Below are 71,228 nucleotides of genomic sequence, written 5' to 3'. Positions count from 1 at the left end.
TTTGTCCTCTGACTCCTGTATGCCATACAATCATCATTTTCTGTGTGAGCCATAGAATAAAATGGCTGGGAAGCTGTGTTCCAGTGCTCATACTTAGGACTAAAATTGTCATCTCATAGGGAAAGAAGATTTCCAACATTACTAGATCATGCCAGAGTTTTTACAATGCGGTCATGCTAATTTCTACTCCTATCAACAGTGTTTAACTGTTCCACATCCTCATCAACATTTGATATTAACAAAGTACAAAATTGTTGTCAATCTTGTGATAGTGAAATGGTGTCTCATTGTAGATTTAATTTGCAATTTCTTGATTAGTAATAATATTAGTAATCATATTGAGCAGCTTTTCATATGCTTGGCCGTGGGGATTGTCTTGTCTATGAGGTGTTCATTTAGTGTCTTTTGCCCATTTTCCACTTGGGTTGTTTGCATATTTATTTGTGGAAGTTCTTTATGTATTCTATACTTTAATCCTCTGATGATTTCATGTTACGTAAATATCTTCTAGTTTTTAGCTTGCCTTCACTCTTTTTATCATACCTTTTAATGAACAAAAGCACTTCTTTTTAATTTTTCACAGCACTTTATTATGAAAAATTCCATACAAGAAGATCACGGGACTTCCCTGGTGGCACAGTGGTTAAGAATCTGCCTGCCAATGTAGAGGACACGGGTTCGATCCCCGGTCCCAGAAGATCCCATATGCCACGGAGCCACTAAGCCTGTGCGGCACAGCTACTGGAGCCTGTGCTCTAGAGCCTGCGTGCCACAACTGCTGACGCCTGCGTGCCTAGAGCCCATGCTCCACAACAAGAGAAGCCACTGCAATGAGAAGCCCGCGCACCACAACGAAGAGTAGCCCCTGCTAACCGCAAGTAGAGAAAGCCCGCGCGCAGCAACAGAGTCCCAGCGCAGCCAAAAAAATAAATAAATAAATAAATAAAAATTTAAAAGAAAGAAGAAGATCACAAGATGATCCGGGGAAGTTGAGGGGGTACTTGCTGATCATGGACCACCTTCGCTCTCACCTGATGACCTTGCTTCCCATTTCACTGAGAGTATACAGGCAATCAGAAACAAACTTCCCTCATTCATAAATATTTTTCTCTAGTTTGGATCATTCCTATCAGCATACAAGTATGTTGTCGTTTCTCCCAATTAAAGAAAACCTTCATTTGATTCCAATTTCCCTTCAAGCTACACCATTTTTCTCTGCTCCCCTTCACATAAAAACTCCTTAAGAGTCGATGTATACTTGCTGTCTCAAATTCCTCTCTTCTCATTCACTCTTTCTCTCCTTTCCACTTAACAATTCTCTATTGAGGGCTTACAAGGTACTGTTCTAACACATGGTGCTGTTCTAACACATGGTGCTACATCACTGAGAAAAACTGATGACGTTCCTTCCCTCAAGAGCTTACATTTCTGTCATAGGCCTATTGGCAATATTTTCTCAGTCTTCCACTATGTCCATTCCTTTGTTGTTGGAAATCACTTTCCTGGACCCAGGTTCAATCTTTATTGGTTGCCTAGAGTGTTGCTCCTAGAACACTGCTTTACCAAACCCCTAAGTGGGATCTTCTGCTTCCTAGAACTAATGTCTTCATTGTTCTTGGTTTACCACAGTGTTTTGATGGGACTCATTCTCCGGGTACCATGGGTGATAATTTCTTTTAAGACTTTGCATGAACAAATATTACCTTTAATATTACTTTTAATTTCATGCTTATTTGATAGCTGATATATAATTTCAGGCTGAAAAGCTTTCTGACTTTCAATGTCACTTTTGAGAATGCTGGTACTATTTTGCATGCCATTATGATTCCCAAGCCTTTATGTATGACACATTTAATTTTTTTACTTACATATATTTTGATTTATTACATCGTAAAATTAACTTTTTTGTTTTCAGTACCATGAGTTTTAACACATGGACAGGTTTGTGTAACTATCACCACACTGAGGATACAAAACAGTTCCATCAGCCCCCAAATCTCCCTCATTCTGCTGCTTTGTAGTCAAACCATCTCCCCCATCCCAAACCTCGGATAACTGGTGATCTGTTTCCCATCCCTATAGTTTTACCTTTTCCAAATATTATACAAACACAATCACACAGTATGTAACATTTTGAGACTGGCTTCTTTCATTTAGCATAATGCATTCGCGATTCATCCAAGTTGTTGCATGTATCAAGAGTTCCTTCCTTTGTACTGTTAAAAATGTTTCATTTATAGATGTATGGTTTTATTCGATCATCTCTTGAATAACATCTTGATTGCTTTCAGTTTGGGGTGACTATGAATAGGGTTTCTATTAACATTCTATTAACATTCTATTGACATCCATAGTGTGCACTGGGAAGCGAGTTCCTGTGATGGCTGTCTCCAGCCTGTAGTTAGCTTCACTCTCTCCAGAGTGTCTGCAGGGACACATGACCTGGAATGACTGTCTCTACTGGTCAGAGGCAGGTCCAAGGTCTAAGCTAGCTCCGTTTCCTCGAAGTGCACACACACTCATTGGTAATGGCCTCAGCTCAGTGGGGAGCAGTGCCGGAGCAAGAGGGGCTAGAACATAAGCCTGGTACAGGCTGGGTGGGGCACTGGGTACATTCTAGGAATCCAGCCAGAGGCCTGGGAAGCAATCAAGCCCACCTTCACCAGGGAGGGGTTTGAGGGGAAGGATTAAGTCCCACGAACATTCTTTTCTGAACCTGAGGTCTGTGACTGTCCCATCCCACCTGTGGTCTGTCCACCTGAGCTCATGCCATGGACTCTGGAAGGGGGTCAGGGTGAGAATATGGGGGAAGGGTGGACCCAAGTGCTCCCCATTGTCCAGGTGCAGTCACTCCTTACTTCCCATCCTCACTGCGCCCATCCTGCCCCTATCCCGGGTAGCTCATGTTGGGTGGCCACATATATGGGTCCCCTGATTCTAAGATGAGCTACTCTGAGGAGCCACCCTTCCCAATCTCATTCCATCCACACCCACAGTAGTTGTCAGACATCATAGGATCACAGAGTAGGATCGAGAGCCACCTCCAGTGAATCCAATATTTCGAGCATCCCGACACCCTGTCGTGGGGTTTGGTGACTTCTGCATCATCCCCCTCCTATGTTTTGGGAATTTAACGACAACCCTTGAACAAAACAGATCCGACCCTTGCTTTTGCTCATTCAGTGCCTTACAGAACCTGGACCAGCCTCTACTCCCTTTTCTCGCTGAATCACATCTTTCTGCCTCAAGGGAGATTATCCCTGATTACTTTTATTCACACACAGGGACACACAGTCACCAACCTTGAATGGCCAATCGACCATCATACCCCCTTTTGTGTAGTAAAACACCGGTCTTTCGGGAAGGGTGTCAGGCAGAACCACCCTTGCCTCACTCAAACACAAATCTGTCCCTCTGAGTCTCAGGCTGGTACAGCCCTGGGTCCTGGCTGAGGGAAGGAAGTGCTCCCCAACCTCGAGTGAGGGGGAACTCGAACATGGAGTTCAGAATCAATCTCGTGTGTCCTAAAGAGGCAGTCTGGGAGATTGAGCTGGGACATGGAAATATCATTTTCAGGAAAATCTGTGTCATGGGGCTGGTGGAAGAGTATTTGACGGGGACCATGCAACAACACAGAGCGACTAACCACACTTGCCATAGAACCTGACGGGCCAATTTCCACTCAAGGGTGCACAGACGACCCGGCTGGAGGAGGGTGGTCAGCTGGCTACGGCAGGCAGGATGTGAATGCTTCCAGATTGGAGCTCTGGAAGGGGCTCATGAGTTCCTGCTGATGGGAAGGGTGAATGGCAGAGATGAATGGGAACCGCCAGACCCCAGAGGAGGAGGGGGCTTTGGAGAGAACTAGAAGAGGGCCTTCGGGGGAAACGGAGGACGTGCCAATGTGGCCAGGCAGAGCACACACAGGACCCAGACCTGTGGCACTCCGCTGGCTTGACTGCAGGGATGGTAGCAGAGGCTGGCCCAGAGTCCCCCCCACAGGATGCCAGAGATACCGTTCTGGAAAAGGCTCTGACGTGGAGCAGCGCCCCGCCCCGGCCCCCTTCCCCGACCCCAACCCCTACCCCTCCAGAGAGAAGGGAGAACACAGAATATGAGAGGTACTTTAATTGGAAACTGCTGTGAAACTGGGGCCGGGGCGGGGGCAAAACAAGGGGGAGAGGAAGCCCTAGCTGAGGCAGAACAGGAGGGAACGAGCTTGGCCACAGCTCCAGGGCCCCAAAGGTACCAGCTGCTCCTCTTGCAGGAAGACGCTGGGCTCAACCTGTGAAACAGCAGAGTCAGGGAAGAGCCTCAAGTCAGGGCCAGCCCCCAGTCCTGCTCAACAGCCAGGACTGTGGGAAGGGGTACGGTGTGTGTAACACTCACTTCAAAGGGTCTGCATCTTGTCAGCCAGGTACTGCATGGCGGCTGCAACAGGGACAGGCATTAGCAGGTGCTCCAGACACAGGGATATAGAAGCCTGTCCCCCATCCCCGTGAGGAACCGCCCAGCCCTGAAACCTGAAACCCCTCCAGACCCCATGCAAAGAGCTCTGGGCCTCATCACTCCCCACCACCCAAATTGAATGTGGAACCGGTTCCTAAAGGGAAACAAAATGTGCCAGCAGCTCTCATGCTGTGGGCCGTGCCACAACCACTCAGAACTTGTCACACACACAAACAAACAATCCAACAAGAACCTTAGAAGCCACACCAAGCAGCAGTTCAAGGGAAAAATCAACGAGGCATCTCTAAAAGTCCTATCAGAAGGACATTCCCTAGGACTGGTCTGGTTGTCAAAGTGTGCATGCAGTCCAGACAGTACTTTGCTATTTGTACACACGCCCAGCTGTACATGCACAGCCAGCTCCAGGGCCAGGCCTGAGAGTTTCTCCTCCCCACAGGGATGATCATCCCTGCCAGGCCCACCGCACCTGCAGCCCACCCCCACCCCAGGTGCCCACCCGGGTTCTGCACTAAGACACCGCTCTCCGGCCCTGGTTCCTCATACCAAGTTGCTCCTTAAGTTCGTCTACTTCTCTCTTTAGCTCGAGACACTAGGCCAGCAGACAGAGGAGGAAGAGAAATGATTAGTATACTCTGGTCTCCTCTCTCCTCCAACTTCTCCTCTCCCCCGGGCCCTCCACCCCAAAGCCGGGTGGTTAGACTGGCAAGGGCTCCTCAGTGGAAAGGAGGTGGGCTCCCTCCGTGGGGTATGTGATGGGGGCAGGGGAGGGGTCGCCCACACATGTCAGCTGAACTTGGACCCAGATCCCACCCTCGAGTTTGGGCCTGCATTTCCAGAATGCAGAGGAAGCATTACCCAAAGACAGCAGGGCGTTCCCAGTGGCTGCTGCTGCGTTTCCGGTCTTGGGGGATGGTCAAGTGGCTCCCGGTCACCTGAGAGGGAAAGGACACACAATCCAGCTTCCCAGGCTCCCAGTGAGGTGGAAAGGGCCAAGCGGGCTCTAAAGTGAGGTGAGGCAGCACCATCCTCTGCTGGCAACCAGCCGCCCCTGCTCTCCCCAGCGGCCGGAACCTTGTCTCTGGGCCTGCCTCCCCTGTTCCCCGGGGGCAGCCATTTCACCATTGTGGTCCGCAAACAATGTGGCTCTGGATTCGACCCTCCCAGAGCTGCAGCCACAGCCAGCACGTGGGAGAGCAATGTGGCCGAACAGGACTTAACAGAAAAGGCTGTTCCCCTGCAAGTCTACACCCGGAGCAGCTGTTTGGGGCACTGCCACCGATCACCCCGGCCGCACAAACCCCACACAGAGGATGATGTGGCTCAAGGCCAGCCCTGCCAGCACCCCGTCTCCTGTGGGAGAAGCTGCCTGGGAGCAAGGCTGTGGCCCCAGCCGAGACAGAGGCAGAGGTTTCTGTCCTCAACCCCTCTTCCCTCCCCTCATATCAAACCCACGACACTCACCTGAGGGGGCAGGCCCCCTGGGCATGACTTCTCCCTGGTTCAGGGCCAAGGGTTCTGAGTTTCCTGGATCTTGAGGGCCTCGGGTGTTGACGTCGCCACTGCTGGCTTTTCTACGATGCATGCGCAGACAAGATGTCCCTGGCCTGTGAGTTAGCAGCTGAAACAAAATTTCTCACCGATTTGGACTAAGGAAGTGTGTGTGTGTGTGTGTGTGTGTGTGTGTGTGTGTGTGAGAGAGAGAGAGAGAGAGAGAGAGAGAGAGAGAGAGTGTGTGATTCGGGCCAGGGTGAGGCAGGGAATTGGGAAGGGAATTGAAAGGCTGATAACATTAGCACTTTCTCCCTCAGTCAGCCCCAGGGCAGCCGGCAGAGCTGATCTAGGGACAACAGTGGGACACTGAGAAAGCCCAGGCCCCCTGCAAGGAAGGTCTGGGGAACAGCTAGGAAGGAGGATTCAGGAAGCTGGTGAGTCTAAATACTGAGGCTTTCCGGGGAAGCTTTTAAGGGATCCTCCGAACCAATTCAGCTACCAGCCCTCCCTTCCATCCCAGCCCAAGTCTCTCAGAGGAGGCTGGAAAGAGGCCAAGGGTGGAGAACCGGGCCCAGGACACCCGACGTGCTACCTTAATGTTTGTCCCTAGGAAAAGGAGCCCGATCTGGCATCGTAATGACCCAGTGACCGAGGGGCACCCAATGCTGACCACTGAGGGGTGGACAGAGGCAGCATGGATGAAGACGTGTGCCCTGGGTGCTGTGGGGGGGGGGAAGAGTGGGGAGAGAGGAGGAGCATGGCCTACTCACTTGGCCCTTTGGGGCTGGGTCTCTATTTGGGTCCTTATCTTCTCCCGCCACCGCCTCAGACTCCCTTGCCCACCTGACCACGGATTTCTTCCCAGCGTCGCTGTGCTTGGACTGTTTGGTTCCCGAAAGGACCAAGGTATAACTCTTGGGTCTCCCAGGCTGCGGAATACCAGAGATTGGGGGGAAGGTGGCCGGTTCCACAGGAGTTGCCGAGATTCGCTGCCCCCGGGAACGGAAGGTTCCCCCCAGGGCAAGTTTGGATGCTCCCACGACGGATTTCTTCTCCTGGGCTTCGTTCTTCCTAGGAGTGACCCGTGGCAGGCCAACTGCAGCAGCAGCAGAAACAGAAGCAGCAGCAGCAGCAGCAGCTCCCGGGTAGCTGGGCTTGCTGCCCCCCTTCCCCCACAGCGCGCTCTGCATTTTCTTAAGGGAAGAGATGCCCTGCTCTCCCACGCCCTGCCTTTCCACAACCGAAGAGAGTCCTCGCGGAGCCGAGGACAGGGAAGAGCCTGTCACGTGAAGGAAATTCTCCCTGACTTGGAACTTCGAGTGTCTGGGAGTGTCCCCGGGATCCTCGGGTCTGCTGGGCTTGGCCTGGCCTCCTCCTCTGGGGTAAGTGCTCACCGTCATCAGCTGTGTCTCACTGAATTCATCTGAGGACTCGGAGTCGGACAGCAGCCAGGCTAGGCCTTCCGCGGAGCGCCGCTGGCGGTCCGCATCCACGTTCAATCTACGCTTAGCGCCTCTCTTAGGGTTCCCCAAGGCCCGGCCTGCTTCAGGCCCACCGAGGTGGAGAGGGCCGGCTGGAGCCGTCGGCGCCTCCCCACAGCTCTGGCCGGGCGCTCCTCGACCGCCGGGACTCGCCTCGAGGCGCAGTGTCAACACGGTGGACTCTTTGAAGGCGGTGGAGCTCTCCGGGGACGGGTACCTGAGGACGCCCAGCACGTCCTGGTCGGTCAGCTGCTGCAGGTTGGCCTCCTCGGCCTCCTCAGACTCCTCGATCAGGTCCAGGAGGTCCCTCGCGTGGTCATCTGGGGAGGCAGGTCGGTCTTCGCGGCCCCACAGCACCGGCCCTCGCGCTTCCAGCATCTCCCGCTCAGACCGGAAGCCCTCGGGGTCTGGGTATCTGCGGACGCCCAGCATGTCCTGGTCGGTCAGCTGCTGCAGGTTGGCCTCCTCGGCCTCCTCAGACTCCTCGATCAGGTCCAGGAGGTCCCTCGCGTGGTCATCTGGGGAGCCAGGTCCGCCTTCGCGGCCCCACAGCACCGGCCCTCGCGCTTCCAGCATCTCCCGCTTCGACTGGAAGCCCTCGGGGTCCAGGAAGCCGCCTCCGCCCTCGCCGCTCCGCGGCTCCCCAGGCTCAGGACCTGGGTCGGGTTCCCGCGGGACTGCGGGGCCGGCCGCGCGGACGCCGGCCCGCTCCCTGCCCTTTGGGCGGACACGCCTTCTCCACACATACACCTCATCCGGGGAGCTCATGTCGCGACCCGGGCGGCCCCGGAACCGGGGCGACGGTCGATGGCCCGAGTCGCGGTCGCGGTCACGGCGGGCTAGGCGGGCGGCGCTCAGAAGGCAGCGTCAGCCACCTCACGCGCCGCACGAGCTCGCCTCAAAAGAATGGACGCGCCACTTTCAGCGCGCCTCCCACGCCCGCGCAGCAGCCTCCTCATTGGTCCGGCCCCCGCCAACCAGCGGGCGCCTTGTTCGCCCGCCCCCTCGAAGCCTAACCAATGGGGTCGAGGGCCCCTGGTTTGCTCCCAAGCCCGTGGGCGGTGCGGGCAGTTGGCTGGTGAAGGGGATGGTGGGAGTGCCTCCCTCTGTCAAGCCTCTGGGCCCGCCTCCTCCTGTCCCGCCTCCCGTTACCGGTTAGAGTCACAGCTCTGAGCCTCCGTTTCCCATGTACACAGGGGGTCGAGGGCGTCGGGGAGTGAGGGCGCCGGGCTCCAGGGGTGGTGAGGATGAAACGTCAAGATGGAGGCGCTGGATGCCTAGCACGCGCCGAAAGCATTTGCCAGCCTCCCTTCCACGGCAAGCCTTACGACCCAACAGTAGAATGGGCACAGGAGTCCCGCAGTCAGTGATCAGGGGTCGGCCAGAGAGCAAAGGGATCGTATTTTCGTTCTGTAAGGTCTCTGTCTCAACTGCTCCATCAAATGTGGCTCAGCAGACGTTATTGGCAGGCGGGTTTGCCGGATAGACTTGGGGTTGGCCTCGCTCCATCAGCCCTTCGCCCTCTCTGAGGCAAATTCAAAGAAGAGGAAATCGCCAGTAACACCCCAAAACATGCTCCCCACCGCTGATCCTGGAGATGTAAACTAAAACCACGAATCGGGTTTCACACAGTAGGTTGACAACCTTCAAAGAGCTTAACCATTCCGAGGGTGGGAGAGATTAGGAGCAAACCCCTGTGGCGGTGGTGCAAGAGACGCATTTGGGAGGTAATTTGGCAGAATCCATTGAAAGCCTCGTAGTGCTGGCACGGACTCTGTGCCTGGCACTCTTCTAAGCGCTGGGCGTAAATAATAATGCATCCGCGTGACACGCCTTTAACTATAGTACCAACTATTACTGGCCTCTTACCGGTGAAGAAACAGGCACTGAGAGGTTCGGCCACTGGCCCAAGGTCATTCGGCTCGTGGGGATCAGCGGCAGGATTGAAACCAATCAATCTGACTCCAGAGTCCTTGCTTTTAGCCCAAGATCTTTAAAAGGAAGGAAAAAAGAATCTATTTCCTCTATGCTCCTGCAAGTGCTCTGCTTGGTACTTCTTCCGGAGACACGCTGGTACCTGTAGTGTACAAGAACACATGCACAAGGGTGTTGGTGATGGGAAAAACTGGGAACACTCCAAATTCCCGTCAGTAAGGAAATGGATGAATGCAACGTGGCTTAGCATCCAGTAGCATAAAGCGTGGCAGTCCAACGGAATGCATCAGGCCATTCTCACAGCTTTCGAAAGCATCCGCCTGACTTCAAACTGCAAGTTGCAGAACGATGGCTTTGGATTCACATTTGTAAGTTAAATCACTTGCGTGCGTGGGCACACGCACACACACCAGTCAATCCTATGTAATATATGAGAATTCATTTAAGTATATGTACAAGTATGTTTCAAAGTTTTGAAGGACGCACAACCAAGGCCTACCAGTTGTGATGGCGGTGGGTGTGGATAGCCAGGTGTCTCTCAATTTTTCTTGGAACTGTCAGTTCTCAGTTCCCCTGAGCTGAGCAGTACTGATGTCTGGGGAGTGGTGCCTCCCTTGGTTTCTATACGGCCCATGGGTGTTAGAATTTCCCTTGTCTGCCACCCCACTCCTACTCTGACACCGCTCCATTCCTCCCATACCTTCCTTCTGCTCCTTCCCGTTCATACTCCTCTGTCTTCAGTCACCTCTCTCTCCTGCATCCTGCTCTGGCTGACGTCCTGGAGAGTCCTGGGGTGTCTGAAACCCTCTTGCCTGTGGAACTCAAAGGCCCAGTTTTCTGGGTCTGCACCTGAGAAGCTGGCCATGCTGGAGAAGTTTCAGAGCAGGGGAGATTGGGTGCACTGTAAATCTGCAATCCTCCTCCTCGAGCCTGCCCCCGATGGTGCCTGCCCGTTTGTGGATACCGCCCGCTTCCACTTCTCCCAGTGACTTTTTAAGTCACGGTGTGCTATTTCAAATATGTTAAAATGGATAAGGAAGGATATAGCAAAATCTCCTGCATCCACCAGCACCCTAGGAAACATTACCAGTGGATTCAGTGGAAGCCTCCGTCTTCCCTCTCACCATTTCCATTCCCTTCCTCCCTCCCCCAGAGAGAGACTCCCAGAACTTCTTCTCACCTTCTCCACTCTCTTCGTCCCTGTGGCTCTCCTACCTCCTCTTCCCCTGCATCCCATACGTCTCCAATGATGTCACTAATCTCTGCTTTAGCCCCCTATGCTCACCAGGATCCAATACTGGTTTTGACTTACTCTCTTGGCCTGGGGTGGGAGCCAGTGTCAGAGGTTCCTCTTGGCTTTCCCCACCGGGATAGCTCTTACCCCACAGAGCAGTGACCCAATGTGGAAGTCATTGCTCCAACTGCCAAGTGTATCACTTATCATTATCAGCTTGGGGACTGGAGAAATGACCGCTATTTTGGTCCAGGGACCCCTTCAGCTCACTGTGAACCGGTCTCCATTCCCAGCTCCTTTTAATGTCAGGGCCTCAGAAGCCCCATTGTAATGAGGCCCCATCACGACACTTTGGGCCTCCTGGATCAATGTCAGCTCAGATGCTGTGTCCAGTAGTAGTAGAAGTGTCTGGGTCTTTTTCTAGCCTCAGGGTACAGTCACCTGAGAAATGGCAGTCATTCTCTTTAGGGACGGTCATAACCCACTGCCTTGTTTCTGGATCCTTCCTCCTCAGGACTCATCCACCTCTTCAGTGGGGCCAGTCTCTGAATTGGCTCAGGACCAGGAACTGAGCAGGAGACTGTGGCTTTGTAGCGGAATGATGGCCCTCCTTCTCTTGCATTCTTGCCTTTTGCTGGCTGTAGTTGCCCCTAGGGAGCCATGCTGTCTGCGCCATCTTCTCAGCTTTCTGCCGGTCAAGCAGGCACTCTTGACTGCCCCTCTGACCTTGCTGGTCGTTACTGGAAATGTGGTCTGCTGGCATCTCTTGGTTAAGAGCTGCCCTCTGCCCTCTATTATGTCAGAATTCGTTGGCTCCCATGGGTGGTAATGAGCCCAGGTCGGGACCACTTTCCTTCCATCATTGGCATTGGCCTGCAGAGGGGAGCAACCAGCAAACTTCTAGTGATGCTGGGGCCCCTCTCACCAGAACACTCCTGATGGCTTTGGTGAGTGATGTGTCCTCTCAGCCCTACAGTGGGACATAACCATGAGGCCATGTGACTGGCCTCACCTTTTCTGTCCGTTCTAGCATCACTCAACCTTTTTGTTCCTTCCTCTGCCATCTGCCAATCCAAGGCAGGCATTTCCACTTCTCTCCTTATGGGCCATCACTTTCTCAAAGTTTCAAAGGGCCAGTCTGGCAGTGAATTTCCTCCATCTCCTGGAGTCCTTGCCCGTGTGTTAAATCCCATGGCATGAGAAAGCGCCTCCGCTCAGTAAAACTTGCTTATCCACTCTTATATTCCTGTCCACTTGATCCAGCACCCTCAAAATCCAATCCCAGGGATACTGCCCTGCTCCTGCCAGTCCAGGCTTGTTATTTCTTGGTGTATAATTTCTTTTTCCCCTTATCAGGCTCGGCCTATCCAAGTGAGTTTATGGAGAAGAGATGAGGGTTTCCCTGGGAGAGGCGTCTGTCACTTTGTGGGGGAGCAGACTCTGTAGCATCTACCAGCACAGGGCATGTGTTAGCTCTTGCTAGGGGAGGAAGGGCCACCCTGCAAGCTTTGAGGCCTCAGGACGTTTGGATCCGATAAGCCAACGTTTGGAGACATCCATGCCAATATACCCGGCCTACATTTCAGAGTCTGAAGTTTTTCCAAAAAGGGCCCTGACCTTCCCATAACAGGCCTGTGTTTGTCAAGGATGTGTACGTGTCTGGAGTTCTGCACTTATTGTTATCACATAATCTGTGAGCTACTCAGCTGTCTCTGCAGGAGGCGAGGGCATTTTGTAAGCCACCAAGAAAACCCCATCAATCTTACACTTGGCCCTTAACTGTTTGGTAATGTCCCTTAGTTTCTCATTATGTCTTTGCAGGGCGCCAGTATAACAGTGATGAACAGCCGCCTCTGCCCTCCCTATAGACATAGTGCCCTCCCTACCATTCAAAGGCCTGAATCATCTCACAGGCCACAAGTAAGACCCTCCACTGGGTTATTTTTCAACGTACGTATGGATAAAACCTTAAGGAATCAGGAGGTAACCTTGTGCTAGAGATTATCCATGCCCCACATAACACTCAAAATGGTACGCTCTTTGTCATTTGGGCAGTGAGTGAGCTGGTCCATAAACCCCATCTTATAGCTAACTTCTCAGACCACTCCTGGTACCAGTTTTGTTAGTTTGGGCTCTCCAAAAATACGGACACCAAGGTATGATTGGACATGAACGAACATGATGGGAGAATGGCATGTGAAGGATAAAGGAGAAGGAGCAGGAATGAGTCTTCTTCTTCAGGGTGCGATGCGGGTCTGACGTCTGTAAGAGAGACGTGGGGGAAAGGAGGGTCAGATAAGAAGAATCTCTGATGCAGTTTCGTTCTAACAGTAAACTTTCGTTCAGTTTAGTTTGGTTTGTTCAGGCTCATGTGGAGTCCCCAACCTACAGCTGCCATTTAGAGGAGTCCCTGTCCTGAAGCAGTATGCCCCTGCCATGCTCAGTCACTGGCTGGGAGCTACCCAGAGGATGTGGGATCTTGGCACAAACAATGGTGGTGCCAGAGAAGTGGCAGCTGGCACTTGCCAATCTACTATGTTCCCTGCAGTGGATCGGAGGGGCATGTTTCTATGGCCACCACAAGGAAGCAGAAGTCAAAGATGACTAACATTTCCGTTTTGAGTGACTTTGTGGTGGGGAGCATAAGGACACAGGAAGTAAAAGAAAGATTGGGAGGGAAATGATGGGATTTTGGATACATTAAGGTTGTGTTTCTTATAGGACATGCAGGTGGAATTAGCCAGAATGCACTTAGAAATTTGGTTCTGGAACACCAGTGAGGGGTCAAAGCTGGAGAGAGATACAGATATGGGAGTCATTCATTCCCTCAGTAAACTTTCATAGCAGTGTTTTTTCAAACGTCACCATAACCTTAGGAGTTCCTTGCATGGAAGCTCCAATTCCTTTCCCTTCACCCCTCAGAAGTAACCTCTATCCTTTGTCTTCATCATTCCCTTCCTTTTCTTTAGTTATTTTCTACATAGGTTCATATTCCTAACAACGTTGGTTTTGCTGCATCCTTTGGTCTTTATGTAAATGGAATCATCTGTGTTGTTTCTGATTTCTCCCGTGTGATACTGTGTAACTGAGATTCATCCCTGTTGTCGCATGTGGCAGGCAATTGTTCATTTTCATTGCTGTACACTGTTCCACCAAATGAATATACAGTAGACTCTCATTATCATGATAGTTATTTGCAGTCCATAAAGTTGCCATGAACACTGAATTAGGCAATCCTGAAACATTGCTCCTAAGGGAAATATAATTTCAAGTTCCTACCATCCGCTGGTCACAACATTTTCATCGACTGATCACTGCGTAATCATGTTTCATGTCTGTTTCTGTCTAAAGACTCTATTTAATAGAAATATTATTGCTTCATTAACATTGACCTCACAGCCAACAGCATTATAAATCATGCCTGAACAAGGTTTATGTAACACACATATTTTCTTGAGTGCACGTCATAGTCATTTTGCACTCAAGAACACTAGACAATACTTCAGCACTAAGCTTGGAGGCCATCTTTAAGTATGAAATCAGCAACAAAGAAGCACAAAAATGCAAACTATGTGGCACCAAATAAATCATGAAAAGGACACTTGCTTGCAGTCTGAGACTGAAAGCAGAAGGCAGAGAGTCACCTTGTTGGACCTCTGTTGGGAACATATTCCACCAACTCAAATTTTTCACAGCTCTCTCGAATGAGGAGGAAAGCACTCTGGTACTGATTTGTGGTTAAAAATGAATTTTAGCAAATAGGGGAATTTGCAAGTATGGAATCTACAAATAACAAGAATCCACTGTATCTCAACCTATGTATCCATTCTACTGTCAATGGGTAATTTGGGTTGTTTCCATTTGGGCAGATATTATTCATAGTGCTACTATAAACATTCTGGCGCATGTTTCCTGGTGCCCACGTACAAGAGCCTTCCAGGGCAGAGCTTTCCAACTTTGGACCTGGGACTTTGAGGCCTTCATCTCCAGAGACAGCCAGACAGCAGCCCCTGGACCGCTTGGTTCTGGCCCTGAACAACTTTGTCCTCTGACTCCTGTATGCCATACAATCATCATTTTCTGTGTGAGCCATAGAATAAAATGGCTGGGAAGCTGTGTTCCAGTGCTCATACTTAGGACTAAAATTGTCATCTCATAGGGAAAGAAGATTTCCAACATTACTAGATCATGCCAGAGTTTTTACAATGCGGTCATGCTAATTTCTACTCCTATCAACAGTGTTTAACTGTTCCACATCCTCATCAACATTTGATATTAACAAAGTACAAAATTGTTGTCAATCTTGTGATAGTGAAATGGTGTCTCATTGTAGATTTAATTTGCAATTTCTTGATTAGTAATAATATTAGTAATCATATTGAGCAGCTTTTCATATGCTTGGCCGTGGGGATTGTCTTGTCTATGAGGTGTTCATTTAGTGTCTTTTGCCCATTTTCCACTTGGGTTGTTTGCATATTTATTTGTGGAAGTTCTTTATGTATTCTATACTTTAATCCTCTGATGATTTCATGTTACGTAAATATCTTCTAGTTTTTAGCTTGCCTTCACTCTTTTTATCATACCTTTTAATGAACAAAAGCACTTCTTTTTAATTTTTCACAGCACTTTATTATGAAAAATTCCATACAAGAAGATCACGGGACTTCCCTGGTGGCACAGTGGTTAAGAATCTGCCTGCCAATGTAGAGGACACGGGTTCGATCCCCGGTCCCAGAAGATCCCATATGCCACGGAGCAACTAAGCCTGTGCGGCACAGCTACTGGAGCCTGTGCTCTAGAGCCTGCGTGCCACAACTGCTGACGCCTGCGTGCCTAGAGCCCATGCTCCACAACAAGAGAAGCCACTGCAATGAGAAGCCCGCGCACCACAACGAAGAGTAGCCCCTGCTAACCGCAAGTAGAGAAAGCCCGCGCGCAGCAACAGAGTCCCAGCGCAGCCAAAAAAATAAATAAATAAATAAATAAAAATTTAAAAGAAAGAAGAAGATCACAAGATGATCCGGGGAAGTTGAGGGGGTACTTGCTGATCATGGACCACCTTCGCTCTCACCTGATGACCTTGCTTCCCATTTCACTGAGAGTATACAGGCAATCAGAAACAAACTTCCCTCATTCATAAATATTTTTCTCTAGTTTGGATCATTCCTATCAGCATACAAGTATGTTGTCGTTTCTCCCAATTAAAGAAAACCTTCATTTGATTCCAATTTCCCTTCAAGCTACACCATTTTTCTCTGCTCCCCTTCACATAAAAACTCCTTAAGAGTCGATGTATACTTGCTGTCTCAAATTCCTCTCTTCTCATTCACTCTTTCTCTCCTTTCCACTTAACAATTCTCTATTGAGGGCTTACAAGGTACTGTTCTAACACATGGTGCTGTTCTAACACATGGTGCTACATCACTGAGAAAAACTGATGACGTTCCTTCCCTCAAGAGCTTACATTTCTGTCATAGGCCTATTGGCAATATTTTCTCAGTCTTCCACTATGTCCATTCCTTTGTTGTTGGAAATCACTTTCCTGGACCCAGGTTCAATCTTTATTGGTTGCCTAGAGTGTTGCTCCTAGAACACTGCTTTACCAAACCCCTAAGTGGGATCTTCTGCTTCCTAGAACTAATGTCTTCATTGTTCTTGGTTTACCACAGTGTTTTGATGGGACTCATTCTCCGGGTACCATGGGTGATAATTTCTTTTAAGACTTTGCATGAACAAATATTACCTTTAATATTACTTTTAATTTCATGCTTATTTGATAGCTGATATATAATTTCAGGCTGAAAAGCTTTCTGACTTTCAATGTCACTTTTGAGAATGCTGGTACTATTTTGCATGCCATTATGATTCCCAAGCCTTTATGTATGACACATTTAATTTTTTTACTTACATATATTTTGATTTATTACATCGTAAAATTAACTTTTTTGTTTTCAGTACCATGAGTTTTAACACATGGACAGGTTTGTGTAACTATCACCACAATGAGGATACAAAACAGTTCCATCAGCCCCCAAATCTCCCTCATTCTGCTGCTTTGTAGTCAAACCATCTCCCCCATCCCAAACCTCGGATAACTGGTGATCTGTTTCCCATCCCTATAGTTTTACCTTTTCCAAATATTATACAAACACAATCACACAGTATGTAACATTTTGAGACTGGCTTCTTTCATTTAGCATAATGCATTCGCGATTCATCCAAGTTGTTGCATGTATCAAGAGTTCCTTCCTTTGTACTGTTAAAAATGTTTCATTTATAGATGTATGGTTTTATTCGATCATCTCTTGAATAACATCTTGATTGCTTTCAGTTTGGGGTGACTATGAATAGGGTTTCTATTAACATTCTATTAACATTCTATTGACATCCATAGTGTGCACTGGGAAGCGAGTTCCTGTGATGGCTGTCTCCAGCCTGTAGTTAGCTTCACTCTCTCCAGAGTGTCTGCAGGGACACATGACCTGGAATGACTGTCTCTACTGGTCAGAGGCAGGTCCAAGGTCTAAGCTAGCTCCGTTTCCTCGAAGTGCACACACACTCATTGGTAATGGCCTCAGCTCAGTGGGGAGCAGTGCCGGAGCAAGAGGGGCTAGAACATAAGCCTGGTACAGGCTGGGTGGGGCACTGGGTACATTCTAGGAATCCAGCCAGAGGCCTGGGAAGCAATCAAGCCCACCTTCACCAGGGAGGGGTTTGAGGGGAAGGATTAAGTCCCACGAACATTCTTTTCTGAACCTGAGGTCTGTGACTGTCCCATCCCACCTGTGGTCTGTCCACCTGAGCTCATGCCATGGACTCTGGAAGGGGGTCAGGGTGAGAATATGGGGAAAGGGTGGACCCAAGTGCTCCCCATTGTCCAGGTGCAGTCACTCCTTACTTCCCATCCTCACTGCGCCCATCCTGCCCCTATCCCGGGTAGCTCATGTTGGGTGGCCACATATATGGGTCCCCTGATTCTAAGATGAGCTACTCTGAGGAGCCACCCTTCCCAATCTCATTCCATCCACACCCACAGTAGTTGTCAGACATCATAGGATCACAGAGTAGGATCGAGAGCCACCTCCAGTGAATCCAATATTTCGAGCATCCCGACACCCTGTCGTGGGGTTTGGTGACTTCTGCATCATCCCCCTCCTATGTTTTGGGAATTTAACGACAACCCTTGAACAAAACAGATCCGACCCTTGCTTTTGCTCATTCAGTGCCTTACAGAACCTGGACCAGCCTCTACTCCCTTTTCTCGCTGAATCACATCTTTCTGCCTCAAGGGAGATTATCCCTGATTACTTTTATTCACACACAGGGACACACAGTCACCAACCTTGAATGGCCAATCGACCATCATACCCCCTTTTGTGTAGTAAAACACCGGTCTTTCGGGAAGGGTGTCAGGCAGAACCACCCTTGCCTCACTCAAACACAAATCTGTCCCTCTGAGTCTCAGGCTGGTACAGCCCTGGGTCCTGGCTGAGGGAAGGAAGTGCTCCCCAACCTCGAGTGAGGGGGAACTCGAACATGGAGTTCAGAATCAATCTCGTGTGTCCTAAAGAGGCAGTCTGGGAGATTGAGCTGGGACATGGAAATATCATTTTCAGGAAAATCTGTGTCATGGGGCTGGTGGAAGAGTATTTGACGGGGACCATGCAACAACACAGAGCGACTAACCACACTTGCCATAGAACCTGACGGGCCAATTTCCACTCAAGGGTGCACAGACGACCCGGCTGGAGGAGGGTGGTCAGCTGGCTACGGCAGGCAGGATGTGAATGCTTCCAGATTGGAGCTCTGGAAGGGGCTCATGAGTTCCTGCTGATGGGAAGGGTGAATGGCAGAGATGAATGGGAACCGCCAGACCCCAGAGGAGGAGGGGGCTTTGGAGAGAACTAGAAGAGGGCCTTCGGGGGAAACGGAGGACGTGCCAATGTGGCCAGGCAGAGCACACACAGGACCCAGACCTGTGGCACTCCGCTGGCTTGACTGCAGGGATGGTAGCAGAGGCTGGCCCAGAGTCCCCCCCACAGGATGCCAGAGATACCGTTCTGGAAAAGGCTCTGACGTGGAGCAGCGCCCCGCCCCGGCCCCCTTCCCCGACCCCAACCCCTACCCCTCCAGAGAGAAGGGAGAACACAGAATATGAGAGGTACTTTAATTGGAAACTGCTGTGAAACTGGGGCCGGGGCGGGGGCAAAACAAGGGGGAGAGGAAGCCCTAGCTGAGGCAGAGCAGGAGGGAACGAGCTTGGCCACAGCTCCAGGGCCCCAAAGGTACCAGCTGCTCCTCTTGCAGGAAGACGCTGGGCTCAACCTGTGAAACAGCAGAGTCAGGGAAGAGCCTCAAGTCAGGGCCAGCCCCCAGCCCTGCTCAACAGCCAGGACTGTGGGAAGGGGTACGGTGTGTGTAACACTCACTTCAAAGGGTCTGCATCTTGTCAGCCAGGTACTGCATGGCGGCTGCAACAGGGACAGGCATTAGCAGGTGCTCCAGACACAGGGATATAGAAGCCTGTCCCCCATCCCCGTGAGGAACCGCCCAGCCCTGAAACCTGAAACCCCTCCAGACCCCATGCAAAGAGCTCTGGGCCTCATCACTCCCCACCACCCAAATTGAATGTGGAACCGGTTCCTAAAGGGAAACAAAATGTGCCAGCAGCTCTCATGCTGTGGGCCGTGCCACAACCACTCAGAACTTGTCACACACACAAACAAACAATCCAACAAGAACCTTAGAAGCCACACCAAGCAGCAGTTCAAGGGAAAAATCAACGAGGCATCTCTAAAAGTCCTACCAGAAGGACATTCCCTAGGACTGGTCTGGTTGTCAAAGTGTGCATGCAGTCCAGACAGTACTTTGCTATTTGTACACACGCCCAGCTGTACATGCACAGCCAGCTCCAGGGCCAGGCCTGAGAGTTTCTCCTCCCCACAGGGATGATCATCCCTGCCAGGCCCACCGCACCTGCAGCCCACCCCCACCCCAGGTGCCCACCCGGGTTCTGCACTAAGACACCGCTCTCCGGCCCTGGTTCCTCATACCAAGTTGCTCCTTAAGTTCGTCTACTTCTCTCTTTAGCTCGAGACACTAGGCCAGCAGACAGAGGAGGAAGAGAAATGATTAGTATACTCTGGTCTCCTCTCTCCTCCAACTTCTCCTCTCCCCCGGGCCCTCCACCCCAAAGCCGGGTGGTTAGACTGGCAAGGGCTCCTCAGTGGAAAGGAGGTGGGCTCCCTCCGTGGGGTATGTGATGGGGGCAGGGGAGGGGTCGCCCACACATGTCAGCTGAACTTGGACCCAGATCCCACCCTCGAGTTTGGGCCTGCATTTCCAGAATGCAGAGGAAGCATTACCCAAAGACAGCAGGGCGTTCCCAGTGGCTGCTGCTGCGTTTCCGGTCTTGGGGGATGGTCAAGTGGCTCCCGGTCACCTGAGAGGGAAAGGACACACAATCCAGCTTCCCAGGCTCCCAGTGAGGTGGAAAGGGCCAAGCGGGCTCTAAAGTGAGGTGAGGCAGCACCATCCTCTGCTGGCAACCAGCCGCCCCTGCTCTCCCCAGCGGCCGGAACCTTGTCTCTGGGCCTGCCTCCCCTGTTCCCCGGGGGCAGCCATTTCACCATTGTGGTCCGCAAACAATGTGGCTCTGGATTCGACCCTCCCAGAGCTGCAGCCACAGCCAGCACGTGGGAGAGCAATGTGGCCGAACAGGACTTAACAGAAAAGGCTGTTCCCCTGCAAGTCTACACCCGGAGCAGCTGTTTGGGGCACTGCCACCGATCACCCCGGCCGCACAAACCCCACACAGAGGATGATGTGGCTCAAGGCCAGCCCTGCCAGCACCCCGTCTCCTGTGGGAGAAGCTGCCTGGGAGCAAGGCTGTGGCCCCAGCCGAGACAGAGGCAGAGGTTTCTGTCCTCAACCCCTCTTCCCTCCCCTCATATCAAACCCACGACACTCACCTGAGGGGGCAGGCCCCCTGGGCATGACTTCTCCCTGGTTCAGGGCCAAGGGTTCTGAGTTTCCTGGATCTTGAGGGCCTCGGGTGTTGACGTCGCCACTGCTGGCTTTTCTACGATGCATGCGCAGACAAGATGTCCCTGGCCTGTGAGTTAGCAGCTGAAACAAAATTTCTCACCGATTTGGACTAAGGAAGTGTGTGTGTGTGTGTGTGTGTGTGTGTGTGTGTGTGAGAGAGAGAGAGAGAGAGAGAGAGAGAGAGAGAGAGAGAGTGATTCGGGCCAGGGTGAGGCAGGGAATTGGGAAGGGAATTGAAAGGCTGATAACATTAGCACTTTCTCCCTCAGTCAGCCCCAGGGCAGCCGGCAGAGCTGATCTAGGGACAACAGTGGGACACTGAGAAAGCCCAGGCCCCCTGCAAGGAAGGTCTGGGGAACAGCTAGGAAGGAGGATTCAGGAAGCTGGTGAGTCTAAATACTGAGGCTTTCCGGGGAAGCTTTTAAGGGATCCTCCGAACCAATTCAGCTACCAGCCCTCCCTTCCATCCCAGCCCAAGTCTCTCAGAGGAGGCTGGAAAGAGGCCAAGGGTGGAGAACCGGGCCCAGGACACCCGACGTGCTACCTTAATGTTTGTCCCTAGGAAAAGGAGCCCGATCTGGCATCGTAATGACCCAGTGACCGAGGGGCACCCAATGCTGACCACTGAGGGGTGGACAGAGGCAGCATGGATGAAGACGTGTGCCCTGGGTGCTGTGGGGGGGGGGAAGAGTGGGGAGAGAGGAGGAGCATGGCCTACTCACTTGGCCCTTTGGGGCTGGGTCTCTATTTGGGTCCTTATCTTCTCCCGCCACCGCCTCAGACTCCCTTGCCCACCTGACCACGGATTTCTTCCCAGCGTCGCTGTGCTTGGACTGTTTGGTTCCCGAAAGGACCAAGGTATAACTCTTGGGTCTCCCAGGCTGCGGAATACCAGAGATTGGGGGGAAGGTGGCCGGTTCCACAGGAGTTGCCGAGATTCGCTGCCCCCGGGAACGGAAGGTTCCCCCCAGGGCAAGTTTGGATGCTCCCACGACGGATTTCTTCTCCTGGGCTTCGTTCTTCCTAGGAGTGACCCGCGGCAGGCCAACTGCAGCAGCAGCAGAAACAGAAGCAGCAGCAGCAGCAGCAGCTCCCGGGTAGCTGGGCTTGCTGCCCCCCTTCCCCCACAGCGCGCTCTGCATTTTCTTAAGGGAAGAGATGCCCTGCTCTCCCACGCCCTGCCTTTCCACAACCGAAGAGAGTCCTCGCGGAGCCGAGGACAGGGAAGAGCCTGTCACGTGAAGGAAATTCTCCCTGACTTGGAACTTCGAGTGTCTGGGAGTGTCCCCGGGATCCTCGGGTCTGCTGGGCTTGGCCTGGCCTCCTCCTCTGGGGTAAGTGCTCACCGTCATCAGCTGTGTCTCACTGAATTCATCTGAGGACTCGGAGTCGGACAGCAGCCAGGCTAGGCCTTCCGCGGAGCGCCGCTGGCGGTCCGCATCCACGTTCAATCTACGCTTAGCGCCTCTCTTAGGGTTCCCCAAGGCCCGGCCTGCTTCAGGCCCACCGAGGTGGAGAGGGCCGGCTGGAGCCGTCGGCGCCTCCCCACAGCTCTGGCCGGGCGCTCCTCGACCGCCGGGACTCGCCTCGAGGCGCAGTGTCAACACGGTGGACTCTTTGAAGGCGGTGGAGCTCTCCGGGGACGGGTACCTGAGGACGCCCAGCACGTCCTGGTCGGTCAGCTGCTGCAGGTTGGCCTCCTCGGCCTCCTCAGACTCCTCGATCAGGTCCAGGAGGTCCCTCGCGTGGTCATCTGGGGAGGCAGGTCGGTCTTCGCGGCCCCACAGCACCGGCCCTCGCGCTTCCAGCATCTCCCGCTCAGACCGGAAGCCCTCGGGGTCTGGGTATCTGCGGACGCCCAGCATGTCCTGGTCGGTCAGCTGCTGCAGGTTGGCCTCCTCGGCCTCCTCAGACTCCTCGATCAGGTCCAGGAGGTCCCTCGCGTGGTCATCTGGGGAGCCAGGTCCGCCTTCGCGGCCCCACAGCACCGGCCCTCGCGCTTCCAGCATCTCCCGCTTCGACTGGAAGCCCTCGGGGTCCAGGAAGCCGCCTCCGCCCTCGCCGCTCCGCGGCTCCCCAGGCTCAGGACCTGGGTCGGGTTCCCGCGGGACTGCGGGGCCGGCCGCGCGGACGCCGGCCCGCTCCCTGCCCTTTGGGCGGACACGCCTTCTCCACACATACACCTCATCCGGGGAGCTCATGTCGCGACCCGGGCGGCCCCGGAACCGGGGCGACGGTCGATGGCCCGAGTCGCGGTCGCGGTCACGGCGGGCTAGGCGGGCGGCGCTCAGAAGGCAGCGTCAGCCACCTCACGCGCCGCACGAGCTCGCCTCAAAAGAAAGGACGCGCCACTTTCAGCGCGCCTCCCACGCCCGCGCAGCAGCCTCCTCATTGGTCCGGCCCCCGCCAACCAGCGGGCGCCTTGTTCGCCCGCCCCCTCGAAGCCTAACCAATGGGGTCGAGGGCCCCTGGTTTGCTCCCAAGCCCGTGGGCGGTGCGGGCAGTTGGCTGGTGAAGGGGATGGTGGGAGTGCCTCCCTCTGTCAAGCCTCTGGGCCCGCCTCCTCCTGTCCCGCCTCCCGTTACCGGTTAGAGTCACAGCTCTGAGCCTCCGTTTCCCATGTACACAGGGGGTCAAGGGCGTCGGGGAGTGAGGGCGCCGGGCTCCAGGGGTGGTGAGGATGAAACGTCAAGATGGAGGCGCTGGATGCCTAGCACGCGCCGAAAGCATTTGCCAGCCTCCCTTCCACGGCAAGCCTTACGACCCAACAGTAGAATGGGCACAGGAGTCCCGCAGTCAGTGATCAGGGGTCGGCCAGAGAGCAAAGGGATCGTATTTTCGTTCTGTAAGGTCTCTGTCTCAACTGCTCCATCAAATGTGGCTCAGCAGACGTTATTGGCAGGCGGGTTTGCCGGATAGACTTGGGGTTGGCCTCGCTCCATCAGCCCTTCGCCCTCTCTGAGGCAAATTCAAAGAAGAGGAAATCGCCAGTAACACCCCAAAACATGCTCCCCACCGCTGATCCTGGAGATGTAAACTAAAACCACGAATCGGGTTTCACACAGTAGGTTGACAACCTTCAAAGAGCTTAACCATTCCGAGGGTGGGAGAGATTAGGAGCAAACCCCTGTGGCGGTGGTGCAAGAGACGCATTTGGGAGGTAATTTGGCAGAATCCATTGAAAGCCTCGTAGTGCTGGCACGGACTCTGTGCCTGGCACTCTTCTAAGCGCTGGGCGTAAATAATAATGCATCCTCGTGACACGCCTTTAACTATAGTACCAACTATTACTGGCCTCTTACCGGTGAAGAAACAGGCACTGAGAGGTTCGGCCACTGGCCCAAGGTCATTCGGCTCGTGGGGATCAGCGGCAGGATTGAAACCAATCAATCTGACTCCAGAGTCCTTGCTTTTAGCCCAAGATCTTTAAAAGGAAGGAAAAAAGAATCTATTTCCTCTATGCTCCTGCAAGTGCTCTGCTTGGTACTTCTTCCGGAGACACGCTGGTACCTGTAGTGTACAAGAACACATGCACAAGGGTGTTGGTGATGGGAAAAACTGGGAACACTCCAAATTCCCGTCAGTAAGGAAATGGATGAATGCAACGTGGCTTAGCATCCAGTAGCATAAAGCGTGGCAGTCCAACGGAATGCATCAGGCCATTCTCACAGCTTTCGAAAGCATCCGCCTGACTTCAAACTGCAAGTTGCAGAACGATGGCTTTGGATTCACATTTGTAAGTTAAATCACTTGCGTGCGTGGGCACACGCACACACACCAGTCAATCCTATGTAATATATGAGAATTCATTTAAGTATATGTACAAGTATGTTTCAAAGTTTTGAAGGACGCACAACCAAGGCCTACCAGTTGTGATGGCGGTGGGTGTGGATAGCCAGGTGTCTCTCAATTTTTCTTGGAACTGTCAGTTCTCAGTTCCCCTGAGCTGAGCAGTACTGATGTCTGGGGAGTGGTGCCTCCCTTGGTTTCTATACGGCCCATGGGTGTTAGAATTTCCCTTGTCTGCCACCCCACTCCTACTCTGACACCGCTCCATTCCTCCCATACCTTCCTTCTGCTCCTTCCCGTTCATACTCCTCTGTCTTCAGTCACCTCTCTCTCCTGCATCCTGCTCTGGCTGACGTCCTGGAGAGTCCTGGGGTGTCTGAAACCCTCTTGCCTGTGGAACTCAAAGGCCCAGTTTTCTGGGTCTGCACCTGAGAAGCTGGCCATGCTGGAGAAGTTTCAGAGCAGGGGAGATTGGGTGCACTGTAAATCTGCAATCCTCCTCCTCGAGCCTGCCCCCGATGGTGCCTGCCCGTTTGTGGATACCGCCCGCTTCCACTTCTCCCAGTGACTTTTTAAGTCACGGTGTGCTATTTCAAATATGTTAAAATGGATAAGGAAGGATATAGCAAAATCTCCTGCATCCACCAGCACCCTAGGAAACATTACCAGTGGATTCAGTGGAAGCCTCCGTCTTCCCTCTCACCATTTCCATTCCCTTCCTCCCTCCCCCAGAGAGAGACTCCCAGAACTTCTTCTCACCTTCTCCACTCTCTTCGTCCCTGTGGCTCTCCTACCTCCTCTTCCCCTGCATCCCATACGTCTCCAATGATGTCACTAATCTCTGCTTTAGCCCCCTATGCTCACCAGGATCCAATACTGGTTTTGACTTACTCTCTTGGCCTGGGGTGGGAGCCAGTGTCAGAGGTTCCTCTTGGCTTTCCCCACCGGGATAGCTCTTACCCCACAGAGCAGTGACCCAATGTGGAAGTCATTGCTCCAACTGCCAAGTGTATCACTTATCATTATCAGCTTGGGGACTGGAGAAATGACCGCTATTTTGGTCCAGGGACCCCTTCAGCTCACTGTGAACCGGTCTCCATTCCCAGCTCCTTTTAATGTCAGGGCCTCAGAAGCCCCATTGTAATGAGGCCCCATCACGACACTTTGGGCCTCCTGGATCAATGTCAGCTCAGATGCTGTGTCCAGTAGTAGTAGAAGTGTCTGGGTCTTTTTCTAGCCTCAGGGTACAGTCACCTGAGAAATGGCAGTCATTCTCTTTAGGGACGGTCATAACCCACTGCCTTGTTTCTGGATCCTTCCTCCTCAGGACTCATCCACCTCTTCAGTGGGGCCAGTCTCTGAATTGGCTCAGGACCAGGAACTGAGCAGGAGACTGTGGCTTTGTAGCGGAATGATGGCCCTCCTTCTCTTGCATTCTTGCCTTTTGCTGGCTGTAGTTGCCCCTAGGGAGCCATGCTGTCTGCGCCATCTTCTCAGCTTTCTGCCGGTCAAGCAGGCACTCTTGACTGCCCCTCTGACCTTGCTGGTCGTTACTGGAAATGTGGTCTGCTGGCATCTCTTGGTTAAGAGCTGCCCTCTGCCCTCTATTATGTCAGAATTCGTTGGCTCCCATGGGTGGTAATGAGCCCAGGTCGGGACCACTTTCCTTCCATCATTGGCATTGGCCTGCAGAGGGGAGCAACCAGCAAACTTCTAGTGATGCTGGGGCCCCTCTCACCAGAACACTCCTGATGGCTTTGGTGAGTGATGTGTCCTCTCAGCCCTACAGTGGGACATAACCATGAGGCCATGTGACTGGCCTCACCTTTTCTGTCCGTTCTAGCATCACTCAACCTTTTTGTTCCTTCCTCTGCCATCTGCCAATCCAAGGCAGGCATTTCCACTTCTCTCCTTATGGGCCATCACTTTCTCAAAGTTTCAAAGGGCCAGTCTGGCAGTGAATTTCCTCCATCTCCTGGAGTCCTTGCCCGTGTGTTAAATCCCATGGCATGAGAAAGCGCCTCCGCTCAGTAAAACTTGCTTATCCACTCTTATATTCCTGTCCACTTGATCCAGCACCCTCAAAATCCAATCCCAGGGATACTGCCCTGCTCCTGCCAGTCCAGGCTTGTTATTTCTTGGTGTATAATTTCTTTTTCCCCTTATCAGGCTCGGCCTATCCAAGTGAGTTTATGGAGAAGAGATGAGGGTTTCCCTGGGAGAGGCGTCTGTCACTTTGTGGGGGAGCAGACTCTGTAGCATCTACCAGCACAGGGCATGTGTTAGCTCTTGCTAGGGGAGGAAGGGCCACCCTGCAAGCTTTGAGGCCTCAGGACGTTTGGATCCGATAAGCCAACGTTTGGAGACATCCATGCCAATATACCCGGCCTACATTTCAGAGTCTGAAGTTTTTCCAAAAAGGGCCCTGACCTTCCCATAACAGGCCTGTGTTTGTCAAGGATGTGTACGTGTCTGGAGTTCTGCACTTATTGTTATCACATAATCTGTGAGCTACTCAGCTGTCTCTGCAGGAGGCGAGGGCATTTTGTAAGCCACCAAGAAAACCCCATCAATCTTACACTTGGCCCTTAACTGTTTGGTAATGTCCCTTAGTTTCTCATTATGTCTTTGCAGGGCGCCAGTATAACAGTGATGAACAGCCGCCTCTGCCCTCCCTATAGACATAGTGCCCTCCCTACCATTCAAAGGCCTGAATCATCTCACAGGCCACAAGTAAGACCCTCCACTGGGTTATTTTTCAACGTACGTATGGATAAAACCTTAAGGAATCAGGAGGTAACCTTGTGCTAGAGATTATCCATGCCCCACATAACACTCAAAATGGTACGCTCTTTGTCATTTGGGCAGTGAGTGAGCTGGTCCATAAACCCCATCTTATAGCTAACTTCTCAGACCACTCCTGGTACCAGTTTTGTTAGTTTGGGCTCTCCAAAAATACGGACACCAAGGTATGATTGGACATGAACGAACATGATGGGAGAATGGCATGTGAAGGATAAAGGAGAAGGAGCAGGAATGAGTCTTCTTCTTCAGGGTGCGATGCGGGTCTGACGTCTGTAAGAGAGACGTGGGGGAAAGGAGGGTCAGATAAGAAGAATCTCTGATGCAGTTTCGTTCTAACAGTAAACTTTCGTTCAGTTTAGTTTGGTTTGTTCAGGCTCATGTGGAGTCCCCAACCTACAGCTGCCATTTAGAGGAGTCCCTGTCCTGAAGCAGTATGCCCCTGCCATGCTCAGTCACTGGCTGGGAGCTACCCAGAGGATGTGGGATCTTGGCACAAACCATGGTGGTGCCAGAGAAGTGGCAGCTGGCACTTGCCAATCTACTATGTTCCCTGCAGTGGATCGGAGGGGCATTTTTCTATGGCCACCACAAGGAAGCAGAAGTCAAAGATGACTAACATTTCCGTTTTGAGTGACTTTGTGGTGGGGAGCATAAGGACACAGGAAGTAAAAGAAAGATTGGGAGGGAAATGATGGGATTTTGGATACATTAAGGTTGTGTTTCTTATAGGACATGCAGGTGGAATTAGCCAGAATGCACTTAGAAATTTGGTTCTGGAACACCAGTGAGGGGTCAAAGCTGGAGAGAGATACAGATATGGGAGTCATTCATTCCCTCAGTAAACTTTCATAGCAGTGTTTTTTCAAACGTCACCATAACCTTAGGAGTTCCTTGCATGGAAGCTCCAATTCCTTTCCCTTCACCCCTCAGAAGTAACCTCTATCCTTTGTCTTCATCATTCCCTTCCTTTTCTTTAGTTATTTTCTACATAGGTTCATATTCCTAACAACGTTGGTTTTGCTGCATCCTTTGGTCTTTATGTAAATGGAATCATCTGTGTTGTTTCTGATTTCTCCCGTGCGATACTGTGTAACTGAGATTCATCCCTGTTGTCGCATGTGGCAGGCAATTGTTCATTTTCATTGCTGTACACTGTTCCACCAAATGAATATACAGTAGACTCTCATTATCATGATAGTTATTTGCAGTCCATAAAGTTGCCATGAACACTGAATTAGGCAATCCTGAAACATTGCTCCTAAGGGAAATATAATTTCAAGTTCCTACCATCCGCTGGTCACAACATTTTCATCGACTGATCACTGCGTAATCATGTTTCATGTCTGTTTCTGTCTAAAGACTCTATTTAATAGAAATATTATTGCTTCATTAACATTGACCTCACAGCCAACAGCATTATAAATCATGCCTGAACAAGGTTTATGTAACACACATATTTTCTTGAGTGCACGTCATAGTCATTTTGCACTCAAGAACACTAGACAATACTTCAGCACTAAGCTTGGAGGCCATCTTTAAGTATGAAATCAGCAACAAAGAAGCACAAAAATGCAAACTATGTGGCACCAAATAAATCATGAAAAGGACACTTGCTTGCAGTCTGAGACTGAAAGCAGAAGGCAGAGAGTCACCTTGTTGGACCTCTGTTGGGAACATATTCCACCAACTCAAATTTTTCACAGCTCTCTCGAATGAGGAGGAAAGCACTCTGGTACTGATTTGTGGTTAAAAATGAATTTTAGCAAATAGGGGAATTTGCAAGTATGGAATCTACAAATAACAAGAATCCACTGTATCTCAACCTATGTATCCATTCTACTGTCAATGGGTAATTTGGGTTGTTTCCATTTGGGCAGATATTATTCATAGTGCTACTATAAACATTCTGGCGCATGTTTCCTGGTGCCCACGTACAAGAGCCTTCCAGGGCAGAGCTTTCCAACTTTGGACCTGGGACTTTGAGGCCTTCATCTCCAGAGACAGCCAGACAGCAGCCCCTGGACCGCTTGGTTCTGGCCCTGAACAACTTTGTCCTCTGACTCCTGTATGCCATACAATCATCATTTTCTGTGTGAGCCATAGAATAAAATGGCTGGGAAGCTGTGTTCCAGTGCTCATACTTAGCACTAAAATTGTCATCTCATAGGGAAAGAAGATTTCCAACATTACTAGATCATGCCAGAGTTTTTACAATGCGGTCATGCTAATTTCTACTCCTATCAACAGTGTTTAACTGTTCCACATCCTCATCAACATTTGATATTAACAAAGTACAAAATTGTTGTCAATCTTGTGATAGTGAAATGGTGTCTCATTGTAGATTTAATTTGCAATTTCTTGATTAGTAATAATATTAGTAATCATATTGAGCAGCTTTTCATATGCTTGGCCGTGGGGATTGTCTTGTCTATGAGGTGTTCATTTAGTGTCTTTTGCCCATTTTCCACTTGGGTTGTTTGCATATTTATTTGTGGAAGTTCTTTATGTATTCTATACTTTAATCCTCTGATGATTTCATGTTACGTAAATATCTTCTAGTTTTTAGCTTGCCTTCACTCTTTTTATCATACCTTTTAATGAACAAAAGCACTTCTTTTTAATTTTTCACAGCACTTTATTATGAAAAATTCCATACAAGAAGATCACGGGACTTCCCTGGTGGCACAGTGGTTAAGAATCTGCCTGCCAATGTAGAGGACACGGGTTCGATCCCCGGTCCCAGAAGATCCCATATGCCACGGAGCCACTAAGCCTGTGCGGCACAGCTACTGGAGCCTGTGCTCTAGAGCCTGCGTGCCACAACTGCTGACGCCTGCGTGCCTAGAGCCCATGCTCCACAACAAGAGAAGCCACTGCAATGAGAAGCCCGCGCACCACAACGAAGAGTAGCCCCTGCTAACCGCAAGTAGAGAAAGCCCGCGCGCAGCAACAGAGTCCCAGCGCAGCCAAAAAAATAAATAAATAAATAAAAATTTAAAAGAAAGAAGAAGATCACAAGATGATCCGGGGAAGTTGAGGGGGTACTTGCTGATCATGGACCACCTTCGCTCTCACCTGATGACCTTGCTTCCCATTTCACTGAGAGTATACAGGCAATCAGAAACAAACTTCCCTCATTCATAAATATTTTTCTCTAGTTTGGATCATTCCTATCAGCATACAAGTATGTTGTCGTTTCTCCCAATTAAAGAAAACCTTCATTTGATTCCAATTTCCCTTCAAGCTACACCATTTTTCTCTGCTCCCCTTCACATAAAAACTCCTTAAGAGTCGATGTATACTTGCTGTCTCAAATTCCTCTCTTCTCATTCACTCTTTCTCTCCTTTCCACTTAACAATTCTCTATTGAGGGCTTACAAGGTACTGTTCTAACACATGGTGCTGTTCTAACACATGGTGCTACATCACTGAGAAAAACTGATGACGTTCCTTCCCTCAAGAGCTTACATTTCTGTCATAGGCCTATTGGCAATATTTTCTCAGTCTTCCACTATGTCCATTCCTTTGTTGTTGGAAATCACTTTCCTGGACCCAGGTTCAATCTTTATTGGTTGCCTAGAGTGTTGCTCCTAGAACACTGCTTTACCAAACCCCTAAGTGGGATCTTCTGCTTCCTAGAACTAATGTCTTCATTGTTCTTGGTTTACCACAGTGTTTTGATGGGACTCATTCTCCGGGTACCATGGGTGATAATTTCTTTTAAGACTTTGCATGAACAAATATTACCTTTAATATTACTTTTAATTTCATGCTTATTTGATAGCTGATATATAATTTCAGGCTGAAAAGCTTTCTGACTTTCAATGTCACTTTTGAGAATGCTGGTACTATTTTGCATGCCATTATGATTCCCAAGCCTTTATGTATGACACATTTAATTTTTTTACTTACATATATTTTGATTTATTACATCGTAAAATTAACTTTTTTGTTTTCAGTACCATGAGTTTTAACACATGGACAGGTTTGTGTAACTATCACCACAATGAGGATACAAAACAGTTCCATCAGCCCCCAAATCTCCCTCATTCTGCTGCTTTGTAGTCAAACCATCTCCCCCATCCCAAACCTCGGATAACTGGTGATCTGTTTCCCATCCCTATAGTTTTACCTTTTCCAAATATTATACAAACACAATCACACAGTATGTAACATTTTGAGACTGGCTTCTTTCATTTAGCATAATGCATTCGCGATTCATCCAAGTTGTTGCATGTATCAAGAGTTCCTTCCTTTGTACTGTTAAAAATGTTTCATTTATAGATGTATGGTTTTATTCGATCATCTCTTGAATAACATCTTGATTGCTTTCAGTTTGGGGTGACTATGAATAGGGTTTCTATTAACATTCTATTAACATTCTATTGACATCCATAGTGTGCACTGGGAAGCGAGTTCCTGTGATGGCTGTCTCCAGCCTGTAGTTAGCTTCACTCTCTCCAGAGTGTCTGCAGGGACACATGACCTGGAATGACTGTCTCTACTGGTCAGAGGCAGGTCCAAGGTCTAAGCTAGCTCCGTTTCCTCGAAGTGCACACACACTCATTGGTAATGGCCTCAGCTCAGTGGGGAGCAGTGCCGGAGCAAGAGGGGCTAGAACATAAGCCTGGTACAGGCTGGGTGGGGCACTGGGTACATTCTAGGAATCCAGCCAGAGGCCTGGGAAGCAATCAAGCCCACCTTCACCAGGGAGGGGTTTGAGGGGAAGGATTAAGTCCCACGAACATTCTTTTCTGAACCTGAGGTCTGTGACTGTCCCATCCCACCTGTGGTCTGTCCACCTGAGCTCATGCCATGGACTCTGGAAGGGGGTCAGGGTGAGAATATGGGGAAAGGGTGGACCCAAGTGCTCCCCATTGTCCAGGTGCAGTCACTCCTTACTTCCCATCCTCACTGCGCCCATCCTGCCCCTATCCCGGGTAGCTCATGTTGGGTGGCCACATATATGGGTCCCCTGATTCTAAGATGAGCTACTCTGAGGAGCCACCCTTCCCAATCTCATTCCATCCACACCCACAGTAGTTGTCAGACATCATAGGATCACAGAGTAGGATCGAGAGCCACCTCCAGTGAATCCAATATTTCGAGCATCCCGACACCCTGTCGTGGGGTTTGGTGACTTCTGCATCATCCCCCTCCTATGTTTTGGGAATTTAACGACAACCCTTGAACAAAACAGATCCGACCCTTGCTTTTGCTCATTCAGTGCCTTACAGAACCTGGACCAGCCTCTACTCCCTTTTCTCGCTGAATCACATCTTTCTGCCTCAAGGGAGATTATCCCTGATTACTTTTATTCACACACAGGGACACACAGTCACCAACCTTGAATGGCCAATCGACCATCATACCCCCTTTTGTGTAGTAAAACACCGGTCTTTCGGGAAGGGTGTCAGGCAGAACCACCCTTGCCTCACTCAAACACAAATCTGTCCCTCTGAGTCTCAGGCTGGTACAGCCCTGGGTCCTGGCTGAGGGAAGGAAGTGCTCCCCAACCTCGAGTGAGGGGGAACTCGAACATGGAGTTCAGAATCAATCTCGTGTGTCCTAAAGAGGCAGTCTGGGAGATTGAGCTGGGACATGGAAATATCATTTTCAGGAAAATCTGTGTCATGGGGCTGGTGGAAGAGTATTTGACGGGGACCATGCAACAACACAGAGCGACTAACCACACTTGCCATAGAACCTGACGGGCCAATTTCCACTCAAGGGTGCACAGACGACCCGGCTGGAGGAGGGTGGTCAGCTGGCTACGGCAGGCAGGATGTGAATGCTTCCAGATTGGAGCTCTGGAAGGGGCTCATGAGTTCCTGCTGATGGGAAGGGTGAATGGCAGAGATGAATGGGAACCGCCAGACCCCAGAGGAGGAGGGGGCTTTGGAGAGAACTAGAAGAGGGCCTTCGGGGGAAACGGAGGACGTGCCAATGTGGCCAGGCAGAGCACACACAGGACCCAGACCTGTGGCACTCCGCTGGCTTGACTGCAGGGATGGTAGCAGAGGCTGGCCCAGAGTCCCCCCCACAGGATGCCAGAGATACCGTTCTGGAAAAGGCTCTGACGTGGAGCAGCGCCCCGCCCCGGCCCCCTTCCCCGACCCCAACCCCTACCCCTCCAGAGAGAAGGGAGAACACAGAATATGAGAGGTACTTTAATTGGAAACTGCTGTGAAACTGGGGCCGGGGCGGGGGCAAAACAAGGGGGAGAGGAAGCCCTAGCTGAGGCAGAGCAGGAGGGAACGAGCTTGGCCACAGCTCCAGGGCCCCAAAGGTACCAGCTGCTCCTCTTGCAGGAAGACGCTGGGCTCAACCTGTGAAACAGCAGAGTCAGGGAAGAGCCTCAAGTCAGGGCCAGCCCCCAGCCCTGCTCAACAGCCAGGACTGTGGGAAGGGGTACGGTGTGTGTAACACTCACTTCAAAGGGTCTGCATCTTGTCAGCCAGGTACTGCATGGCGGCTGCAACAGGGACAGGCATTAGCAGGTGCTCCAGACACAGGGATATAGAAGCCTGTCCCCCATCCCCGTGAGGAACCGCCCAGCCCTGAAACCTGAAACCCCTCCAGACCCCATGCAAAGAGCTCTGGGCCTCATCACTCCCCACCACCCAAATTGAATGTGGAACCGGTTCCTAAAGGGAAACAAAATGTGCCAGCAGCTCTCATGCTGTGGGCCGTGCCACAACCACTCAGAACTTGTCACACACACAAACAAACAATCCAACAAGAACCTTAGAAGCCACACCAAGCAGCAGTTCAAGGGAAAAATCAACGAGGCATCTCTAAAAGTCCTATCAGAAGGACATTCCCTAGGACTGGTCTGGTTGTCAAAGTGTGCATGCAGTCCAGACAGTACTTTGCTATTTGTACACACGCCCAGCTGTACATGCACAGCCAGCTCCAGGGCCAGGCCTGAGAGTTTCTCCTCCCCACAGGGATGATCATCCCTGCCAGGCCCACCGCACCTGCAGCCCACCCCCACCCCAGGTGCCCACCCGGGTTCTGCACTAAGACACCGCTCTCCGGCCCTGGTTCCTCATACCAAGTTGCTCCTTAAGTTCGTCTACTTCTCTCTTTAGCTCGAGACACTAGGCCAGCAGACAGAGGAGGAAGAGAAATGATTAGTATACTCTGGTCTCCTCTCTCCTCCAACTTCTCCTCTCCCCCGGGCCCTCCACCCCAAAGCCGGGTGGTTAGACTGGCAAGGGCTCCTCAGTGGAAAGGAGGTGGGCTCCCTCCGTGGGGTATGTGATGGGGGCAGGGGAGGGGTCGCCCACACATGTCAGCTGAACTTGGACCCAGATCCCACCCTCGAGTTTGGGCCTGCATTTCCAGAATGCAGAGGAAGCATTACCCAAAGACAGCAGGGCGTTCCCAGTGGCTGCTGCTGCGTTTCCGGTCTTGGGGGATGGTCAAGTGGCTCCCGGTCACCTGAGAGGGAAAGGACACACAATCCAGCTTCCCAGGCTCCCAGTGAGGTGGAAAGGGCCAAGCGGGCTCTAAAGTGAGGTGAGGCAGCACCATCCTCTGCTGGCAACCAGCCGCCCCTGCTCTCCCCAGCGGCCGGAACCTTGTCTCTGGGCCTGCCTCCCCTGTTCCCCGGGGGCAGCCATTTCACCATTGTGGTCCGCAAACAATGTGGCTCTGGATTCGACCCTCCCAGAGCTGCAGCCACAGCCAGCACGTGGGAGAGCAATGTGGCCGAACAGGACTTAACAGAAAAGGCTGTTCCCCTGCAAGTCTACACCCGGAGCAGCTGTTTGGGGCACTGCCACCGATCACCCCGGCCGCACAAACCCCACACAGAGGATGATGTGGCTCAAGGCCAGCCCTGCCAGCACCCCGTCTCCTGTGGGAGAAGCTGCCTGGGAGCAAGGCTGTGGCCCCAGCCGAGACAGAGGCAGAGGTTTCTGTCCTCAACCCCTCTTCCCTCCCCTCATATCAAACCCACGACACTCACCTGAGGGGGCAGGCCCCCTGGGCATGACTTCTCCCTGGTTCAGGGCCAAGGGTTCTGAGTTTCCTGGATCTTGAGGGCCTCGGGTGTTGACGTCGCCACTGCTGGCTTTTCTACGATGCATGCGCAGACAAGATGTCCCTGGCCTGTGAGTTAGCAGCTGAAACAAAATTTCTCACCGATTTGGACTAAGGAAGTGTGTGTGTGTGTGTGTGTGTGTGTGTGTGTGTGTGAGAGAGAGAGAGAGAGAGAGAGAGAGAGAGAGAGAGAGAGAGAGAGTGTGATTCGGGCCAGGGTGAGGCAGGGAATTGGGAAGGGAATTGAAAGGCTGATAACATTAGCACTTTCTCCCTCAGTCAGCCCCAGGGCAGCCGGCAGAGCTGATCTAGGGACAACAGTGGGACACTGAGAAAGCCCAGGCCCCCTGCAAGGAAGGTCTGGGGAACAGCTAGGAAGGAGGATTCAGGAAGCTGGTGAGTCTAAATACTGAGGCTTTCCGGGGAAGCTTTTAAGGGATCCTCCGAACCAATTCAGCTACCAGCCCTCCCTTCCATCCCAGCCCAAGTCTCTCAGAGGAGGCTGGAAAGAGGCCAAGGGTGGAGAACCGGGCCCAGGACACCCGACGTGCTACCTTAATGTTTGTCCCTAGGAAAAGGAGCCCGATCTGGCATCGTAATGACCCAGTGACCAAGGGGCACCCAATGCTGACCACTGAGGGGTGGACAGAGGCAGCATGGATGAAGACGTGTGCCCTGGGTGCTGTGGGGGGGGGGAAGAGTGGGGAGAGAGGAGGAGCATGGCCTACTCACTTGGCCCTTTGGGGCTGGGTCTCTATTTGGGTCCTTATCTTCTCCCGCCACCGCCTCAGACTCCCTTGCCCACCTGACCACGGATTTCTTCCCAGCGTCGCTGTGCTTGGACTGTTTGGTTCCCGGAAGGACCAAGGTATAACTCTTGGGTCTCCCAGGCTGCGGAATACCAGAGATTGGGGGGAAGGTGGCCGGTTCCACAGGAGTTGCCGAGATTCGCTGCCCCCGGGAACGGAAGGTTCCCCCCAGGGCAAGTTTGGATGCTCCCACGACGGATTTCTTCTCCTGGGCTTCGTTCTTCCTAGGAGTGACCCGCGGCAGGCCAACTGCAGCAGCAGCAGAAACAGAAGCAGCAGCAGCAGCAGCAGCTCCCGGGTAGCTGGGCTTGCTGCCCCCCTTCCCCCACAGCGCGCTCTGCATTTTCTTAAGGGAAGAGATGCCCTGCTCTCCCACGCCCTGCCTTTCCACAACCGAAGAGAGTCCTCGCGGAGCCGAGGACAGGGAAGAGCCTGTCACGTGAAGGAAATTCTCCCTGACTTGGAACTTCGAGTGTCTGGGAGTGTCCCCGGGATCCTCGGGTCTGCTGGGCTTGGCCTGGCCTCCTCTGGGGTAAGTGCTCACCGTCATCAGCTGTGTCTCACTGAATTCATCTGAGGACTCGGAGTCGGACAGCAGCCAGGCTAGGCCTTCCGCGGAGCGCCGCTGGCGGTCCGCATCCACGTTCAATCTACGCTTAGTGCCTCTCTTAGGGTTCCCCAAGGCCCGGCCTGCTTCAGGCCCACCGAGGTGGAGAGGGCCGGCTGGAGCCGTCGGCGCCTCCCCACAGCTCTGGCCGGGCGCTCCTCGACCGCCGGGACTCGCCTCGAGGCGCAGTGTCAACACGGTGGACTCTTTGAAGGCGGTGGAGCTCTCCGGGGACGGGTACCTGAGGACGCCCAGCACGTCCTGGTCGGTCAGCTGCTGCAGGTTGGCCTCCTCGGCCTCCTCAGACTCCTCGATCAGGTCCAGGAGGTCCCTCGCGTGGTCATCTGGGGAGGCAGGTCGGTCTTCGCGGCCCCACAGCACCGGCCCTCGCGCTTCCAGCATCTCCCGCTCAGACCGGAAGCCCTCGGGGTCTGGGTATCTGCGGACGCCCAGCATGTCCTGGTCGGTCAGCTGCTGCAGGTTGGCCTCCTCGGCCTCCTCAGACTCCTCGATCAGGTCCAGGAGGTCCCTCGCGTGGTCATCTGGGGAGCCAGGTCCGCCTTCGCGGCCCCACAGCACCGGCCCTCGCGCTTCCAGCATCTCCCGCTTCGACTGGAGGCCCTCGGGGTCCAGGAAGCCGCCTCCGCCCTCGCCGCTCCGCGGCTCCCCAGGCTCAGGACCTGGGTCGGGTTCCCGCGGGACTGCGGGGCCGGCCGCGCGGACGCCGGCCCGCTCCCTGCCCTTTGGGCGGACACGCCTTCTCCACACATACACCTCATCCGGGGAGCTCATGTCGCGACCCGGGCGGCCCCGGAACCGGGGCGACGGTCGATGGCCCGAGTCGCGGTCGCGGTCACGGCGGGCTAGGCGGGCGGCGCTCAGAAGGCAGCGTCAGCCACCTCACGCGCCGCACGAGCTCGCCTCAAAAGAAAGGACGCGCCACTTTCAGCGCGCCTCCCACGCCCGCGCAGCAGCCTCCTCATTGGTCCGGCCCCCGCCAACCAGCGGGCGCCTTGTTCGCCCGCCCCCTCGAAGCCTAACCAATGGGGTCGAGGGCCCCTGGTTTGCTCCCAAGCCCGTGGGCGGTGCGGGCAGTTGGCTGGTGAAGGGGATGGTGGGAGTGCCTCCCTCTGTCAAGCCTCTGGGCCCGCCTCCTCCTGTCCCGCCTCCCCTTACCGGTTAGAGTCACAGCTCTGAGCCTCCGTTTCCCATGTACACAGGGGGTCGAGGGCGTCGGGGAGTGAGGGCGCCGGGCTCCAGGGGTGGTGAGGATGAAACGTCAAGATGGAGGCGCTGGATGCCTAGCACGCGCCGAAAGCATTTGCCAGCCTCCCTTCCACGGCAAGCCTTACGACCCAACAGTAGAATGGGCACAGGAGTCCCGCAGTCAGTGATCAGGGGTCGGCCAGAGAGCAAAGGGATCGTATTTTCGTTCTGTAAGGTCTCTGTCTCAACTGCTCCATCAAATGTGGCTCAGCAGACGTTATTGGCAGGCGGGTTTGCCGGATAGACTTGGGGTTGGCCTCGCTCCATCAGCCCTTCGCCCTCTCTGAGGCAAATTCAAAGAAGAGGAAATCGCCAGTAACACCCCAAAACATGCTCCCCACCGCTGATCCTGGAGATGTAAACTAAAACCACGAATCGGGTTTCACACAGTAGGTTGACAACCTTCAAAGAGCTTAACCATTCTGAGGGTGGGAGAGATTAGGAGCAAACCCCTGTGGCGGTGGTGCAAGAGACGCATTTGGGAGGTAATTTGGCAGAATCCATTGAAAGCATCGTAGTGCTGGCACGGACTCTGTGCCTGGCACTCTTCTAAGCGCTGGGCGTAAATAATAATGCATCCGCGTGACACGCCTTTAACTATAGTACCAACTATTACTGGCCTCTTACCGGTGAAGAAACAGGCACTGAGAGGTTCGGCCACTGGCCCAAGGTCATTCGGCTCGTGGGGATCAGCGGCAGGATTGAAACCAATCAATCTGACTCCAGAGTCCTTGCTTTTAGCCCAAGATCTTTAAAAGGAAGGAAAAAAGAATCTATTTCCTCTATGCTCCTGCAAGTGCTCTGCTTGGTACTTCTTCCGGAGACACGCTGGTACCTGTAGTGTACAAGAACACATGCACAAGGGTGTTGGTGATGGGAAAAACTGGGAACACTCCAAATTCCCGTCAGTAAGGAAATGGATGAATGCAACGTGGCTTAGCATCCAGTAGCATAAAGCGTGGCAGTCCAACGGAATGCATCAGGCCATTCTCACAGCTTTCGAAAGCATCCGCCTGACTTCAAACTGCAAGTTGCAGAACGATGGCTTTGGATTCACATTTGTAAGTTAAATCACTTGCGTGCGTGGGCACACGCACACACACCAGTCAATCCTATGTAATATATGAGAATTCATTTAAGTATATGTACAAGTATGTTTCAAAGTTTTGAAGGACGCACAACCAAGGCCTACCAGTTGTGATGGCGGTGGGTGTGGATAGCCAGGTGTCTCTCAATTTTTCTTGGAACTGTCAGTTCTCAGTTCCCCTGAGCTGAGCAGTACTGATGTCTGGGGAGTGGTGCCTCCCTTGGTTTCTATACGGCCCATGGGTGTTAGAATTTCCCTTGTCTGCCACCCCACTCCTACTCTGACACCGCTCCATTCCTCCCATACCTTCCTTCTGCTCCTTCCCGTTCATACTCCTCTGTCTTCAGTCACCTCTCTCTCCTGCATCCTGCTCTGGCTGACGTCCTGGAGAGTCCTGGGGTGTCTGAAACCCTCTTGCCTGTGGAACTCAAAGGCCCAGTTTTCTGGGTCTGCACCTGAGAAGCTGGCCATGCTGGAGAAGTTTCAGAGCAGGGGAGATTGGGTGCACTGTAAATCTGCAATCCTCCTCCTCGAGCCTGCCCCCGATGGTGCCTGCCCGTTTGTGGATACCGCCCGCTTCCACTTCTCCCAGTGACTTTTTAAGTCATGGTGTGCTATTTCAAATATGTTAAAATGGATAAGGAAGGATATAGCAAAATCTCCTGCATCCACCAGCACCCTAGGAAACATTACCAGTGGATTCAGTGGAAACCTCCGTCTTCCCTCTCACCATTTCCATTCCCTTCCTCCCTCCCCCAGAGAGAGACTCCCAGAACTTCTTCTCACCTTCTCCACTCTCTTCGTCCCTGTGGCTCTCCTACCTCCTCTTCCCCTGCATCCCATACGTCTCCAATGATGTCACTAATCTCTGCTTTAGCCCCCTATGCTCACCAGGATCCAATACTGGTTTTGACTTACTCTCTTGGCCTGGGGTGGGAGCCAGTGTCAGAGGTTCCTCTTGGCTTTCCCCACCGGGATAGCTCTTACCCCACAGAGCAGTGACCCAATGTGGAAGTCATTGCTCCAACTGCCAAGTGTATCACTTATCATTATCAGCTTGGGGACTGGAGAAATGACCGCTATTTTGGTCCAGGGACCCCTTCAGCTCACTGTGAACCGGTCTCCATTCCCAGCTCCTTTTAATGTCAGGGCCTCAGAAGCCCCATTGTAATGAGGCCCCATCACGACACTTTGGGCCTCCTGGATCAATGTCAGCTCAGATGCTGTGTCCAGTAGTAGTAGAAGTGTCTGGGTCTTTTTGTAGCCTCAGGGTACAGTCACCTGAGAAATGGCAGTCATTCTCTTTAGGGACGGTCATAACCCACTGCCTTGTTTCTGGATCCTTCCTCCTCAGGACTCATCCACCTCTTCAGTGGGGCCAGTCTCTGAATTGGCTCAGGACCAGGAACTGAGCAGGAGACTGTGGCTTTGTAGCGGAATGATGGCCCTCCTTCTCTTGCATTCTTGCCTTTTGCTGGCTGTAGTTGCCCCTAGGGAGCCATGCTGTCTGCGCCATCTTCTCAGCTTTCTGCCGGTCAAGCAGGCACTCTTGACTGCCCCTCTGACCTTGCTGGTCGTTACTGGAAATGTGGTCTGCTGGCATCTCTTGGTTAAGAGCTGCCCTCTGCCCTCTATTATGTCAGAATTCGTTGGCTCCCATGGGTGGTAATGAGCCCAGGTCGGGACCACTTTCCTTCCATCATTGGCATTGGCCTGCAGAGGGGAGCAACCAGCAAACTTCTAGTGATGCTGGGGCCCCTCTCACCAGAACACTCCTGATGGCTTTGGTGAGTGATGTGTCCTCTCAGCCCTACAGTGGGACATAACCATGAGGCCATGTGACTGGCCTCACCTTTTCTGTCCGTTCTAGCATCACTCAACCTTTTTGTTCCTTCCTCTGCCATCTGCCAATCCAAGGCAGGCATTTCCACTTCTCTCCTTATGGGCCATCACTTTCTCAAAGTTTCAAAGGGCCAGTCTGGCAGTGAATTTCCTCCATCTCCTGGAGTCCTTGCCCGTGTGTTAAATCCCATGGCATGAGAAAGCGCCTCCGCTCAGTAAAACTTGCTTATCCACTCTTATATTCCTGTCCACTTGATCCAGCACCCTCAAAATCCAATCCCAGGGATACTGCCCTGCTCCTGCCAGTCCAGGCTTGTTATTTCTTGGTGTATAATTTCTTTTTCCCCTTATCAGGCTCGGCCTATCCAAGTGAGTTTATGGAGAAGAGATGAGGGTTTCCCTGGGAGAGGCGTCTGTCACTTTGTGGGGGAGCAGACTCTGTAGCATCTACCAGCACAGGGCATGTGTTAGCTCTTGCTAGGGGAGGAAGGGCCACCCTGCAAGCTTTGAGGCCTCAGGACGTTTGGATCCGATAAGCCAACGTTTGGAGACATCCATGCCAATATACCCGGCCTACATTTCAGAGTCTGAAGTTTTTCCAAAAAGGGCCCTGACCTTCCCATAACAGGCCTGTGTTTGTCAAGGATGTGTAAGTGTCTGGAGTTCTGCACTTATTGTTATCACATAATCTGTGAGCTACTCAGCTGTCTCTGCAGGAGGCAAGGGCATTTTGTAAGCCACCAAGAAAACCCCATCAATCTTACACTTGGCCCTTAACTGTTTGGTAATGTCCCTTAGTTTCTCATTATGTCTTTGCAGGGCGCCAGTATAACAGTGATGAACAGCCGCCTCTGCCCTCCCTATAGACATAGTGCCCTCCCTACCATTCAAAGGCCTGAATCATCTCACAGGCCACAAGTAAGACCCTCCACTGGGTTATTTTTCAACGTACGTATGGATAAAACCTTAAGGAATCAGGAGGTAACCTTGTGCTAGAGATTATCCATGCCCCACATAACACTCAAAATGGTACGCTCTTTGTCATTTGGGCAGTGAGTGAGCTGGTCCATAAACCCCATCTTATAGCTAACTTCTCAGACCACTCCTGGTACCACTTTTGTTAGTTTGGGCTCTCCAAAAATACGGACACCAAGGTATGATTGGACATGAACGAACATGATGGGAGAATGGCATGTGAAGGATAAAGGAGAAGGAGCAGGAATGAGTCTTCTTCTTCAGGGTGCGATGCGGGTCTGACGTCTGTAAGAGAGACGTGGGGGAAAGGAGGGTCAGATAAGAAGAATCTCTGATGCAGTTTCGTTCTAACAGTAAACTTTCGTTCAGTTTAGTTTGGTTTGTTCAGGCTCATGTGGAGTCCCCAACCTACAGCTGCCATTTAGAGGAGTCCCTGTCCTGAAGCAGTATGCCCCTGCCATGCTCAGTCACTGGCTGGGAGCTACCCAGAGGATGTGGGATCTTGGCACAAACAATGGTGGTGCCAGAGAAGTGGCAGCTGGCACTTGCCAATCTACTATGTTCCCTGCAGTGGATCGGAGGGGCATGTTTCTATGGCCACCACAAGGAAGCAGAAGTCAAAGATGACTAACATTTCCGTTTTGAGTGACTTTGTGGTGGGGAGCATAAGGACACAGGAAGTAAAAGAAAGATTGGGAGGGAAATGATGGGATTTTGGATACATTAAGGTTGTGTTTCTTATAGGACATGCAGGTGGAATTAGCCAGAATGCACTTAGAAATTTGGTTCTGGAACACCAGTGAGGGGTCAAAGCTGGAGAGAGATACAGATATGGGAGTCATTCATTCCCTCAGTAAACTTTCATAGCAGTGTTTTTTCAAACGTCACCATAACCTTAGGAGTTCCTTGCATGGAAGCTCCAATTCCTTTCCCTTCACCCCTCAGAAGTAACCTCTATCCTTTGTCTTCATCATTCCCTTCCTTTTCTTTAGTTATTTTCTACATAGGTTCATATTCCTAACAACGTTGGTTTTGCTGCATCCTTTGGTCTTTATGTAAATGGAATCATCTGTGTTGTTTCTGATTTCTCCCGTGCGATACTGTGTAACTGAGATTCATCCCTGTTGTCGCATGTGGCAGGCAATTGTTCATTTTCATTGCTGTACACTGTTCCACCAAATGAATATACAGTAGACTCTCATTATCATGATAGTTATTTGCAGTCCATAAAGTTGCCATGAACACTGAATTAGGCAATCCTGAAACATTGCTCCTAAGGGAAATATAATTTCAAGTTCCTACCATCCGCTGGTCACAACATTTTCATCGACTGATCACTGCGTAATCATGTTTCATGTCTGTTTCTGTCTAAAGACTCTATTTAATAGAAATATTATTGCTTCATTAACATTGACCTCACAGCCAACAGCATTATAAATCATGCCTGAACAAGGTTTATGTAACACACATATTTTCTTGAGTGCACGTCATAGTCATTTTGCACTCAAGAACACTAGACAATACTTCAGCACTAAGCTTGGAGGCCATCTTTAAGTATGAAATCAGCAACAAAGAAGCACAAAAATGCAAACTATGTGGCACCAAATAAATCATGAAAAGGACACTTGCTTGCAGTCTGAGACTGAAAGCAGAAGGCAGAGAGTCACCTTGTTGGACCTCTGTTGGGAACATATTCCACCAACTCAAATTTTTCACAGCTCTCTCGAATGAGGAGGAAAGCACTCTGGTACTGATTTGTGGTTAAAAATGAATTTTAGCAAATAGGGGAATTTGCAAGTATGGAATCTACAAATAACAAGAATCCACTGTATCTCAACCTATGTATCCATTCTACTGTCAATGGGTAATTTGGGTTGTTTCCATTTGGGCAGATATTATTCATAGTGCTACTATAAACATTCTGGCGCATGTTTCCTGGTGCCCACGTACAAGAGCCTTCCAGGGCAGAGCTTTCCAACTTTGGACCTGGGACTTTGAGGCCTTCATCTCCAGAGACAGCCAGACAGCAGCCCCTGGACCGCTTGGTTCTGGCCCTGAACAACTTTGTCCTCTGACTCCTGTATGCCATACAATCATCATTTTCTGTGTGAGCCATAGAATAAAATGGCTGGGAAGCTGTGTTCCAGTGCTCATACTTAGGACTAAAATTGTCATCTCATAGGGAAAGAAGATTTCCAACATTACTAGATCATGCCAGAGTTTTTACAATGCGGTCATGCTAATTTCTACTCCTATCAACAGTGTTTAACTGTTCCACATCCTCATCAACATTTGATATTAACAAAGTACAAAATTGTTGTCAATCTTGTGATAGTGAAATGGTGTCTCATTGTAGATTTAATTTGCAATTTCTTGATTAGTAATAATATTAGTAATCATATTGAGCAGCTTTTCATATGCTTGGCCGTGGGGATTGTCTTGTCTATGAGGTGTTCATTTAGTGTCTTTTGCCCATTTTCCACTTGGGTTGTTTGCATATTTATTTGTGGAAGTTCTTTATGTATTCTATACTTTAATCCTCTGATGATTTCATGTTACGTAAATATCTTCTAGTTTTTAGCTTGCCTTCACTCTTTTTATCATACCTTTTAATGAACAAAAGCACTTCTTTTTAATTTTTCACAGCACTTTATTATGAAAAATTCCATACAAGAAGATCACGGGACTTCCCTGGTGGCACAGTGGTTAAGAATCTGCCTGCCAATGTAGAGGACACGGGTTCGATCCCCGGTCCCAGAAGATCCCATATGCCACGGAGCCACTAAGCCTGTGCGGCACAGCTACTGGAGCCTGTGCTCTAGAGCCTGCGTGCCACAACTGCTGACGCCTGCGTGCCTAGAGCCCATGCTCCACAACAAGAGAAGCCACTGCAATGAGAAGCCCGCGCACCACAACGAAGAGTAGCCCCTGCTAACCGCAAGTAGAGAAAGCCCGCGCGCAGCAACAGAGTCCCAGCGCAGCCAAAAAAATAAATAAATAAATAAAAATTTAAAAGAAAGAAGAAGATCACAAGATGATCCGGGGAAGTTGAGGGGGTACTTGCTGATCATGGACCACCTTCGCTCTCACCTGATGACCTTGCTTCCCATTTCACTGAGAGTATACAGGCAATCAGAAACAAACTTCCCTCATTCATAAATATTTTTCTCTAGTTTGGATCATTCCTATCAGCATACAAGTATGTTGTCGTTTCTCCCAATTAAAGAAAACCTTCATTTGATTCCAATTTCCCTTCAAGCTACACCATTTTTCTCTGCTCCCCTTCACATAAAAACTCCTTAAGAGTCGATGTATACTTGCTGTCTCAAATTCCTCTCTTCTCATTCACTCTTTCTCTCCTTTCCACTTAACAATTCTCTATTGAGGGCTTACAAGGTACTGTTCTAACACATGGTGCTGTTCTAACACATGGTGCTACATCACTGAGAAAAACTGATGACGTTCCTTCCCTCAAGAGCTTACATTTCTGTCATAGGCCTATTGGCAATATTTTCTCAGTCTTCCACTATGTCCATTCCTTTGTTGTTGGAAATCACTTTCCTGGACCCAGGTTCAATCTTTATTGGTTGCCTAGAGTGTTGCTCCTAGAACACTGCTTTACCAAACCCCTAAGTGGGATCTTCTGCTTCCTAGAACTAATGTCTTCATTGTTCTTGGTTTACCACAGTGTTTTGATGGGACTCATTCTCCGGGTACCATGGGTGATAATTTCTTTTAAGACTTTGCATGAACAAATATTACCTTTAATATTACTTTTAATTTCATGCTTATTTGATAGCTGATATATAATTTCAGGCTGAAAAGCTTTCTGACTTTCAATGTCACTTTTGAGAATGCTGGTACTATTTTGCATGCCATTATGATTCCCAAGCCTTTATGTATGACACATTTAATTTTTTTACTTACATATATTTTGATTTATTACATCGTAAAATTAACTTTTTTGTTTTCAGTACCATGAGTTTTAACACATGGACAGGTTTGTGTAACTATCACCACAATGAGGATACAAAACAGTTCCATCAGCCCCCAAATCTCCCTCATTCTGCTGCTTTGTAGTCAAACCATCTCCCCCATCCCAAACCTCGGATAACTGGTGATCTGTTTCCCATCCCTATAGTTTTACCTTTTCCAAATATTATACAAACACAATCACACAGTATGTAACATTTTGAGACTGGCTTCTTTCATTTAGTATAATGCATTCGCGATTCATCCAAGTTGTTGCATGTATCAAGAGTTCCTTCCTTTGTACTGTTAAAAATGTTTCATTTATAGATGTATGGTTTTATTCGATCATCTCTTGAATAACATCTTGATTGCTTTCAGTTTGGGGTGACTATGAATAGGGTTTCTATTAACATTCATGTTAACATTCTATTGACATCCATAGTGTGCACTGGGAAGCGAGTTCCTGTGATGGCTGTCTCCAGCCTGTAGTTAGCTTCACTCTCTCCAGAGTGTCTGCAGGGACACATGACCTGGAATGACTGTCTCTACTGGTCAGAGGCAGGTCCAAGGTCTAAGCTAGCTCCGTTTCCTCGAAGTGCACACACACTCATTGGTAATGGCCTCAGCTCAGTGGGGAGCAGTGCCGGAGCAAGAGGGGCTAGAACATAAGCCTGGTACAGGCTGGGTGGGGCACTGGGTACATTCTAGGAATCCAGCCAGAGGCCTGGGAAGCAATCAAGCCCACCTTCACCAGGGAGGGGTTTGAGGGGAAGGATTAAGTCCCACGAACATTCTTTTCTGAACCTGAGGTCTGTGACTGTCCCATCCCACCTGTGGTCTGTCCACCTGAGCTCATGCCATGGACTCTGGAAGGGGGTCAGGGTGAGAATATGGGGGAAGGGTGGACCCAAGTGCTCCCCATTGTCCAGGTGCAGTCACTCCTTACTTCCCATCCTCACTGCGCCCATCCTGCCCCTATCCCGGGTAGCTCATGTTGGGTGGCCACATATATGGGTCCCCTGATTCTAAGATGAGCTACTCTGAGGAGCCACCCTTCCCAATCTCATTCCATCCACACCCACAGTAGTTGTCAGACATCATAGGATCACAGAGTAGGATCGAGAGCCACCTCCAGTGAATCCAATATTTCGAGCATCCCGACACCCTGTCGTGGGGTTTGGTGACTTCTGCATCATCCCCCTCCTATGTTTTGGGAATTTAACGACAACCCTTGAACAAAACAGATCCGACCCTTGCTTTTGCTCATTCAGTGCCTTACAGAACCTGGACCAGCCTCTACTCCCTTTTCTCGCTGAATCACATCTTTCTGCCTCAAGGGAGATTATCCCTGATTACTTTTATTCACACACAGGGACACACAGTCACCAACCTTGAATGGCCAATCGACCATCATACCCCCTTTTGTGTAGTAAAACACCGGTCTTTCGGGAAGGGTGTCAGGCAGAACCACCCTTGCCTCACTCAAACACAAATCTGTCCCTCTGAGTCTCAGGCTGGTACAGCCCTGGGTCCTGGCTGAGGGAAGGAAGTGCTCCCCAACCTCGAGTGAGGGGGAACTCGAACATGGAGTTCAGAATCAATCTCGTGTGTCCTAAAGAGGCAGTCTGGGAGATTGAGCTGGGACATGGAAATATCATTTTCAGGAAAATCTGTGTCATGGGGCTGGTGGAAGAGTATTTGACGGGGACCATGCAACAACACAGAGCGACTAACCACACTTGCCATAGAACCTGACGGGCCAATTTCCACTCAAGGGTGCACAGACGACCCGGCTGGAGGAGGGTGGTCAGCTGGCTACGGCAGGCAGGATGTGAATGCTTCCAGATTGGAGCTCTGGAAGGGGCTCATGAGTTCCTGCTGATGGGAAGGGTGAATGGCAGAGATGAATGGGAACCGCCAGACCCCAGAGGAGGAGGGGGCTTTGGAGAGAACTAGAAGAGGGCCTTCGGGGGAAACGGAGGACGTGCCAATGTGGCCAGGCAGAGCACACACAGGACCCAGACCTGTGGCACTCCGCTGGCTTGACTGCAGGGATGGTAGCAGAGGCTGGCCCAGAGTCCCGCCCACAGGATGCCAGAGATACCGTTCTGGAAAAGGCTCTGACGTGGAGCAGCGCCCCGCCCCGGCCCCCTTCCCCGACCCCAACCCCTACCCCTCCAGAGAGAAGGGAGAACACAGAATATGAGAGGTACTTTAATTGGAAACTGCTGTGAAACTGGGGCCGGGGCGGGGGCAAAACAAGGGGGAGAGGAAGCCCTAGCTGAGGCAGAACAGGAGGGAACGAGCTTGGCCACAGCTCCAGGGCCCCAAAGGTACCAGCTGCTCCTCTTGCAGGAAGACGCTGGGCTCAACCTGTGAAACAGCAGAGTCAGGGAAGAGCCTCAAGTCAGGGCCAGCCCCCAGCCCTGCTCAACAGCCAGGACTGTGGGAAGGGGTACGGTGTGTGTAACACTCACTTCAAAGGGTCTGCATCTTGTCAGCCAGGTACTGCATGGCGGCTGCAACAGGGACAGGCATTAGCAGGTGCTCCAGACACAGGGATATAGAAGCCTGTCCCCCATCCCCGTGAGGAACCGCCCAGCCCTGAAACCTGAAACCCCTCCAGACCCCATGCAAAGAGCTCTGGGCCTCATCACTCCCCACCACCCAAATTGAATGTGGAACCGGTTCCTAAAGGGAAACAAAATGTGCCAGCAGCTCTCATGCTGTGGGCCGTGCCACAACCACTCAGAACTTGTCACACACACAAACAAACAATCCAACAAGAACCTTAGAAGCCACACCAAGCAGCAGTTCAAGGGAAAAATCAACGAGGCATCTCTAAAAGTCCTATCAGAAGGACATTCCCTAGGACTGGTCTGGTTGTCAAAGTGTGCATGCAGTCCAGACAGTACTTTGCTATTTGTACACACGCCCAGCTGTACATGCACAGCCAGCTCCAGGGCCAGGCCTGAGAGTTTCTCCTCCCCACAGGGATGATCATCCCTGCCAGGCCCACCGCACCTGCAGCCCACCCCCACCCCAGGTGCCCACCCGGGTTCTGCACTAAGACACCGCTCTCCGGCCCTGGTTCCTCATACCAAGTTGCTCCTTAAGTTCGTCTACTTCTCTCTTTAGCTCGAGACACTAGGCCAGCAGACAGAGGAGGAAGAGAAATGATTAGTATACTCTGGTCTCCTCTCTCCTCCAACTTCTCCTCTCCCCCGGGCCCTCCACCCCAAAGCCGGGTGGTTAGACTGGCAAGGGCTCCTCAGTGGAAAGGAGGTGGGCTCCCTCCGTGGGGTATGTGATGGGGGCAGGGGAGGGGTCGCCCACACATGTCAGCTGAACTTGGACCCAGATCCCACCCTCGAGTTTGGGCCTGCATTTCCAGAATGCAGAGGAAGCATTACCCAAAGACAGCAGGGCGTTCCCAGTGGCTGCTGCTGCGTTTCCGGTCTTGGGGGATGGTCAAGTGGCTCCCGGTCACCTGAGAGGGAAAGGACACACAATCCAGCTTCCCAGGCTCCCAGTGAGGTGGAAAGGGCCAAGCGGGCTCTAAAGTGAGGTGAGGCAGCACCATCCTCTGCTGGCAACCAGCCGCCCCTGCTCTCCCCAGCGGCCGGAACCTTGTCTCTGGGCCTGCCTCCCCTGTTCCCCGGGGGCAGCCATTTCACCATTGTGGTCCGCAAACAATGTGGCTCTGGATTCGACCCTCCCAGAGCTGCAGCCACAGCCAGCACGTGGGAGAGCAATGTGGCCGAACAGGACTTAACAGAAAAGGCTGTTCCCCTGCAAGTCTACACCCGGAGCAGCTGTTTGGGGCACTGCCACCGATCACCCCGGCCGCACAAACCCCACACAGAGGATGATGTGGCTCAAGGCCAGCCCTGCCAGCACCCCGTCTCCTGTGGGAGAAGCTGCCTGGGAGCAAGGCTGTGGCCCCAGCCGAGACAGAGGCAGAGGTTTCTGTCCTCAACCCCTCTTCCCTCCCCTCATATCAAACCCACGACACTCACCTGAGGGGGCAGGCCCCCTGGGCATGACTTCTCCCTGGTTCAGGGCCAAGGGTTCTGAGTTTCCTGGATCTTGAGGGCCTCGGGTGTTGACGTCGCCACTGCTGGCTTTTCTACGATGCATGCGCAGACAAGATGTCCCTGGCCTGTGAGTTAGCAGCTGAAACAAAATTTCTCACCGATTTGGACTAAGGAAGTGTGTGTGTGTGTGTGTGTGTGTGTGTGTGTGTGTGTGTGAGAGAGAGAGAGAGAGAGAGAGAGAGAGAGAGAGAGTGTGATTCGGGCCAGGGTGAGGCAGGGAATTGGGAAGGGAATTGAAAGGCTGATAACATTAGCACTTTCTCCCTCAGTCAGCCCCAGGGCAGCCGGCAGAGCTGATCTAGGGACAACAGTGGGACACTGAGAAAGCCCAGGCCCCCTGCAAGGAAGGTCTGGGGAACAGCTAGGAAGGAGGATTCAGGAAGCTGGTGAGTCTAAATACTGAGGCTTTCCGGGGAAGCTTTTAAGGGATCCTCCGAACCAATTCAGCTACCAGCCCTCCCTTCCATCCCAGCCCAAGTCTCTCAGAGGAGGCTGGAAAGAGGCCAAGGGTGGAGAACCGGGCCCAGGACACCCGACGTGCTACCTTAATGTTTGTCCCTAGGAAAAGGAGCCCGATCTGGCATCGTAATGACCCAGTGACCGAGGGGCACCCAATGCTGACCACTGAGGGGTGGACAGAGGCAGCATGGATGAAGACGTGTGCCCTGGGTGCTGTGGGGGGGGGGGAAGAGTGGGGAGAGAGGAGGAGCATGGCCTACTCACTTGGCCCTTTGGGGCTGGGTCTCTATTTGGGTCCTTATCTTCTCCCGCCACCGCCTCAGACTCCCTTGCCCACCTGACCACGGATTTCTTCCCAGCGTCGCTGTGCTTGGACTGTTTGGTTCCCGGAAGGACCAAGGTATAACTCTTGGGTCTCCCAGGCTGCGGAATACCAGAGATTGGGGGGAAGGTGGCCGGTTCCACAGGAGTTGCCGAGATTCGCTGCCCCCGGGAACGGAAGGTTCCCCCCAGGGCAAGTTTGGATGCTCCCACGACGGATTTCTTCTCCTGGGCTTCGTTCTTCCTAGGAGTGACCCGCGGCAGGCCAACTGCAGCAGCAGCAGAAACAGAAGCAGCAGCAGCAGCAGCAGCTCCCGGGTAGCTGGGCTTGCTGCCCCCCTTCCCCCACAGCGCGCTCTGCATTTTCTTAAGGGAAGAGATGCCCTGCTCTCCCACGCCCTGCCTTTCCACAACCGAAGAGAGTCCTCGCGGAGCCGAGGACAGGGAAGAGCCTGTCACGTGAAGGAAATTCTCCCTGACTTGGAACTTCGAGTGTCTGGGAGTGTCCCCGGGATCCTCGGGTCTGCTGGGCTTGGCCTGGCCTCCTCTGGGGTAAGTGCTCACCGTCATCAGCTGTGTCTCACTGAATTCATCTGAGGACTCGGAGTCGGACAGCAGCCAGGCTAGGCCTTCCGCGGAGCGCCGCTGGCGGTCCGCATCCACGTTCAATCTACGCTTAGTGCCTGTCTTAGGGTTCCCCAAGGCCCGGCCTGCTTCAGGCCCACCGAGGTGGAGAGGGCCGGCTGGAGCCGTCGGCGCCTCCCCACAGCTCTGGCCGGGCGCTCCTCGACCGCCGGGACTCGCCTCGAGGCGCAGTGTCAACACGGTGGACTCTTTGAAGGCGGTGGAGCTCTCCGGGGACGGGTACCTGAGGACGCCCAGCACGTCCTGGTCGGTCAGCTGCTGCAGGTTGGCCTCCTCGGCCTCCTCAGACTCCTCGATCAGGTCCAGGAGGTCCCTCGCGTGGTCATCTGGGGAGGCAGGTCGGTCTTCGCGGCCCCACAGCACCGGCCCTCGCGCTTCCAGCATCTCCCGCTCAGACCGGAAGCCCTCGGGGTCTGGGTATCTGCGGACGCCCAGCATGTCCTGGTCGGTCAGCTGCTGCAGGTTGGCCTCCTCGGCCTCCTCAGGCTCCTCGATCAGGTCCAGGAGGTCCCTCGCGTGGTCATCTGGGGAGCCAGGTCCGCCTTCGCGGCCCCACAGCACCGGCCCTCGCGCTTCCAGCATCTCCCGCTTCGACTGGAGGCCCTCGGGGTCCAGGAAGCCGCCTCCGCCCTCGCCGCTCCGCGGCTCCCCAGGCTCAGGACCTGGGTCGGGTTCCCGCGGGACTGCGGGGCCGGCCGCGCGGACGCCGGCCCGCTCCCTGCCCTTTGGGCGGACACGCCTTCTCCACACATACACCTCATCCGGGGAGCTCATGTCGCGACCCGGGCGGCCCCGGAACCGGGGCGACGGTCGATGGCCCGAGTCGCGGTCGCGGTCACGGCGGGCTAGGCGGGCGGCGCTCAGAAGGCAGCGTCAGCCACCTCACGCGCCGCACGAGCTCGCCTCAAAAGAAAGGACGCGCCACTTTCAGCGCGCCTCCCACGCCCGCGCAGCAGCCTCCTCATTGGTCCGGCCCCCGCCAACCAGCGGGCGCCTTGTTCGCCCGCCCCCTCGAAGCCTAACCAATGGGGTCGAGGGCCCCTGGTTTGCTCCCAAGCCCGTGGGCGGTGCGGGCAGTTGGCTGGTGAAGGGGATGGTGGGAGTGCCTCCCTCTGTCAAGCCTCTGGGCCCGCCTCCTCCTGTCCCGCCTCCCCTTACCGGTTAGAGTCACAGCTCTGAGCCTCCGTTTCCCATGTACACAGGGGGTCGAGGGCGTCGGGGAGTGAGGGCGCCAGGCTCCAGGGGTGGTGAGGATGAAACGTCAAGATGGAGGCGCTGGATGCCTAGCACGCGCCGAAAGCATTTGCCAGCCTCCCTTCCACGGCAAGCCTTACGACCCAACAGTAGAATGGGCACAGGAGTCCCGCAGTCAGTGATCAGGGGTCGGCCAGAGAGCAAAGGGATCGTATTTTCGTTCTGTAAGGTCTCTGTCTCAACTGCTCCATCAAATGTGGCTCAGCAGACGTTATTGGCAGGCGGGTTTGCCGGATAGACTTGGGGTTGGCCTCGCTCCATCAGCCCTTCGCCCTCTCTGAGGCAAATTCAAAGAAGAGGAAATCGCCAGTAACACCCCAAAACATGCTCCCCACCGCTGATCCTGGAGATGTAAACTAAAACCACGAATCGGGTTTCACACAGTAGGTTGACAACCTTCAAAGAGCTTAACCATTCCGAGGGTGGGAGAGATTAGGAGCAAACCCCTGTGGCGGTGGTGCAAGAGACGCATTTGGGAGGTAATTTGGCAGAATCCATTGAAAGCCTCGTAGTGCTGGCACGGACTCTGTGCCTGGCACTCTTCTAAGCGCTGGGCGTAAATAATAATGCATCCGCGTGACACGCCTTTAACTATAGTACCAACTATTACTGGCCTCTTACCGGTGAAGAAACAGGCACTGAGAGGTTCGGCCACTGGCCCAAGGTCATTCGGCTCGTGGGGATCAGCGGCAGGATTGAAACCAATCAATCTGACTCCAGAGTCCTTGCTTTTAGCCCAAGATCTTTAAAAGGAAGGAAAAAAGAATCTATTTCCTCTATGCTCCTGCAAGTGCTCTGCTTGGTACTTCTTCCGGAGACACGCTGGTACCTGTAGTGTACAAGAACACATGCACAAGGGTGTTGGTGATGGGAAAAACTGGGAACACTCCAAATTCCCGTCAGTAAGGAAATGGATGAATGCAACGTGGCTTAGCATCCAGTAGCATAAAGCGTGGCAGTCCAACGGAATGCATCAGGCCATTCTCACAGCTTTCGAAAGCATCCGCCTGACTTCAAACTGCAAGTTGCAGAACGATGGCTTTGGATTCACATTTGTAAGTTAAATCACTTGCGTGCGTGGGCACACGCACACACACCAGTCAATCCTATGTAATATATGAGAATTCATTTAAGTATATGTACAAGTATGTTTCAAAGTTTTGAAGGACGCACAACCAAGGCCTACCAGTTGTGATGGCGGTGGGTGTGGATAGCCAGGTGTCTCTCAATTTTTCTTGGAACTGTCAGTTCTCAGTTCCCCTGAGCTGAGCAGTACTGATGTCTGGGGAGTGGTGCCTCCCTTGGTTTCTATACGGCCCATGGGTGTTAGAATTTCCCTTGTCTGCCACCCCACTCCTACTCTGACACCGCTCCATTCCTCCCATACCTTCCTTCTGCTCCTTCCCGTTCATACTCCTCTGTCTTCAGTCACCTCTCTCTCCTGCATCCTGCTCTGGCTGACGTCCTGGAGAGTCCTGGGGTGTCTGAAACCCTCTTGCCTGTGGAACTCAAAGGCCCAGTTTTCTGGGTCTGCACCTGAGAAGCTGGCCATGCTGGAGAAGTTTCAGAGCAGGGGAGATTGGGTGCACTGTAAATCTGCAATCCTCCTCCTCGAGCCTGCCCCCGATGGTGCCTGCCCGTTTGTGGATACCGCCCGCTTCCACTTCTCCCAGTGACTTTTTAAGTCACGGTGTGCTATTTCAAATATGTTAAAATGGATAAGGAAGGATATAGCAAAATCTCCTGCATCCACCAGCACCCTAGGAAACATTACCAGTGGATTCAGTGGAAGCCTCCGTCTTCCCTCTCACCATTTCCATTCCCTTCCTCCCTCCCCCAGAGAGAGACTCCCAGAACTTCTTCTCACCTTCTCCACTCTCTTCGTCCCTGTGGCTCTCCTACCTCCTCTTCCCCTGCATCCCATACGTCTCCAATGATGTCACTAATCTCTGCTTTAGCCCCCTATGCTCACCAGGATCCAATACTGGTTTTGACTTACTCTCTTGGCCTGGGGTGGGAGCCAGTGTCAGAGGTTCCTCTTGGCTTTCCCCACCGGGATAGCTCTTACCCCACAGAGCAGTGACCCAATGTGGAAGTCATTGCTCCAACTGCCAAGTGTATCACTTATCATTATCAGCTTGGGGACTGGAGAAATGACCGCTATTTTGGTCCAGGGACCCCTTCAGCTCACTGTGAACCGGTCTCCATTCCCAGCTCCTTTTAATGTCAGGGCCTCAGAAGCCCCATTGTAATGAGGCCCCATCACGACACTTTGGGCCTCCTGGATCAATGTCAGCTCAGATGCTGTGTCCAGTAGTAGTAGAAGTGTCTGGGTCTTTTTCTAGCCTCAGGGTACAGTCACCTGAGAAATGGCAGTCATTCTCTTTAGGGACGGTCATAACCCACTGCCTTGTTTCTGGATCCTTCCTCCTCAGGACTCATCCACCTCTTCAGTGGGGCCAGTCTCTGAATTGGCTCAGGACCAGGAACTGAGCAGGAGACTGTGGCTTTGTAGCGGAATGATGGCCCTCCTTCTCTTGCATTCTTGCCTTTTGCTGGCTGTAGTTGCCCCTAGGGAGCCATGCTGTCTGCGCCATCTTCTCAGCTTTCTGCCGGTCAAGCAGGCACTCTTGACTGCCCCTATGACCTTGCTGGTCGTTACTGGAAATGTGGTCTGCTGGCATCTCTTGGTTAAGAGCTGCCCTCTGCCCTCTATTATGTCAGAATTCGTTGGCTCCCATGGGTGGTAATGAGCCCAGGTCGGGACCACTTTCCTTCCATCATTGGCATTGGCCTGCAGAGGGGAGCAACCAGCAAACTTCTAGTGATGCTGGGGCCCCTCTCACCAGAACACTCCTGATGGCTTTGGTGAGTGATGTGTCCTCTCAGCCCTACAGTGGGACATAACCATGAGGCCATGTGACTGGCCTCACCTTTTCTGTCCGTTCTAGCATCACTCAACCTTTTTGTTCCTTCCTCTGCCATCTGCCAATCCAAGGCAGGCATTTCCACTTCTCTCCTTATGGGCCATCACTTTCTCAAAGTTTCAAAGGGCCAGTCTGGCAGTGAATTTCCTCCATCTCCTGGAGTCCTTGCCCGTGTGTTAAATCCCATGGCATGAGAAAGCGCCTCCGCTCAGTAAAACTTGCTTATCCACTCTTATATTCCTGTCCACTTGATCCAGCACCCTCAAAATCCAATCCCAGGGATACTGCCCTGCTCCTGCCAGTCCAGGCTTGTTATTTCTTGGTGTATAATTTCTTTTTCCCCTTATCAGGCTCGGCCTATCCAAGTGAGTTTATGGAGAAGAGATGAGGGTTTCCCTGGGAGAGGCGTCTGTCACTTTGTGGGGGAGCAGACTCTGTAGCATCTACCAGCACAGGGCATGTGTTAGCTCTTGCTAGGGGAGGAAGGGCCACCCTGCAAGCTTTGAGGCCTCAGGACGTTTGGATCCGATAAGCCAACGTTTGGAGACATCCATGCCAATATACCCGGCCTACATTTCAGAGTCTGAAGTTTTTCCAAAAAGGGCCCTGACCTTCCCATAACAGGCCTGTGTTTGTCAAGGATGTGTACGTGTCTGGAGTTCTGCACTTATTGTTATCACATAATCTGTGAGCTACTCAGCTGTCTCTGCAGGAGGCGAGGGCATTTTGTAAGCCACCAAGAAAACCCCATCAATCTTACACTTGGCCCTTAACTGTTTGGTAATGTCCCTTAGTTTCTCATTATGTCTTTGCAGGGCGCCAGTATAACAGTGATGAACAGCCGCCTCTGCCCTCCCTATAGACATAGTGCCCTCCCTACCATTCAAAGGCCTGAATCATCTCACAGGCCACAAGTAAGACCCTCCACTGGGTTATTTTTCAACGTACGTATGGATAAAACCTTAAGGAATCAGGAGGTAACCTTGTGCTAGAGATTATCCATGCCCCACATAACACTCAAAATGGTACGCTCTTTGTCATTTGGGCAGTGAGTGAGCTGGTCCATAAACCCCATCTTATAGCTAACTTCTCAGACCACTCCTGGTACCACTTTTGTTAGTTTGGGCTCTCCAAAAATACGGACACCAAGGTATGATTGGACATGAACGAACATGATGGGAGAATGGCATGTGAAGGATAAAGGAGAAGGAGCAGGAATGAGTCTTCTTCTTCAGGGTGCGATGCGGGTCTGACGTCTGTAAGAGAGACGTGGGGGAAAGGAGGGTCAGATAAGAAGAATCTCTGATGCAGTTTCGTTCTAACAGTAAACTTTCGTTCAGTTTAGTTTGGTTTGTTCAGGCTCATGTGGAGTCCCCAACCTACAGCTGCCATTTAGAGGAGTCCCTGTCCTGAAGCAGTATGCCCCTGCCATGCTCAGTCACTGGCTGGGAGCTACCCAGAGGATGTGGGATCTTGGCACAAACAATGGTGGTGCCAGAGAAGTGGCAGCTGGCACTTGCCAATCTACTATGTTCCCTGCAGTGGATCGGAGGGGCATGTTTCTATGGCCACCACAAGGAAGCAGAAGTCAAAGATGACTAACATTTCCGTTTTGAGTGACTTTGTGGTGGGGAGCATAAGGACACAGGAAGTAAAAGAAAGATTGGGAGGGAAATGATGGGATTTTGGATACATTAAGGTTGTGTTTCTTATAGGACATGCAGGTGGAATTAGCCAGAATGCACTTAGAAATTTGGTTCTGGAACACCAGTGAGGGGTCAAAGCTGGAGAGAGATACAGATATGGGAGTCATTCATTCCCTCAGTAAACTTTCATAGCAGTGTTTTTTCAAACGTCACCATAACCTTAGGAGTTCCTTGCATGGAAGCTCCAATTCCTTTCCCTTCACCCCTCAGAAGTAACCTCTATCCTTTGTCTTCATCATTCCCTTCCTTTTCTTTAGTTATTTTCTACATAGGTTCATATTCCTAACAACGTTGGTTTTGCTGCATCCTTTGGTCTTTATGTAAATGGAATCATCTGTGTTGTTTCTGATTTCTCCCGTGCGATACTGTGTAACTGAGATTCATCCCTGTTGTCGCATGTGGCAGGCAATTGTTCATTTTCATTGCTGTACACTGTTCCACCAAATGAATATACAGTAGACTCTCATTATCATGATAGTTATTTGCAGTCCATAAAGTTGCCATGAACACTGAATTAGGCAATCCTGAAACATTGCTCCTAAGGGAAATATAATTTCAAGTTCCTACCATCCGCTGGTCACAACATTTTCATCGACTGATCACTGCGTAATCATGTTTCATGTGTGTTTCTGTCTAAAGACTCTATTTAATAGAAATATTATTGCTTCATTAACATTGACCTCACAGCCAACAGCATTATAAATCATGCCTGAACAAGGTTTATGTAACACACATATTTTCTTGAGTGCACGTCATAGTCATTTTGCACTCAAGAACACTAGACAATACTTCAGCACTAAGCTTGGAGGCCATCTTTAAGTATGAAATCAGCAACAAAGAAGCACAAAAATGCAAACTATGTGGCACCAAATAAATCATGAAAAGGACACTTGCTTGCAGTCTGAGACTGAAAGCAGAAGGCAGAGAGTCACCTTGTTGGACCTCTGTTGGGAACATATTCCACCAACTCAAATTTTTCACAGCTCTCTCGAATGAGGAGGAAAGCACTCTGGTACTGATTTGTGGTTAAAAATGAATTTTAGCAAATAGGGGAATTTGCAAGTATGGAATCTACAAATAACAAGAATCCACTGTATCTCAACCTATGTATCCATTCTACTGTCAATGGGTAATTTGGGTTGTTTCCATTTGGGCAGATATTATTCATAGTGCTACTATAAACATTCTGGCGCATGTTTCCTGGTGCCCACGTACAAGAGCCTTCCAGGGCAGAGCTTTCCAACTTTGGACCTGGGACTTTGAGGCCTTCATCTCCAGAGACAGCCAGACAGCAGCCCCTGGACCGCTTGGTTCTGGCCCTGAACAACTTTGTCCTCTGACTCCTGTATGCCATACAATCATCATTTTCTGTGTGAGCCATAGAATAAAATGGCTGGGAAGCTGTGTTCCAGTGCTCATACTTAGGACTAAAATTGTCATCTCATAGGGAAAGAAGATTTCCAACATTACTAGATCATGCCAGAGTTTTTACAATGCGGTCATGCTAATTTCTACTCCTATCAACAGTGTTTAACTGTTCCACATCCTCATCAACATTTGATATTAACAAAGTACAAAATTGTTGTCAATCTTGTGATAGTGAAATGGTGTCTCATTGTAGATTTAATTTGCAATTTCTTGATTAGTAATAATATTAGTAATCATATTGAGCAGCTTTTCATATGCTTGGCCGTGGGGATTGTCTTGTCTATGAGGTGTTCATTTAGTGTCTTTTGCCCATTTTCCACTTGGGTTGTTTGCATATTTATTTGTGGAAGTTCTTTATGTATTCTATACTTTAATCCTCTGATGATTTCATGTTACGTAAATATCTTCTAGTTTTTAGCTTGCCTTCACTCTTTTTATCATACCTTTTAATGAACAAAAGCACTTCTTTTTAATTTTTCACAGCACTTTATTATGAAAAATTCCATACAAGAAGATCACGGGACTTCCCTGGTGGCACAGTGGTTAAGAATCTGCCTGCCAATGTAGAGGACACGGGTTCGATCCCCGGTCCCAGAAGATCCCATATGCCACGGAGCCACTAAGCCTGTGCGGCACAGCTACTGGAGCCTGTGCTCTAGAGCCTGCGTGCCACAACTGCTGACGCCTGCGTGCCTAGAGCCCATGCTCCACAACAAGAGAAGCCACTGCAATGAGAAGCCCGCGCACCACAACGAAGAGTAGCCCCTGCTAACCGCAAGTAGAGAAAGCCCGCGCGCAGCAACAGAGTCCCAGCGCAGCCAAAAAAATAAATAAATAAATAAATAAAAATTTAAAAGAAAGAAGAAGATCACAAGATGATCCGGGGAAGTTGAGGGGGTACTTGCTGATCATGGACCACCTTCGCTCTCACCTGATGACCTTGCTTCCCATTTCACTGAGAGTATACAGGCAATCAGAAACAAACTTCCCTCATTCATAAATATTTTTCTCTAGTTTGGATCATTCCTATCAGCATACAAGTATGTTGTCGTTTCTCCCAATTAAAGAAAACCTTCATTTGATTCCAATTTCCCTTCAAGCTACACCATTTTTCTCTGCTCCCCTTCACATAAAAACTCCTTAAGAGTCGATGTATACTTGCTGTCTCAAATTCCTCTCTTCTCATTCACTCTTTCTCTCCTTTCCACTTAACAATTCTCTATTGAGGGCTTACAAGGTACTGTTCTAACACATGGTGCTGTTCTAACACATGGTGCTACATCACTGAGAAAAACTGATGACGTTCCTTCCCTCAAGAGCTTACATTTCTGTCATAGGCCTATTGGCAATATTTTCTCAGTCTTCCACTATGTCCATTCCTTTGTTGTTGGAAATCACTTTCCTGGACCCAGGTTCAATCTTTATTGGTTGCCTAGAGTGTTGCTCCTAGAACACTGCTTTACCAAACCCCTAAGTGGGATCTTCTGCTTCCTAGAACTAATGTCTTCATTGTTCTTGGTTTACCACAGTGTTTTGATGGGACTCATTCTCCGGGTACCATGGGTGATAATTTCTTTTAAGACTTTGCATGAACAAATATTACCTTTAATATTACTTTTAATTTCATGCTTATTTGATAGCTGATATATAATTTCAGGCTGAAAAGCTTTCTGACTTTCAATGTCACTTTTGAGAATGCTGGTACTATTTTGCATGCCATTATGATTCCCAAGCCTTTATGTATGACACATTTAATTTTTTTACTTACATATATTTTGATTTATTACATCGTAAAATTAACTTTTTTGTTTTCAGTACCATGAGTTTTAACACATGGACAGGTTTGTGTAACTATCACCACAATGAGGATACAAAACAGTTCCATCAGCCCCCAAATCTCCCTCATTCTGCTGCTTTGTAGTCAAACCATCTCCCCCATCCCAAACCTCGGATAACTGGTGATCTGTTTCCCATCCCTATAGTTTTACCTTTTCCAAATATTATACAAACACAATCACACAGTATGTAACATTTTGAGACTGGCTTCTTTCATTTAGTATAATGCATTCGCGATTCATCCAAGTTGTTGCATGTATCAAGAGTTCCTTCCTTTGTACTGTTAAAAATGTTTCATTTATAGATGTATGGTTTTATTCGATCATCTCTTGAATAACATCTTGATTGCTTTCAGTTTGGGGTGACTATGAATAGGGTTTCTATTAACATTCATGTTAACATTCTATTGACATCCATAGTGTGCACTGGGAAGCGAGTTCCTGTGATGGCTGTCTCCAGCCTGTAGTTAGCTTCACTCTCTCCAGAGTGTCTGCAGGGACACATGACCTGGAATGACTGTCTCTACTGGTCAGAGGCAGGTCCAAGGTCTAAGCTAGCTCCGTTTCCTCGAAGTGCACACACACTCATTGGTAATGGCCTCAGCTCAGTGGGGAGCAGTGCCGGAGCAAGAGGGGCTAGAACATAAGCCTGGTACAGGCTGGGTGGGGCACTGGGTACATTCTAGGAATCCAGCCAGAGGCCTGGGAAGCAATCAAGCCCACCTTCACCAGGGAGGGGTTTGAGGGGAAGGATTAAGTCCCACGAACATTCTTTTCTGAACCTGAGGTCTGTGACTGTCCCATCCCACCTGTGGTCTGTCCACCTGAGCTCATGCCATGGACTCTGGAAGGGGGTCAGGGTGAGAATATGGGGGAAGGGTGGACCCAAGTGCTCCCCATTGTCCAGGTGCAGTCACTCCTTACTTCCCATCCTCACTGCGCCCATCCTGCCCCTATCCCGGGTAGCTCATGTTGGGTGGCCACATATATGGGTCCCCTGATTCTAAGATGAGCTACTCTGAGGAGCCACCCTTCCCAATCTCATTCCATCCACACCCACAGTAGTTGTCAGACATCATAGGATCACAGAGTAGGATCGAGAGCCACCTCCAGTGAATCCAATATTTCGAGCATCCCGACACCCTGTCGTGGGGTTTGGTGACTTCTGCATCATCCCCCTCCTATGTTTTGGGAATTTAACGACAACCCTTGAACAAAACAGATCCGACCCTTGCTTTTGCTCATTCAGTGCCTTACAGAACCTGGACCAGCCTCTACTCCCTTTTCTCGCTGAATCACATCTTTCTGCCTCAAGGGAGATTATCCCTGATTACTTTTATTCACACACAGGGACACACAGTCACCAACCTTGAATGGCCAATCGACCATCATACCCCCTTTTGTGTAGTAAAACACCGGTCTTTCGGGAAGGGTGTCAGGCAGAACCACCCTTGCCTCACTCAAACACAAATCTGTCCCTCTGAGTCTCAGGCTGGTACAGCCCTGGGTCCTGGCTGAGGGAAGGAAGTGCTCCCCAACCTCGAGTGAGGGGGAACTCGAACATGGAGTTCAGAATCAATCTCGTGTGTCCTAAAGAGGCAGTCTGGGAGATTGAGCTGGGACATGGAAATATCATTTTCAGGAAAATCTGTGTCATGGGGCTGGTGGAAGAGTATTTGACGGGGACCATGCAACAACACAGAGCGACTAACCACACTTGCCATAGAACCTGACGGGCCAATTTCCACTCAAGGGTGCACAGACGACCCGGCTGGAGGAGGGTGGTCAGCTGGCTACGGCAGGCAGGATGTGAATGCTTCCAGATTGGAGCTCTGGAAGGGGCTCATGAGTTCCTGCTGATGGGAAGGGTGAATGGCAGAGATGAATGGGAACCGCCAGACCCCAGAGGAGGAGGGGGCTTTGGAGAGAACTAGAAGAGGGCCTTCGGGGGAAACGGAGGACGTGCCAATGTGGCCAGGCAGAGCACACACAGGACCCAGACCTGTGGCACTCCGCTGGCTTGACTGCAGGGATGGTAGCAGAGGCTGGCCCAGAGTCCCGCCCACAGGATGCCAGAGATACCGTTCTGGAAAAGGCTCTGACGTGGAGCAGCGCCCCGCCCCGGCCCCCTTCCCCGACCCCAACCCCTACCCCTCCAGAGAGAAGGGAGAACACAGAATATGAGAGGTACTTTAATTGGAAACTGCTGTGAAACTGGGGCCGGGGCGGGGGCAAAACAAGGGGGAGAGGAAGCCCTAGCTGAGGCAGAACAGGAGGGAACGAGCTTGGCCACAGCTCCAGGGCCCCAAAGGTACCAGCTGCTCCTCTTGCAGGAAGACGCTGGGCTCAACCTGTGAAACAGCAGAGTCAGGGAAGAGCCTCAAGTCAGGGCCAGCCCCCAGCCCTGCTCAACAGCCAGGACTGTGGGAAGGGGTACGGTGTGTGTAACACTCACTTCAAAGGGTCTGCATCTTGTCAGCCAGGTACTGCATGGCGGCTGCAACAGGGACAGGCATTAGCAGGTGCTCCAGACACAGGGATATAGAAGCCTGTCCCCCATCCCCGTGAGGAACCGCCCAGCCCTGAAACCTGAAACCCCTCCAGACCCCATGCAAAGAGCTCTGGGCCTCATCACTCCCCACCACCCAAATTGAATGTGGAACCGGTTCCTAAAGGGAAACAAAATGTGCCAGCAGCTCTCATGCTGTGGGCCGTGCCACAACCACTCAGAACTTGTCACACACACAAACAAACAATCCAACAAGAACCTTAGAAGCCACACCAAGCAGCAGTTCAAGGGAAAAATCAACGAGGCATCTCTAAAAGTCCTATCAGAAGGACATTCCCTAGGACTGGTCTGGTTGTCAAAGTGTGCATGCAGTCCAGACAGTACTTTGCTATTTGTACACACGCCCAGCTGTACATGCACAGCCAGCTCCAGGGCCAGGCCTGAGAGTTTCTCCTCCCCACAGGGATGATCATCCCTGCCAGGCCCACCGCACCTGCAGCCCACCCCCACCCCAGGTGCCCACCCGGGTTCTGCACTAAGACACCGCTCTCCGGCCCTGGTTCCTCATACCAAGTTGCTCCTTAAGTTCGTCTACTTCTCTCTTTAGCTCGAGACACTAGGCCAGCAGACAGAGGAGGAAGAGAAATGATTAGTATACTCTGGTCTCCTCTCTCCTCCAACTTCTCCTCTCCCCCGGGCCCTCCACCCCAAAGCCGGGTGGTTAGACTGGCAAGGGCTCCTCAGTGGAAAGGAGGTGGGCTCCCTCCGTGGGGTATGTGATGGGGGCAGGGGAGGGGTCGCCCACACATGTCAGCTGAACTTGGACCCAGATCCCACCCTCGAGTTTGGGCCTGCATTTCCAGAATGCAGAGGAAGCATTACCCAAAGACAGCAGGGCGTTCCCAGTGGCTGCTGCTGCGTTTCCGGTCTTGGGGGATGGTCAAGTGGCTCCCGGTCACCTGAGAGGGAAAGGACACACAATCCAGCTTCCCAGGCTCCCAGTGAGGCGGAAAGGGCCAAGCAGGCTCTAAAGTGAGGTGAGGCAGCACCATCCTCTGCTGGCAACCAGCCGCCCCTGCTCTCCCCAGCGGCCGGAACCTTGTCTCTGGGCCTGCCTCCCCTGTTCCCCGGGGGCAGCCATTTCACCATTGTGGTCCGCAAACAATGTGGCTCTGGATTCGACCCTCCCAGAGCTGCAGCCACAGCCAGCACGTGGGAGAGCAATGTGGCCGAACAGGACTTAACAGAAAAGGCTGTTCCCCTGCAAGTCTACACCCGGAGCAGCTGTTTGGGGCACTGCCACCGATCACCCCGGCCGCACAAACCCCACACAGAGGATGATGTGGCTCAAGGCCAGCCCTGCCAGCACCCCGTCTCCTGTGGGAGAAGCTGCCTGGGAGCAAGGCTGTGGCCCCAGCCGAGACAGAGGCAGAGGTTTCTGTCCTCAACCCCTCTTCCCTCCCCTCATATCAAACCCACGACACTCACCTGAGGGGGCAGGCCCCCTGGGCATGACTTCTCCCTGGTTCAGGGCCAAGGGTTCTGAGTTTCCTGGATCTTGAGGGCCTCGGGTGTTGACGTCGCCACTGCTGGCTTTTCTACGATGCATGCGCAGACAAGATGTCCCTGGCCTGTGAGTTAGCAGCTGAAACAAAATTTCTCACCGATTTGGACTAAGGAAGTGTGTGTGTGTGTGTGTGTGTGTGTGTGTGAGAGAGAGAGAGAGAGAGAGAGAGAGAGAGAGAGAGTGTGATTCGGGCCAGGGTGAGGCAGGGAATTGGGAAGGGAATTGAAAGGCTGATAACATTAGCACTTTCTCCCTCAGTCAGCCCCAGGGCAGCCGGCAGAGCTGATCTAGGGACAACAGTGGGACACTGAGAAAGCCCAGGCCCCCTGCAAGGAAGGTCTGGGGAACAGCTAGGAAGGAGGATTCAGGAAGCTGGTGAGTCTAAATACTGAGGCTTTCCGGGGAAGCTTTTAAGGGATCCTCCGAACCAATTCAGCTACCAGCCCTCCCTTCCATCCCAGCCCAAGTCTCTCAGAGGAGGCTGGAAAGAGGCCAAGGGTGGAGAACCGGGCCCAGGACACCCGACGTGCTACCTTAATGTTTGTCCCTAGGAAAAGGAGCCCGATCTGGCATCGTAATGACCCAGTGACCGAGGGGCACCCAATGCTGACCACTGAGGGGTGGACAGAGGCAGCATGGATGAAGACGTGTGCCCTGGGTGCTGTGGGGGGGGGGAAGAGTGGGGAGAGAGGAGGAGCATGGCCTACTCACTTGGCCCTTTGGGGCTGGGTCTCTATTTGGGTCCTTATCTTCTCCCGCCACCGCCTCAGACTCCCTTGCCCACCTGACCACGGATTTCTTCCCAGCGTCGCTGTGCTTGGACTGTTTGGTTCCCGGAAGGACCAAGGTATAACTCTTGGGTCTCCCAGGCTGCGGAATACCAGAGATTGGGGGGAAGGTGGCCGGTTCCACAGGAGTTGCCGAGATTCGCTGCCCCCGGGAACGGAAGGTTCCCCCCAGGGCAAGTTTGGATGCTCCCACGACGGATTTCTTCTCCTGGGCTTCGTTCTTCCTAGGAGTGACCCGCGGCAGGCCAACTGCAGCAGCAGCAGAAACAGAAGCAGCAGCAGCAGCAGCAGCTCCCGGGTAGCTGGGCTTGCTGCCCCCCTTCCCCCACAGCGCGCTCTGCATTTTCTTAAGGGAAGAGATGCCCTGCTCTCCCACGCCCTGCCTTTCCACAACCGAAGAGAGTCCTCGCGGAGCCGAGGACAGGGAAGAGCCTGTCACGTGAAGGAAATTCTCCCTGACTTGGAACTTCGAGTGTCTGGGAGTGTCCCCGGGATCCTCGGGTCTGCTGGGCTTGGCCTGGCCTCCTCTGGGGTAAGTGCTCACCGTCATCAGCTGTGTCTCACTGAATTCATCTGAGGACTCGGAGTCGGACAGCAGCCAGGCTAGGCCTTCCGCGGAGCGCCGCTGGCGGTCCGCATCCACGTTCAATCTACGCTTAGTGCCTCTCTTAGGGTTCCCCAAGGCCCGGCCTGCTTCAGGCCCACCGAGGTGGAGAGGGCCGGCTGGAGCCGTCGGCGCCTCCCCACAGCTCTGGCCGGGCGCTCCTCGACCGCCGGGACTCGCCTCGAGGCGCAGTGTCAACACGGTGGACTCTTTGAAGGCGGTGGAGCTCTCCGGGGACGGGTACCTGAGGACGCCCAGCACGTCCTGGTCGGTCAGCTGCTGCAGGTTGGCCTCCTCGGCCTCCTCAGACTCCTCGATCAGGTCCAGGAGGTCCCTCGCGTGGTCATCTGGGGAGGCAGGTCGGTCTTCGCGGCCCCACAGCACCGGCCCTCGCGCTTCCAGCATCTCCCGCTCAGACCGGAAGCCCTCGGGGTCTGGGTATCTGCGGACGCCCAGCATGTCCTGGTCGGTCAGCTGCTGCAGGTTGGCCTCCTCGGCCTCCTCAGGCTCCTCGATCAGGTCCAGGAGGTCCCTCGCGTGGTCATCTGGGGAGCCAGGTCCGCCTTCGCGGCCCCACAGCACCGGCCCTCGCGCTTCCAGCATCTCCCGCTTCGACTGGAGGCCCTCGGGGTCCAGGAAGCCGCCTCCGCCCTCGCCGCTCCGCGGCTCCCCAGGCTCAGGACCTGGGTCGGGTTCCCGCGGGACTGCGGGGCCGGCCGCGCGGACGCCGGCCCGCTCCCTGCCCTTTGGGCGGACACGCCTTCTCCACACATACACCTCATCCGGGGAGCTCATGTCGCGACCCGGGCGGCCCCGGAACCGGGGCGACGGTCGATGGCCCGAGTCGCGGTCGCGGTCACGGCGGGCTAGGCGGGCGGCGCTCAGAAGGCAGCGTCAGCCACCTCACGCGCCGCACGAGCTCGCCTCAAAAGAAAGGACGCGCCACTTTCAGCGCGCCTCCCACGCCCGCGCAGCAGCCTCCTCATTGGTCCGGCCCCCGCCAACCAGCGGGCGCCTTGTTCGCCCGCCCCCTCGAAGCCTAACCAATGGGGTCGAGGGCCCCTGGTTTGCTCCCAAGCCCGTGGGCGGTGCGGGCAGTTGGCTGGTGAAGGGGATGGTGGGAGTGCCTCCCTCTGTCAAGCCTCTGGGCCCGCCTCCTCCTGTCCCGCCTCCCCTTACCGGTTAGAGTCACAGCTCTGAGCCTCCGTTTCCCATGTACACAGGGGGTCGAGGGCGTCGGGGAGTGAGGGCGCCAGGCTCCAGGGGTGGTGAGGATGAAACGTCAAGATGGAGGCGCTGGATGCCTAGCACGCGCCGAAAGCATTTGCCAGCCTCCCTTCCACGGCAAGCCTTACGACCCAACAGTAGAATGGGCACAGGAGTCCCGCAGTCAGTGATCAGGGGTCGGCCAGAGAGCAAAGGGATCGTATTTTCGTTCTGTAAGGTCTCTGTCTCAACTGCTCCATCAAATGTGGCTCAGCAGACGTTATTGGCAGGCGGGTTTGCCGGATAGACTTGGGGTTGGCCTCGCTCCATCAGCCCTTCGCCCTCTCTGAGGCAAATTCAAAGAAGAGGAAATCGCCAGTAACACCCCAAAACATGCTCCCCACCGCTGATCCTGGAGATGTAAACTAAAACCACGAATCGGGTTTCACACAGTAGGTTGACAACCTTCAAAGAGCTTAACCATTCCGAGGGTGGGAGAGATTAGGAGCAAACCCCTGTGGCGGTGGTGCAAGAGACGCATTTGGGAGGTAATTTGGCAGAATCCATTGAAAGCCTCGTAGTGCTGGCACGGACTCTGTGCCTGGCACTCTTCTAAGCGCTGGGCGTAAATAATAATGCATCCGCGTGACACGCCTTTAACTATAGTACCAACTATTACTGGCCTCTTACCGGTGAAGAAACAGGCACTGAGAGGTTCGGCCACTGGCCCAAGGTCATTCGGCTCGTGGGGATCAGCGGCAGGATTGAAACCAATCAATCTGACTCCAGAGTCCTTGCTTTTAGCCCAAGATCTTTAAAAGGAAGGAAAAAAGAATCTATTTCCTCTATGCTCCTGCAAGTGCTCTGCTTGGTACTTCTTCCGGAGACACGCTGGTACCTGTAGTGTACAAGAACACATGCACAAGGGTGTTGGTGATGGGAAAAACTGGGAACACTCCAAATTCCCATCAGTAAGGAAATGGATGAATGCAACGTGGCTTAGCATCCAGTAGCATAAAGCGTGGCAGTCCAACGGAATGCATCAGGCCATTCTCACAGCTTTCGAAAGCATCCGCCTGACTTCAAACTGCAAGTTGCAGAACGATGGCTTTGGATTCACATTTGTAAGTTAAATCACTTGCGTGCGTGGGCACACGCACACACACCAGTCAATCCTATGTAATATATGAGAATTCATTTAAGTATATGTACAAGTATGTTTCAAAGTTTTGAAGGACGCACAACCAAGGCCTACCAGTTGTGATGGCGGTGGGTGTGGATAGCCAGGTGTCTCTCAATTTTTCTTGGAACTGTCAGTTCTCAGTTCCCCTGAGCTGAGCAGTACTGATGTCTGGGGAGTGGTGCCTCCCTTGGTTTCTATACGGCCCATGGGTGTTAGAATTTCCCTTGTCTGCCACCCCACTCCTACTCTGACACCGCTCCATTCCTCCCATACCTTCCTTCTGCTCCTTCCCGTTCATACTCCTCTGTCTTCAGTCACCTCTCTCTCCTGCATCCTGCTCTGGCTGACGTCCTGGAGAGTCCTGGGGTGTCTGAAACCCTCTTGCCTGTGGAACTCAAAGGCCCAGTTTTCTGGGTCTGCACCTGAGAAGCTGGCCATGCTGGAGAAGTTTCAGAGCAGGGGAGATTGGGTGCACTGTAAATCTGCAATCCTCCTCCTCGAGCCTGCCCCCGATGGTGCCTGCCCGTTTGTGGATACCGCCCGCTTCCACTTCTCCCAGTGACTTTTTAAGTCACGGTGTGCTATTTCAAATATGTTAAAATGGATAAGGAAGGATATAGCAAAATCTCCTGCATCCACCAGCACCCTAGGAAACATTACCAGTGGATTCAGTGGAAGCCTCCGTCTTCCCTCTCACCATTTCCATTCCCTTCCTCCCTCCCCCAGAGAGAGACTCCCAGAACTTCTTCTCACCTTCTCCACTCTCTTCGTCCCTGTGGCTCTCCTACCTCCTCTTCCCCTGCATCCCATACGTCTCCAATGATGTCACTAATCTCTGCTTTAGCCCCCTATGCTCACCAGGATCCAATACTGGTTTTGACTTACTCTCTTGGCCTGGGGTGGGAGCCAGTGTCAGAGGTTCCTCTTGGCTTTCCCCACCGGGATAGCTCTTACCCCACAGAGCAGTGACCCAATGTGGAAGTCATTGCTCCAACTGCCAAGTGTATCACTTATCATTATCAGCTTGGGGACTGGAGAAATGACCGCTATTTTGGTCCAGGGACCCCTTCAGCTCACTGTGAACCGGTCTCCATTCCCAGCTCCTTTTAATGTCAGGGCCTCAGAAGCCCCATTGTAATGAGGCCCCATCACGACACTTTGGGCCTCCTGGATCAATGTCAGCTCAGATGCTGTGTCCAGTAGTAGTAGAAGTGTCTGGGTCTTTTTCTAGCCTCAGGGTACAGTCACCTGAGAAATGGCAGTCATTCTCTTTAGGGACGGTCATAACCCACTGCCTTGTTTCTGGATCCTTCCTCCTCAGGACTCATCCACCTCTTCAGTGGGGCCAGTCTCTGAATTGGCTCAGGACCAGGAACTGAGCAGGAGACTGTGGCTTTGTAGCGGAATGATGGCCCTCCTTCTCTTGCATTCTTGCCTTTTGCTGGCTGTAGTTGCCCCTAGGGAGCCATGCTGTCTGCGCCATCTTCTCAGCTTTCTGCCGGTCAAGCAGGCACTCTTGACTGCCCCTATGACCTTGCTGGTCGTTACTGGAAATGTGGTCTGCTGGCATCTCTTGGTTAAGAGCTGCCCTCTGCCCTCTATTATGTCAGAATTCGTTGGCTCCCATGGGTGGTAATGAGCCCAGGTCGGGACCACTTTCCTTCCATCATTGGCATTGGCCTGCAGAGGGGAGCAACCAGCAAACTTCTAGTGATGCTGGGGCCCCTCTCACCAGAACACTCCTGATGGCTTTGGTGAGTGATGTGTCCTCTCAGCCCTACAGTGGGACATAACCATGAGGCCATGTGACTGGCCTCACCTTTTCTGTCCGTTCTAGCATCACTCAACCTTTTTGTTCCTTCCTCTGCCATCTGCCAATCCAAGGCAGGCATTTCCACTTCTCTCCTTATGGGCCATCACTTTCTCAAAGTTTCAAAGGGCCAGTCTGGCAGTGAATTTCCTCCATCTCCTGGAGTCCTTGCCCGTGTGTTAAATCCCATGGCATGAGAAAGCGCCTCCGCTCAGTAAAACTTGCTTATCCACTCTTATATTCCTGTCCACTTGATCCAGCACCCTCAAAATCCAATCCCAGGGATACTGCCCTGCTCCTGCCAGTCCAGGCTTGTTATTTCTTGGTGTATAATTTCTTTTTCCCCTTATCAGGCTCGGCCTATCCAAGTGAGTTTATGGAGAAGAGATGAGGGTTTCCCTGGGAGAGGCGTCTGTCACTTTGTGGGGGAGCAGACTCTGTAGCATCTACCAGCACAGGGCATGTGTTAGCTCTTGCTAGGGGAGGAAGGGCCACCCTGCAAGCTTTGAGGCCTCAGGACGTTTGGATCCGATAAGCCAACGTTTGGAGACATCCATGCCAATATACCCGGCCTACATTTCAGAGTCTGAAGTTTTTCCAAAAAGGGCCCTGACCTTCCCATAACAGGCCTGTGTTTGTCAAGGATGTGTACGTGTCTGGAGTTCTGCACTTATTGTTATCACATAATCTGTGAGCTACTCAGCTGTCTCTGCAGGAGGCGAGGGCATTTTGTAAGCCACCAAGAAAACCCCATCAATCTTACACTTGGCCCTTAACTGTTTGGTAATGTCCCTTAGTTTCTCATTATGTCTTTGCAGGGCGCCAGTATAACAGTGATGAACAGCCGCCTCTGCCCTCCCTATAGACATAGTGCCCTCCCTACCATTCAAAGGCCTGAATCATCTCACAGGCCACAAGTAAGACCCTCCACTGGGTTATTTTTCAACGTACGTATGGATAAAACCTTAAGGAATCAGGAGGTAACCTTGTGCTAGAGATTATCCATGCCCCACATAACACTCAAAATGGT

At 51.9% G+C, this 71,228-nt stretch overlaps 5 pseudogenes; all 5 read right to left on the bottom strand.

Annotated features, from left to right (window-relative positions):
• Nucleotides 1-6,206: 6,206 nt before the first annotated feature.
• Nucleotides 6,207-8,328, bottom strand: LOC149744281 (uncharacterized protein CXorf49 homolog pseudogene; annotated as a pseudogene).
• Nucleotides 8,329-20,866: 12,538 nt separating this feature from the next.
• LOC149744280 (uncharacterized protein CXorf49 homolog pseudogene) lies at nucleotides 20,867-23,226 on the bottom strand (annotated as a pseudogene).
• Nucleotides 23,227-35,580: 12,354 nt separating this feature from the next.
• On the bottom strand, nucleotides 35,581-37,509 carry LOC149744279 (uncharacterized protein CXorf49 homolog pseudogene; annotated as a pseudogene).
• Nucleotides 37,510-42,089: 4,580 nt separating this feature from the next.
• On the bottom strand, nucleotides 42,090-52,155 carry LOC149744278 (uncharacterized protein CXorf49 homolog pseudogene; annotated as a pseudogene).
• Nucleotides 52,156-64,793: 12,638 nt separating this feature from the next.
• On the bottom strand, nucleotides 64,794-66,794 carry LOC149744277 (uncharacterized protein CXorf49 homolog pseudogene; annotated as a pseudogene).
• Nucleotides 66,795-71,228: the final 4,434 nt, after the last annotated feature.

The sequence above is a fragment of the Delphinapterus leucas genome, chromosome X (genome assembly GCF_059928025.1).
Source record: "Delphinapterus leucas isolate spDelLeu-1000000601 "Yukka" chromosome X, BTC_Dleu_Yukka2, whole genome shotgun sequence".
NCBI classification, from domain to species: domain Eukaryota; kingdom Metazoa; phylum Chordata; class Mammalia; order Artiodactyla; family Monodontidae; genus Delphinapterus; species Delphinapterus leucas.
This window is presented reverse-complemented; position numbering and strand designations above follow the sequence as displayed.